At 41.5% G+C, this 64,591-nt stretch overlaps 1 protein-coding gene across 1 annotated transcript; it reads right to left on the reverse strand.

Annotated features, from left to right (window-relative positions):
* Nucleotides 1–1,421: 1,421 nt before the first annotated feature.
* DHTKD1 (dehydrogenase E1 and transketolase domain containing 1) lies at nucleotides 1,422–52,950 on the reverse strand. The gene is made up of 17 exons (XM_059912087.1): nucleotides 52,691–52,950; nucleotides 38,408–38,563; nucleotides 36,821–37,032; nucleotides 35,862–36,056; nucleotides 31,642–31,911; nucleotides 27,075–27,246; nucleotides 25,676–25,874; nucleotides 22,948–23,260; nucleotides 21,924–22,008; nucleotides 21,304–21,443; nucleotides 14,941–15,091; nucleotides 14,455–14,561; nucleotides 9,361–9,525; nucleotides 6,178–6,260; nucleotides 5,663–5,832; nucleotides 3,792–3,877; nucleotides 1,422–2,955 (listed from the first exon to the last, which is right to left on the reverse strand). The coding sequence occupies exons 1-17, from the start codon at nucleotides 52,845–52,847 to the stop codon at nucleotides 2,851–2,853; spliced, it is 2,766 nt and encodes a 921-aa protein (XP_059768070.1). The 5' UTR covers nucleotides 52,848–52,950; the 3' UTR covers nucleotides 1,422–2,850.
* Nucleotides 52,951–64,591: the final 11,641 nt, after the last annotated feature.

The following is a 64,591-nucleotide window of genomic DNA, read 5'->3' on the forward strand; positions in this document are numbered from 1 at the left end:
TAGCTGGTTCTTCATGAGTCAGAGAAGACACAGGGAAACAAGACTAAAGTAGTATACCTTTATTAAAAGTTTGCTAAAATTAACTGATTTTGCAACTGGCCGTGTGGAACTAACAGTCTGCTTTAGATTGTGCTTTATCAGATTTAAATACAAACATGGCAGTGAATTACTACTTCCATAGAATAATTTAGGAATTGTCTACTTGTGTAATAGTGTGTTACAAATATTGAGGATTTAAACATTTTGTCCAAATTTCCCAAAAATTTAATAGTTTTAGCCTGAATCCTCTGAGAAGCTGAAATATGTAAACCAAATATCCAAGTACATCTAAGAGAAATTAGGTAAAGCTTTTGGAACCTCAAGACCCAAGTCTTGATTCTTTCTTTCTTTCCTTCTTTCTTTAAATCTAAGTATAGTTGATTTACAATGTTTCAGGTGTACAGCAAAGTGATTCAATATCATATATACATACATATATATATTCTTTTTCAGATTTGTTTCCATTATGGTTTATTATAGGATATTGAATACAGTTCCCTGTGCTATAGAGCAGGACCTTGTTGTTTATCTATTTTATATACAGTAGTGTATATCCATTAATCCCAAGCTCCTAATTTATCTCTCCCCCACACCCTTTCCCCTTTGGTAACCATAAATTTGTTTTCCAGGTCTGTGAGTCTGTTTCTGTTTTGTAAATAAGTTCATTTGTATCATATTTTAACTCCACATATAAGTGATATCGTATGGTATTTGTCTTTCTCTGACCAAAAGTCTTGATTCTTAATCTATGACTTCCTTCCTTTGTAACCCTTAATTGCTAAAACCATATTTCTTCAATTTTGCAAAAGTGATACTGTTTCTATTGCCAGCCGAGGAATTTTTTTAAATAATAAAACTTCAAAGGTAATACAGTCAGCCCGTAAATGGCTATACCTTAGAATATTTTTGCTTACAGTATGTGTATGGAAAATATAGGAAAACTGAGCAAAATTGCTCTTATAAAAAAGAAAACTTGGGGGACTTCCCTGGCGGTCCAGTGGTTCAGACTCTGTGCTTCTAGCATAGATTTATATTAATGGGATATTAATACCACATTATCAATTTTTAAAATATTTTACTTTATTACTGATATAATATATTTATCCCATTCTTTATTATGTGAGTATTTGATTTGTTATTCTTCAAATGGCCTCTTCCTGCAAGGTAATTCAAAATGCTGATCCACGTTGCAGTGGTGATTGAGAGTAAGGTTAAGATACAGAAGACATTTCAGGGCTCAAGTTGGAGATGTAACAGGAAACAGACTCGTGAGGTGTAAAGTTAGAAATCTGGAGAGATCTCAACTAAAAAAAAAATCTGGTTTTCCATCTCATTTTGTGCTCAGACTTTTGAAATGTTTTAACTCAAGAAACAGAGAGATCTGAAAAACAAATGACACTGTGCTTTTATTTTCTTTCTAGTTCAATATACAACACTGATAACCGATCTCATTAAACAGACCTTTGTAATTTTACTGGTTGACATGCGTGGCACTAAGTTACATGATTTATAAGGCTTGCACTAAGTTACATGATTTATAAGGCTTGGCGAAGGAAGAAAGCATTCACTTGTATAGGAATAAAAGGGATGTGAATATTACAGAAACGGTAAATCAGTACACTAATGTACACGTTTAAGATGTGAATCACGAATCTACTGCTGTGGCCAGAACAACCTATACATTGATTCTGAAAGACATTAAAAGTTGCCAGTAAAAGTGGAGAGGGTGTTACAGGGCCCCAGTACTTCCCCCATTTCTGAGAAAAACAGTGTCCCAGCATGAGAATGGTACATGGTAGTGCTCTGCAGCACCAAGCCATGTAAATGTACACAGTTTGCTGATATTTAGTTATACTTCCAGTTATAAGCTTAATTTCAGAATAAGGGAGTGGGTTGGTGACCTCTAGAAATCCAGAAAGTGCCTGATGTTGGGAAGTTCCCGCTATCAAAGTTAAAGTGATCCTTAAGTATCACAAATTAACATCATATGACAGCAGGGATTTTTAGAGGCAAGGCTGATGATCAACCAGGGGCTGAAATCCCCATATCAGACACCCAGAGTTAATTAAAAATATTAAGGTATCGCGGCAAGAACAATTTAAGGGAAAAAAAAAAGATACTATGGCAAAGTAGACCACAAATCAATTTCATCGTAACTATAACTCAGCTTAATAATACTGTGCTAAAGGATCATACACCCGGAGGTTTATATTTAATAAGACCTATATTTAAGGATAATGGGTAAAATAGTGATCTTGAAGAACACAAATCAGGAATAATACAGTTTTGCTATAGTGTTTGGTGAAACACTTTTCACAGTGGCTGGAAAGCAGTACCAGAGATGACATAAATTGAAAATATAGGTAGTCAAGGACTTTGAATAAAAAAGGGAAAATTCATGAAAGTCACATGCGTCAAGAAAATAGGGAGGTAATGTTGAGGTAATCCCTATGCAGCTATAAGTTCAGACTCAAGAACTTTTCCTGGGTATATCCAGTTAACTAGAAAGAGTCGAGTCTGGAAACATCCGGATAAGGACCTAGCTCTACAACCCACACAGGTCTGACAAAATATAACACTATGGTACTTCTAAGGACGAAAGTGACTTGTGGGATTCACGTCTTGATGAACAATTCCTTTGGCTGTTCCATGTATTCTAGATTAACCTCTCCTCTGTCCTCATCAATCCCAACATCTTCGAGGAATACATTCTTTTTGTGGCACCTAATGGAAGGAGGAGAGAGTGGAGGAGGCGAGCCTTTCTTTTTATGGCAGTTTTCTTACAAGGAGGTAGTGTTTCTTCGAAGGGCATCATTGGGTGAAGGTCTTGGCGAGGACTTCTTCATGCTGCTGTAGATGAACGCTGCTGATTCCTACAGCAGGTACCGGCAACGCGGGTCGGCTCACCAGACGGAGCTAGCGTTGGAGCAGAAAAGAAATACAATGACATTTGGACTAGATCAGAGCTCTGCTTAGCTCGCCCAGGGACGTGCATGTATTTCTCTGTTAAAGTTGTTTAACTAGAAATCACCTTTTTGGAAAATAATGTGTTACATAAAATAGATTGCAGGGAGATCTATGTCACAACTGAAAACTAAATTCCAGGCATGATAAGGTGAGACATATTCTGGAATCTGTCCTATTCTTAGGACAGATTGGTTGGTTTTAGCTGTAGAGTTGGTTTTAGCTGTAGAGTTTCCTAAATTAGAACTATTTACAGGTGAAAATGATTTGAGTGCTGTAAACTGGTATTAAGTGACCTGAGTTTTAATCAAAGCAGAATAGAAAGATAAACAGAAGCACAACTGTTCTTCTCCTTGTTTTCCTCTTCCTAAAACATAACAAAGAATTTGGCCTCCGACATCTACCAGCTTTGCAGGTGGGCCTGGAATAAGTGTTATTATAAAACCAGCCGGCTCATCGCTCTCCTCCCCCGGGGCGTGGATACCGGCCTTTGGGACAAGAATGCTGAGTAGGCTAATGGGAAAGGTAGACGACAGGTAGGTCTTCTACCTTTTCGAGTATAATCATTGTTTTTGTTTTTTTTTTTAACATGATACTAGTAGGTACACATATACAGCTTGCTAAACACTCAGCAGTTTAGTCTGAAACAGGAGCCTAAAACTAGGTTTTATACTTTAGTTTATCTTTAGAAGCTTTGGACTGATAATAGGGGATAAACCTATTTGTTGGCACTCCAATAGGAGAAAAGGGACACACAAAAAACACTGCAAAAGAGAAAGAGCTGTCACCTTGCAGGCCAGTTGCTTTTCAAACCTTGGAGAAACAAAAAACCAAGGACCCATGTTCTGAGGCTCCTCCTGACTCCAAATAAAATCTATGAAAGAAGAAAGTTCATCTCAGTACCTCAAGTAAATATATACAGCATACTACACACACAGACACACTATATATGTATGTGTGTGCACATACATACACATACGTATACTATACATGTTACATATGTATATATACACATATACATACATAGTTACATATATATACATATACATATATATACATACACACACACACACACACACACATATATCCTCAAGTAAATATATTATTACCTTTCCAGTGTAAAGGAAAGGTACATAGTTACATATATCCATATACATATATATACATACACACACACACACACACACACACATATATCCTCAAGTAAATATATTATTACCTTTCCAATATGGCACAGTGTTGTCTTTTTTTTTTTTGAGAAATGCATAGTCATGTGTCCATCACCACAATCATGATACAGAACAATTCTCTAAACCCCAAATAGTCCCTCATCCTGCCCCTTTGTACTCAGCTCTTCCTCCCACCCCCAACCTCTGGCAACCACTGATCTTTTCTCTATCCCCGAAGTTTTGCCTTTTCCAGAGCATCAGGTAAGTGGAATCACACAGTACACAGCCTTTTGGTTTTGGCTTCTGTGAATTAGCAAAATCCATCAGTGATTCTGCCGATAGCAATAGTTCACTCTCTTTTATTGTTAAGGAGCATGATATTGTAGGGATGCACAATGAGATTGTTTCTTCATTCACCAGTTGAAGGATGTTTTGGTTGCTTCCAGCTTGGGGCAATTATGAATAAAGCCACTATAAATATTCTCATATGGATTTTTCCTCTCTTGAGTAAATACCTAGGAGTGGGACTGCTGGGTGGTAAGGAAACTGTGTGTAACTGCAAGAGAAACTGACAAAACTGTTTTCCAGAGTGGCTGTACGAGTTTGCATTCCCACCAGCAGTGAATGAGGGTCCCGGTTGCTCTGCATCCTGATCAGTCCTTGATATTGTTTTGTTTTCATTTTAGCCCTTCTAACAGGTATGTGGCCATATCTCATTTTGGCTTAATTTGCATTTCCCTATCACTAATCATGTTGATGATCCTCTCATATGGGTATTTGCCATCTGGTTCTTCGGTAAAATGACTGTTCAATTCTTTTGCACCTTTTGAAAAACTGGATTATACGTTTTCTCACTGTTGAGTTTTCAGAGCTCTTTAAACATTCTGGAGAGTCCTTTGTCAGATATGCTTTTACAGATATTTTCTCCCAGTTTGTGGCTTCTCTTTTTTATATTCTTTGCAGTGCCTTTCGCAGTGCAAAAGTTTTTCATTTTGGTAAAATCTACTTTTTCTTTTCTGGAACGTGCTTTTGGTGTTATGTCTAAGAACTTCTTGCCTAACCCAAGGTCAGGAAGATTTTCATCCACTTCCTTCTAGAAGTTTTATAGTTTTACATTGAGGTCTATGATCAACTTTGAGTTAATTTCTGTATAAGGTGCACATAGATATCTAATCATGCCAGCTCCATCTGTTGAAAAGGCTCATCTTTTACAATTATACCAGATGTATCATAAACGACTGTATAGCACTGATTCCCTCCAAACTCAAGAAATTCGCTGTCTTATACGAAAGCGGGGGCGAGTGAAACGGACACCCAAAGGGACACCAAAAAAGACATGGAGACATTGGCTTCAGTTGTATTACTTTCATATCTCCAGATTCCATGAGATTCAACTTTCTAATAACTCTCACTGCTCCCATACCATCTTTTTATTTGAGATAGTTCAAATAGGTTTCAGGTAACTTCAGGTAATAAGAAGGACCCTTTACCTCTAACATGTTTGTATTTGCTCATCTCTTCCTGCAATGAATCCAGTGGGAAAGGGCAGAGTTCTTCCATTCGGATGATAGCAAAGTCATGCTTCCTGGCCTCCAAAGATTCTCTTTGCTTCAGCAGGGCATAGAAATGTTTGCCGCAGCAGAACACTAAACTCTTAACCCTGTTGGGTAGAAAAGGGACAGTGAGGCGGGGGAGGAATATCTTCAAGTAAGAACTGTGGCAGAAGAAAGCAGGAGACCACAGAGATTTAAATGCTACACCACTGAAGCAGCGGGGGCGTTGTAGTGGGGTTCAGTCATGCTATGCCCTGGCCAACCTTCTTGAGCAACATATGCCCCCAAAATTCACTCTTCTGTGCATATTCTAACTCCTACCCCATGAACTTAAAGGACTTATATAAGGATAGAGAAGATTTGGGTCGCTTGGTTCGCTCAACATGAACTAGTTTTCCCACTCACTACAAATCTACTGCAGAGTATGAAAACAGAGCTCCACATCAGATTACTTTTTTGGATCCACAGATGAATCACCAATGACTGGTTTGAATGCTGTTCCTGGAGCCATTTCTTGAAGAGTTGACACAGCTGCCTAAGGAGGGGGAGGGGGAGAAAAAAGCCACAAATCTATCAACCAAGGGAATGGACCTGAAGATGCTTTTACTTATCAGGGATCTTTCCCAAGAACTAGTATCAAAATTCTCTCCTGGGACTATAAGTAAACATATGTACTAATAAACAAAATATCTTTCCCAAAAGTATCTGTTCTGTATACTTCAGAATAAAATTATTTTTCTGAGGTTACATAAGATTGCCTTTTGTCTGGTGCCACAATAAATTTTAACAGTCAAAATTCCAGTGTGTGGGACTTCCCTGGTGGCACAGTGGTTGAGAATATGCCTGCCAGTGCAAGGGACACAGGTTCGAGCCCTGGTCCAGGAAGATCCCACATGCTGCAGAACAACTAAGCCCGTGAACCACAACTACTGAGCCTGTGCTCTAGAGCCCAAGAGCCACAACTACTGAGCCCATGCGCCTAGAGCCCGTGCTCCACAACAAGAGAAGCCACCGCAATTAGAAGCCCGTGCACCGCAACGAAGACCCAACGCAGCCAAAAAAAAAAAAAATTGCAGTGTGATGACTCAACTGTATCATCAATAAAAACTACACCTTAACTTTTTGGAATCAGAAACAACATTTTATAGAATTTATATTGTGAACTGGAATAGCTGAGTTAGGGCAATTATTTCTGTCTTTAGGATTTTGACTATAATTTATAAACGAAACAGAACAAGTAGGAACAACATATGAATATTTCCACGATGAAAAGAAATTTTATTACTGAGCCCAATTTAAAAAAATACTTGGGAATTCCCTGGCAGTCCAGTGGTGAGGACTCAGTGCTTTCACTGCTGAGGGCCCAGGTTCAATCCCTGGTCGGGGAACAAAGATCCTACAAGCTGCGTGGTGCGGCAAATAAATACTTGTTGCAAAGAACTTAAAGTAGAAAACTGATGAAGCCAAGGTGAGGGATTTGATCCATTTTGCTATCACCTAGTTAGTTTCCCTATAGTCTAGTCCCAAATGGGTATATGACATTTAGACTAGGCCATTGAGGGCAGCCATACTGATGCTGGAATACTGTATATAACCTAAAAAATTAATATTAGCTATTCAGCTATGCTTATTAGTAAATAATGTGTGATAGAGGCAATCTTTCTCCCTTCTGAACCAGAGCCTTTTGTCAGTCCCCACTTCCTACAGCAGGAATCAAAAGGTTCAGAGTTCAGAGTTCAGAGTTAGGTGGGAAACTGGGGTGGGATTTTGGTACCACTTGACAGACAAACTCCCTGTACCCCTGAGTCATGTTTGCTACATGGCAAGTCATCTCTGAGTGGGCCATGGATAGAGAAGGCTGGCTATTTATATTCTGCTAGATCACTTGTACCAATAATCCAATTTTCAGGAAGAAATCAGAATTCAATACTGGTTGTACTGACTTTCCATTAACAAAAGGACTTACATGTTTAATGAAAATATTTGACTACTTAATAAGAGTAGTTTTTCACTTGAAAGTCTATAAGATAGCTGTTGATATTTTTTAAGCTCCCCAAGGAAGGCTTCACTTATTTAATAAGTTGTATATTAGACTTGGGGAGAGGGGTGGAGCATTAGGGCCAGAAAATGAACTCATTTTCAGTTACAAACAGCAAAAGAAATTCTCAACAAAACTTCTAATAGTTCACTCAATACCTAATAATATACATGCATTATATTTAATATCATTGTACTCCTTTTAGTTATGATTAAGAGAGCAGGTGACAACGTTAGGGATACAATGAAAGTTGGGTTCAAGAATCCCAGATCAGGAATTCCCTGGTGTTCCAGTGGTTAAGACTCTGCCTTCCAATGCAGGGGGCGCGGGTTCGATCCCTGGTCAGGGAACTAGATCCCACATGCCGCAGCTAAGACCCAGAGCAAAATTACAGTAACTTTACATTTTGACTTGGCTCCTTTCACATCGCTCTTTCAAAATATCGGTGTCAAGACAGCCCCATCAGAAAGATGGTGTAAAGGGACTGAATTTGTTTGTCTTGAATGTCCCATGATGCCCATGAAACCATCTCAAAATTCACAAGGTTGTTCACAGAGAGAATAAGCAGACCAAACAAATGAACTTTCAGTCATTGGTGAAAGAGCTTGAAGTGCATTTCCTCATTATTGACCCCTGAGGCTGGGGTGAGACAGGTGAGGGGCCTGGAGAGCAAAATTTAAGGGGGCGCTCACTCTGGGATCACTCAAGTACCCTTGACCGACTGTGAGAACAAGGGTCACCTTACTCCCCTCCAAATGCTAGAAACTCCAAAAGAGGCAACCGGTGAAGGCAAATCACTGGCAGCTTCCCTCAACACCCCTCACTTCCAAATACACGTTCTCTAACCTTTGTGAGAAGCACAAGATCATCTCAAACAGCCAAGTCCTAAACGACTTAGTTCACCTCAGCAGTGGCATCCAAATAAATGCAAAGGTTTTTCGAATGTTAATCCTAATTCAGACTCTCATACAAAACTGAAAAAAATTATAGCAGGTGGGATAAATATATGCTTAGCAGTGTTTCTTATCTTGAACTCTGCCACTTGAAAACTAGCATATTTGTGTGATTTAAAACAACATGTGCGCTTAACACTTAGTTCCGGTAAACCAAGAGAAAATATACTCTTGTAAAGCCAGGTAGTGATAAGCTATATTGTTACAATGTTTGAAATGGAGTCTACCGGTGATAAATCATTTAACAGAAAAAGTCTAAATAAAAGTCAATGAATAAAACCACTCATTTTCATCAAAGTAATTTCAACTCCCAACTTGCAACTATCAACACAGCAGTGCTGAGACCATTTGGACATTGAAACTTTTCCTAAAAGATTATTTCTGCTCAGACTGGGATGCCAGGGTTATAATATTTGCTATGCCTGTCCTTCATGACAATGAAACTGAGAGCGACTTAGATTTCTAATTATTCTTGAAAGGTTAAAAAAAAGAGAGAAAGAGAGAGACAAAGCAGCATGGCCAACTAAAACCAAAGAGATGCTTCTGTCATTTGCATCTACAATCAGATACAGAAAAGAGATGAAAATGCAGGGGAAAAAAAATGACAGGAGGAAAAAGACTAATAACCAGCTTTTTCTACTTACAGGGAGTCTGAGCAACATCTTCGGAGAAGCAAGGATGAGGGGCTTCCTGAAGTTCCGGACCATCTGTCTCCGTAGCAGATGAAAGTACTGGGCGGGCGTGGAGGGGTGAGCCATGCACATGTTCACGGTATCTCCGTCCACGCCCTCCTCCACGCTGTCACACATCTGGGAGGGAAGTGAGAGGAAGGAGCAGACAGTCGGGTCATCTCACTCCATCCTAAGGGCACAGGCTATCCTATGGGGGACACGGGGCTCTCGATGAACAGGAGAAGAGATGTGGCTCTTCATTATAGAAAAAGCCCAGAAGGTAAATTTATGACCTGTGAAGAATTCACCAGAGGAGAAGTCTGATGGCTCCCCATCGGCCAAGTCTGTGTGTTTTAATGTGGTTCTTTCCAAACACAGCTGACTGCAGAAAGCATGTGGAGGTGGGGACTTCCCTGGTGGTCCAGTGGTTGGGACTTGGAGCTTTCACTGCCAAGGGCCCGAGTTCTATCCCTGGTCAGGGAACTAAGATCGCACAAGCTGTGTGGCATGACCAAAAAAAATTAAAATTTAAAATTTAAAAAAAAGAAGCATCTGGAGGAGACTTTTTGAAAAATACAGATGCTGATGACCGTGGAGTGAAGATGTTGGAAGGATGCACAATCCGAATCTCACTCTCCTGATGGGATAAATGTAAGTATAGTTTGTTTTAGAGACAAGAACAAGAACAGCTAACGAGGTTGAAAAACTGAGGGCAAGGAATGAAATCTCAGAAGATCCTGCTGGGACAGAAACTTGAGGCATGGCTCCTAACCTGATCAAGAAGCAGTACAGAGGAAAGTAAGTGAGTTGACAAAATCCTCAGATTTTTACTGGGCTCCTCCAATTTGGTGACAGGGTGTGAGTGGCACTGTGGGGAAATAAAGGCAAAATCTAGGGCTGAAGCCCCTGCAGAATTCAGTGGAGGCAGATGGGGCTGCCAGGCTTGCCACTTCCAGGGCCAGGACATGCCAAGGAAAGAGAGGCCCATGGAAGGGATACACAGCCCTGACCAGGGAGTGGACCCTTGTATGGGCTTAGCTATTGAATCTCAGAAGGGACACCGGAATTTAGCAAGAAAAACCTTCTGTCGAGCAGAGCTATGTCCTCCCGCGCCATGTCCTCAGGCTTCATGTACTGGAGACTATTCTCAACTGTTGTTCTAAGAAGGTAAATTGGTACCAAATGGGAAGGAAAATTAAGGGGAATTCACCCACACCCCCTCAGGGAAACTATAAGGGTTTTGAAGGATTGCCCTAAATAATCAAAGACAAGATGAAATAAAATGATATAGCAACAATGTAAATATTCTACAGCCCCTTATAACTTTTTATAAGGGGTGGGGGGCACAAAAAGAAAGGAACATAGCAGGCAAAAGGCAGCCAATTTTAACAAAAGACATAAGTATTGGCAAGGATGTGGAGAAAAGGGAGCCCTTGTACACTGTTGGTAGGAAAGTAAATTGGTATAGTCACTACGGAAAACAGCATGGAGGCTCCTTAAAAAATCAATAATGGAATTACTGTATGAGCCAGAAATCCCACTTCTGAGTATTTAACCAAAATAACTTAAATCAGGATCTCAAAGAGGTATTAGCACTCCCATGTTCATTGCAACACTACTCATGATAGCCAAGATGTGGAAACAACCTAAATGTTCATCTACGGATGAATGGATAAAGGAAATGTGGTATGTGGTATATAGGTATATTTATCTATATATGTAATATTACTCAGCCTATTCAAGGAAGGAAATCCTGCAATTTGCAGTTACACAGATGAGCTTTGAGGACATTATGCTAAGTGAAATACAGATACTGCACAATTCCAGTTATATGAACCATCTAAAATAGTCAAACTCATAGAAGCAGAAAGCAGAGCAGTGGCTGCCAGGGGCGGGGAAGGGGAAATGGAGAGTTGCTAGTCAAGGGGTATAAGGTTTCAGTTATGTAAGATGAATAAGTTCTAGAGATCTGCTGTACAACATAGTAGCTACAGTCAACAGTATTGCAATGCACACTTAAAAATCTGTTAAGAGGGTAGGCCTCATGTTAAGTGTTCTTACCACAATTTTAAAAAACAACAATGTTTTAAAGGGCAGATAGTCTTAAAGATAACACAATAGAATTAGATAAGAAAGGTGAGTGCAATGCCAAGAAAACCAAGTGAGAACCAAACTCTACCATTACAAATCTAATAAATAAATAAGAAACATCAAGAAGCAGAACAGACAGGACAAAAAAGAAATGGCATGAACAAAGAGCTTGAGATAATCACAATGAAAGAAGATGAAGTAAGCAAGTGCTTATATAAACAGCAAACACTCTTCACTTTACCTATCGATATTAATTCTTTTGCAGGGCTAAAGATAAAATTAGTAGTGTAAACAAAGAGCTTGAGGTAATCCCAGTGCAAGCACACGAAACGATAATAATAAAAATAATAAACAGCAAACATATAAATGTCGATTACTGTTCTAAGCATTTACATATATTGACTCTTTACGCCTCACAGTAATCCTATGAAGTAGGTCTGAGAAAATTATTAACATGGACTTGGTAATTTTAATGCATATGTAGATGATCCTTTCAAAACCCTGGCAACTTGGTTCCTTGAACTCCTGTCCTCCAATCACTCTGTCCTCCATCCTACCTCAACAACCCATTTCCATGGCTACATCCTGGTTTCAATGACAGGGATCTCTCCATAAGCTCTACTTTATCCATTCCACTCTGACCACCACTTCCTACCTTTTTAGCTCAATTCCCTTTAACACTTTGACTCCATCAATCCTTCAGCCTCATCAATACCACCAACATACTGATCCTATCACCTTTTCACTGGCCTTCACCCTTCACATCTCCTCCCTCCTCCTTACTTAAGCTAAATTCCATAGTCAATCATTACAATCATTCTTTGGCATACACCCTTAACTCCCTTGACATTTTTTCACTCCAAACCACAAGCCGAGTTAATCTCAACTTTCCATCTGTCCCATTTCTGCACCTATGCAGGGAATGAAGCTGGAGAAAACACACAATCACACTGATGGATCTCACTTTAAAATCTTGACCAAGAATCTTAAGTCGGCCCTCAATGCTCTTAGACTATTATCTTCTATTTCCCTAATTCACTCATTCTCCTCCTCTTCCAGATGACTATTTCACAGCTTTAACCCAGGATCTCCTCCTCCATCATCATTCTCAGCTAATGACCCAAGAGTATCTCCTCAGACCTTCACCACAACATCTACCATGTTCTATCATCTGCACCATATTCTCTGCCTCTGGTTATTACCATAGATGAACCTGCCATGCTGCTGTCTAGAGCTGATCCAATCCCTTGTGCAGTGGACACCAGCCCATCCTGGTCTCTCAAGGCAATCACTCCAGTCATTCTACTCTCTCTCCTACGTCAATATTTTCTTCTCTACTGGATCATTCCTATCAGCATACAAACATGCTGTTATTTCTCCTATCTTTAAAACAAAAGCAAAAAGAACGTCTCTTGGTGCAAATTTCCCACTTCCCTGTTCTATTTGCAGCAAAACTTTTCAAAAGAGTTAAACTTTCCTCCTTCCATATATTCCTAATACCACTCCACCTAAACAAACCGCAGTTACCAACCACCAAATGAACCCTTTATTGCTAAATCCAACGGCTAATTCTCAGTCCTATCCTGATTGGCCTTGATACGTCCTCCTTCTTAACATGTGTCCTTCACTTGCTTTCTAGGACCTTCCTCCAGCCTCACTGGTTGCTCCTTCTCAGCCTCCTATGTTCTCCTTCCCTGCAGCCTCTAACTGTTGGTCTATCCCAGGGCTCAGTTTGGGGGCAACTTCTTTCTCTAACTGTACTCATTCTTTTGATAATTTCATCCAGTCTCATGACTTTAAATATCATCTAGAAACTGATGACTCCCAAACTATATCTCTTGCATGCTCATTTCCTACATTTCTTTGAAAAACTGTAGTTTTGTATTTCACAGCTAGTTCTTTAATTTACCTCCAATTTATTTCTGTAATCTAATTTTTATGAAATGATTTCTCTGTCATTATCTACCAACCAACCAGTTATATCCATTTATCTAGCTACTGTTCTATCTACCTATCCAGTAATCTATCACCTTTCTATATATTTTATCTGCCTGTATGCTAAGATAATTAATGATATTTATGTACTTAGGGTGATGTGTACTGATGTCTCCATTTACTTTCAAATGCATCCAAAAATTATATGGATTTATGGATAGACAGAGGGATGGCAGATGAATAGAAACATGATAAAACAAATATAATAAAATATTAATGGTAGAATGTAGCAAGTGGGCATATGAATATTCTCTGTAAAGTTTTTTCAACTTTTTTGTATGTTTGAAATTTTTCATAATAAGATATTAGAAATATGCATAAAGAGGCATTGGTAATGATTCTTACCAAAAGATAACAATGGTAATTTCTGAGTTGTTGTTTAACATTTTTTAATGGTCACGAATCATTTTATAAAAATACTATCACTATTTAGATCTGGGGTTGGTCCCTGTATCTCTGCTTATAAAAAGCCCCTAGATGACTCCGATGATCAGCTTGACTCAGAAACTACTGATATTTGCTGCATAAGAAGCACTTTCAGGGACTTCCCTGAGTGGTCCAGTGGGTAAGACTCCACACTCCCAGTTCAGGGGGCACAGGTTCCACCCCTGGTCGGGGAACTAGATCCCGCACGCATGCCGCAACTGAGCCCGCATGCTGCAACTAAAGATCCTGCATGCTGCAACTAAAAACCCCACATGCTGCAACTAACTCCCGGCACAGCCTAAATAAATAAATATTAAAAAAAAAAAAAAAAAAAAAAGAAGCACTTTCATTGCCGTAAAACCGTGACACTAACATGCTTGAGGCATCACATTTCCAAGGAATATTGATTGACATTGCATTAAATCTGTTTCATTCAAATACTACAATGTCTTATAGTCCAAGGTTCACATTAGGTATTTGCAGGAGGCAGTTCTATTTCAAAGCACCTAGAAAGCAGGGAAACATTTCGTGGAATCCAGAAGGCAGTGGACATACCTGCAAGAAACGCTCTATTCGACAAGATGAGTGCTCTGGTCCAGCCCCGTCGTACCCGTGAGGAAGGAGGACCACGATGCCGCTTTGGAGGAGCCACTTGGCCTCACCTGCAAAGCAGCAGTGGGAGTAAGAACGCTACAACGCAGGTGCAGGACAGCCCGGGGCGACTGGGCAGTGAGACACGTGTTAGTTTGTTGCTGGACCCCCCAAACCATTTTCATTGCACCATTCACTACAGCTAAGCACATTCCCCAGGAGACACAGCCCTCCTGCTGACAGAGGACTTACATGCTCTTCCTAGCAGCTTATTTAACTGCCTGATAGCTGCCATGCCCCAGTGGATGACAGAACAGGCTCCCAACTCTCGGAGTGGGGGGATGCCGTGGTACACAGGGGTCTCATAAGCAGTTATGTCCCCTTTTCCGTCATTTGTCCCCGTGAGGCTGATGCCACACGTCCACTACACACCCATAGGCCAACACCAACCTCCAGAGATGAACGTGTCAAAGATGATCTGAGCACCGTTGAAGAAATCGCCAAACTGAGCCTCCCAGAGGGGCAGTAGGTTAGGGCTTTCGATGCTCATCCCATACTCAAATCCCAAGACGGCCTCTTCCGACAGTGGGCTGTTGCTTACCTAGGGCAAAGGAGGAGAACAGAACCGTCATGCAGGGAAGATGGGATGTGAATCTGTAAAGGTAAAGCATCATATTGGTACCAACTGCTCAAAAGGGAGGAGGGCCGTGAGGGCAGCTGTGCTTTCATTCATCCCCGCATCCCTTTGGGAGAGGACATCTCCTGCTCTCCATGAGTGATGTGTGTGGGAAAAGTTGGGGCAAACAGAGGAAGACATACAAAAGGTTGGAATATGGGCATTAAAGATTTTCTTGAAGGAGAAGCAAAATTAACTTCTCAGATGCCCCACCTTTGAAGCTGAGAGTAAAACGGTGTCATAAGAGCTTTTTAAAAAACGTCACAAAACAAAGTGGGGGGGAGGGACTTCCCTGGTGGTTAAAAATCTGCCATCCAATGCAGGGGACGTGGGTTCGATCCCTAGTCGGAGAACTAAGATCCCACACGCCATGGGGCAACTAAGCCCTCGTGCCGCAACTACTGAGCCTGCGCTCTAGAGTCCACGCTCCACAACTAGAGAGAAGCCCGTGCGCTGTAACGAAGAGCCCATGTGCTGCAACTAAGACCTGATGCAGTCAAAAATAAATAAATAAATATTTTTTAAAATCTAGAAAAATGGTATAGATGATCTTATTTGCAAAGCAGAAATAGAGACATAGACGTAGAGAACAAATGTATGGATACCACGGGGGAAAGAGGTGGAGAGGGAGGAATTGGGAGACTGGGATTGACACATATACATTATTGGTACTATGTATAAAATAGACAACTAATGAGAACATACTGCATAGCACAGGGAACTCTACCTAATGCACTGTGGTAACCTAAATGGGAGGGAAGTCCAAAAGGGAGGGGATATCTGTATGTGTATGGCTGATTCATCTTCTTGTGCAGTGGAGGCTAACACAACATTGTAAAGCAACCATACTCCAATAAAAATTAATTAAAAACAAACAAACAAACAAAAAAAGGGGGGGAAAGTTACTTGAAAAAGGCCTACCTTTCGGAATCCATTTTTCTAATATCCTGTTTGCATGATAAAGCAAAAGAATCATCACCATATGTTAAGATTAAAAAAGCAGAACATAAAATTACATCTCTGAAGAGGCTAAAGAGATGTGACAGTTCAAGGCAGCACAACTCTGAACTGGGTTTGTGGACCAGATGTCTTCATGTCTCAGTGTTAACTTCCTGACTTGGATGGTTGCATTGGGGTAATGTAGGAGAACGACCTAGTTTGTAGGAAATACACACGTAGGGCATCAGGCTGGCAACCTGATGTTTCCATCTGGATGGCTCGAATGTCTCAGAATGAGAAAAAGTTCCTTTTGCGTTATACATCTAACTTTTTTGTAATTTTGTGTTTGTTTCAACATTTTTCTAAAAAAAATTTTAAGTTACTTTTTTATAATTTTTTGGCCATGCTGCGAGGCATATGGGATCTTCCCCAACCAGGGATCAAACCCACGTCCCCTGCAGTGGCAGCATGGAGTCCTAACCACTGAACCACCAGGGAAGTCCTTAAGTTACATATTTATAGAATAGTACTTGGCAACAAAAAGGGATAAAATACTGACACATGCTACAACATGGATGGACCTTGAAAACACAATGCTAAGTGAAAGAAGCCACATATTTATGAGTCTGTTTATATAAAAAGGCCAAAATAGATAAATCAATATAAACAGAAAGTAGATTAGTGGGTTTCAGGGGCTGAGGGAAGGAAGGAATGGGGTGTGACTGCTAATAAGTATGGTTTTCTTTTAGGGTGATGAAAATGTTCTAAAATTAGATAATGGTGACGGTTGCACCACTGCATACACTGAAAACCACTTAATTGTACACATTGAAACGTTGAATTCTATGAGTTTTATCTCAATAAAGCTTTTAATAAAAAAAAACTCTGGAAAAAAATTTCATCTCTACTATGATTACAACCATAAAAATGCATGATTCATACGGATAAGCACTCAATGACAACAACAAAAAATGAAAACAGATAATGTATTAGTATGGCGGGATTATGCATAGTTTACCTTTCCTGATTTCTATTTGATTTCAATTATGATCTTTACAAGACATTAACTTGAAAAGAGACACTATATTTCTCAGATCCATGAGTCTGTTGTCAACGGGATTTGAACTGAGTGCTTTTCTTGCACCTCTGCGTCTTCACCTCATTCCCTATCTCTCTTCTTACCCAAGGCTGACACACCCACTCATATTCTAATCCAAACCTTTTCTCTGCTTCTTCACTCGGCTCATCACCAAACTCCTTTTTTCTGAACCTCTCCTCACTGGCTTTCTCCTCTCGGCAAATGAACAATCAAAAGCTTAAAAATAAAACAGGAAAGGACCTCCCTGGGGGTCCAGTGGTTAAGACTCTGTGCTCCCAATGCAGGGGGCACGGGTTCGATCCCTGGTCGGGGAACTAAGATACCGCATGCCACACGGTGCGGCCAAAAAAATAAATTAAAAAAAAAAAAAAAAAAAAAAAAACAAGGAATATTCCCCTGGCCAGTGCTCTCTGGCTCCTGCTTCCTTTAAGAGTCAGGCTTCTAGAAAGAATTATCTAATCTAGTTGTCTCTACCTCCTAAACCCCTGTCTACCCTTCAACTAGTACAATCTAGCTTCTGCTCTCCTCACTCCACAGAAATAGCTCTAGAGGAGGTCAACCTTGACCTTCCAGTTGCTAAATCCAATGGCCATGTTAATCTTCCTCTTTTCAGATTCCTCCCTCCTTAAGTTCGATGACACAGGGACTCTAAGTTCTCCTCCTGCCTTTCTGGATGCTCTTTTGGGAAAATGCTTCCTCTGCCAGCCCTTTAAAAGTTGTTTTTCCGGGCTTCCCTGGTGGTGCAGCGGTTGAGAATCTGCCTGCCAATGCAGGGGACACGGGTTCGAGCCCTGGTCTGGGAAGATCCCACATGCCACAGAGCAACTGGGCCCGTGAGCCACAACTACTGAGCCTGCGCGTCTGGAGCCTGTGCTCCGCAACAAGAGAGGCCGCGACAGTGAGAGACCCGCGCACCGCGATGAAGAGTGGCCTCCACTTGCCACTACTAGAGAAAGCCCTTGCACAGAAACGAAGACCCAACACAGCCAAAAAAAATAATAAAATAAAAAAATAAAAAAATAGTCACTCACCAATTTAAAAATAATAATAAAAAATAAATAAATAAAATAAAAATTAAAAAAAATTTTTTTTTAAATTTAAAAAAATAAAAAAAAAGTTGTTTTTCCCAGAACCCTATCTGTTATTCTGCTCTCTCTCAGAGAGATTCTCCCACCCCTGTGGTTTCAAACACTCCTGCACCCTGATGACTTCCAAATAGACATCCAAGACCAGATTCCTTCATTAACTCCAGACATACATATCTAATTACCTGAAATATCTATGTCAAAGTTTAATGTCCAAAACTTAGTCCATCATCTTTCCTTACCACACCTGTTCCTCTCTCTTACTCTTTTTTTTTTTTTTTTTAAATTTTTATTTATTTATTTATTTTGGGCTGTGTTGGGTCTTCGTTTCTGTGCGAGGGCTTTCTCTAGTTGTGGCGAGCGGGGGCCACTCTTCATCGCGGTGCGCGGGCCTCTCACTATCGCGGCCTCTCTTGTTGCAGAGCACAGGCTCCAGACGCGCAGGCTCAGTAGTTGTGGCTCACGGGTCTAGTCGCTCCGCGGCATGTGGGATCTTCCCAGACCAGGGCTCGAACCCGTGTCCCCTGCATTGGCAGGCAGATTCTCAACCACTGCGCCACCAGGGAAGCCCTCTCTTACTCTTTATTTGGGTAAATGCCATCATCATATGCCAGCTGCCCTAGTCAGGGAGCTAGGAGATAACCAGGACTGGTCTTCTTCACTCCCTACACCTACCACCGAGTCCGATAGCTGTTGTTTTCTGACTAGTTCTCAAATCTTGGTCCCATCTCCCCTCTGCACTGCTATTGCCCTAATTCACAGCTCCAGGATTTCCTGCCTAGATGACTGAGAAGCCTCCTTAGAAATTGTCCTAAGTCTCACCCTTCTTCAGCTCAGGCTTCCAAAGTATCATCAGGAGTGCTCTTTCTAACATGGAAAACTGATCACCTGTTCAAAATTCCTCCATGGTTTCTCTTTACATAACACTCAAAGTCTTTCACAACGTGGGTAGTCCTGACTGGCCCGTCTCTTCTTTTACTTCTGTATCCACTTTGCAGCTTAAACTCCAGTCACATGAAGCTATATGTAGTTCCCTGAGCATGAGGTCAGGGCCTCTTACTTCACAGCTTATGTATGCACTACTGTGTCCACCTACATTTACTAGATTAGGCAATTCCAAATGTCCCTCAAGTCCCAGCTCAAATCTGGCCTCCTCTCTAAAGCTCTTCCTTTTAATCCCCAAGTAACCTAGCTGCCCCTTCTCCTATTGTACTTCATATACTTGTATACCCTTATCGACATTAATTTGTTGAATCTATTAATGCTTTCATTTATTCCAAAAATTATTTAAGATGGCCTGTAAATATAGATAATACACAAAATTATAGTTTAAATGTAAGTGGACAGGGAAGTCCCTGGTGGTCCTGTGGTTAGGACATCATGCTTCTTTTGCAGGGGGCATGGGTTCAATCCCTGGTCGGGGAACTAAGATCCCACATGCCGCGCTGTGCAGCCAAAAAAAAAAAGTAGGTGGACAGAAAGAAAATAAATAGATTGACACACCCAACAGGGTTGGGGAAAACATACAACCTGGTAACCTGCTTTCTTGAGGCTGCCATGGCCTCTACCCCTTCCCAGAAGCCATTATTGATAAGGGAAGGTTGATCGGTTGCAGAATTTTCGACGTACACACAATAAAGACGAGCCACTGCTCAGGGAACTACGACTACTCTCAATACCAAGATCAAGCAGGAGTCCCCCCCAGGGTCTTCATATAAAGGACAAGGTGTTAGATAATAAATGAAATCTTTGACAGCATCCCCATAACAGATGTGAGACGTTTACTTGGGGCTTTCTAAATAGCAATATTCAAAATTAATTGATACTATATATCAAATCACAAATCAATAAAAGACATTGGGTGGGGAAAATATGAAATGTTTCAGTATCTAGGTCACCAGTCTAGATACTGATCAAGGAGGGGATTTTAGACTACCTTAAAGAAAAGATGAGCTGCATGTCCTTTAAGTAATTATCCTGGAAGCTTGCTTTCGACAAAGTGAATTTTTAAAAAAAATATTGAGTATTGGGCTTCCCTGGTGGCACAGCAGTTAAGAATCCGCCTGTCAATGCAGGGGACATGGGTTCGAGCCCTGGTCCGGGAAGGTCCCACATGCAGCAGAGCAACTAAGCCTGTGGGCCACAACTACTGAGACTGCGCTCTAGAGCCCGTGAGCCACAACTACTGAGCCCACATGCCACAACTACTGAAGCCTGCACGCCTAGAGCCCATGCTCCGCAACAAGAGAAGCCACCACAATGAGAAGCCCACGTACCACAACAAAGAGTAGCCCCTGCTCGCCACAACTAGAGAAAGCCCGCACGCAGCAACAAAGACCCAACACAGCCAAAAATAAATAAATAAAATAAATACATTTATTGAAAAAAAAAAAGAGTATCAGTGAACCCAATACTCTCAAACAAATGGCTAGAGTAGGAAAAAAGATGACACACCACTAATTGTACCTTAAAGGATAATTTCATAAACTCCATGTGCCAGGCACTATGCTAGTTGTTGGAGAAACAAAAATGAAAAGACCCAGGCCCTGCTCTTGACTCTGATGAATCTAACTCAGCAACTGGCACAGAGAAATACATGGCAATGGATACATTCATCAAGCCCGCTAAACCCTAGGGAATAAAGTAACCTTAAGTCAGTGGGTTTTTTTTTTTTAAGTTGGCAAGAAATGGCTTATTATCCACATCTTCGACTCACTTTAATGAATTCAGCAACGAGCAGGTTATATAATCAATTTTGGATTGACAAAATGAACACCCATTTGACATTTACATGATTACAGATAAGTAGCCAGAGTAAAACAGCTCTAGTCTACTCGTTAGTCTGTTACTTCCACTCCAAGTGCATAGACTGGCATTGTCTACCCAGTCGGCATACCTTTATTTCAAAACGGACTGAACCCAAAGTTTCCGACATCTGTTTCTAGTTGGTCTAAGAAGACTGTAGCTATAATCACCAGCACCTGAGGTTTATACTAGATAATAAAACAGCCTACCTCTAGAAACCCCTTTTGATTAGGGTCCATATGGTTCAGGGGGATATAGGTGTCATCGGTCTTCTGGCAAACAACCATTGCGTGCCTCTGGCTAAAAGTTCCACGGCCAACATCTTGGCCACTCAGACGGACATTAAAACCTTAAAGCAAGCAAGAAGGAAAAGAAAAAAACCAGATTCCCATGAATAACCTAAGTAATAATAAGGCCTGTAAGGCCTGGTGACCCTGAATTCTTATACATCGGCTCATCCTGAGAACTGTCCTTAGGACAATAGATTATCCTTCTTAAAATATACCTGTCCTATATTCAAAACTCCGTAGTCTAATTAAGAGTGAAGAGTCATCATTTGTCCTACAATTTTTAAAGGAAAGTATCTTTCCAATACATCCAGCACTGAGTCCTTTGTTTCCATAGTCTGTTCGCTGATGAAGATTGTCAACATGACTTATACCAAGATTAAATAATGTTTTCAGGTAAGAAAAGCTAACACGTTTGAGAACCTCTCTAGTCAATAAAAACAATACAAGGTAGTTGTAACTCAAAACTGCAGGCGTCACATATAAGAAATGTCATATAAAGCACCCCCTACCCGTTGTGCAGCTACACAGAAATGTCTTACCTTCAGCAAGTAATGAGCCTAGGGCAAGAGCTTCTGCCGTGGCCCAGTCTAACTTTGTTCCATCCATCACTTTCTCCACTCTGGACTGTAAAATTGAACGGGAGGGGAAAAGAAACTTTTAAGAGTTCCCATCCTTTTTCACACTGAGTTCAAAAAATGTAAGGCAACAATGGTTAAGAATCAAAAACATAACATTAAGTACAACAGATACTGCAGAAGGAAACATCAGAGTATGACAGCAAGTACATGACATTTGAAAGCAGGCAAAACAAACAGGCACTCTGGCGAGTAGTTAACGCGGCAGATGGATGGGAGGAGGAGACATCAGGGAGGGGGAGAGAGGAACGGCATTGGTAATATTCTATGTCTTCCGCCTGATGGTGAGTACACAGATTGTTTTAATACTCTCTACACCCATAACAGAAACTTACAAACGAAGTTAGTGTTTTAAAAATAATCCAGAGTTCATCGTGTCTTCATCCAAGTTCAAGAAAGATGAAGACCTATATCTCCTTGCTCTCCTCCTGCTTTTAGCGCCGAAAGTCCCACGTTCCAGGAAACCACAGGCAAACCATGACAGTTTGTCAATCCATCCTTAACATGAGACAACATGTAAAACCTCAACATGCTTAAGGGTGTAAATGGTTGCCTTTCGGGAGTACGTGTGCTGATTTTTATTTATTTTATTTAAGCCAAACCCCGACCACCTTCCTCAAAATGAAAGTGTCTTCTGCTCACTGCTCAGAAAAACCAAAAAGGGCATTCCTGTATGGCTGTGTTATTAATAATGTGCATGCAGTACCTGTATATATAATGTATTAATGAATGACTGAAAGAATAAGTGGAGGAAAAATAGAAGTAGACAAAATTTGAGTTAATTGACGATCAGTACCAAAACACTGCTAGGATTGGTTCACAATAAATATTTGCCAGGTGCATTAGCCAACCAACAAGACCAGACCAACACCAATTCCTTGCTGTGAGAGATGGACAAACAATACCCAGAGATTCCCGGGCTCCCTACCTGCACGTGCATCTTCAGAAGGTGACTGTGCATTTGGAGCTCCTCCGGCACCTCCACAGACTTCCTGCCAATAAACCGCAGGAGGTCAAGGGGCACACCTGTGTTCCAGGTGGTGATGCAAGCTTCTGGCTGAACCAGGCCCTGCCAGTGGGCCTGCAGGTTCGTGGCAGGGGGGCTGTAGTGCGCCGTGTTAGTTAAATGGCCATTTAACTTCGCGTAGTAGGAGGCTTTGATCTCCGATACCTCCTCCTGGGTCATGAGTCCATTGGCCATAAGGTACTCTGCATACGTGTCGGGGATGCTCTTCCGGGCTCTATCCAAGGAAAAGGGAAACAAAAATCAATATGATTTGTAAAAATCAAAGAGACAGATACAGGAATTCCCTGGCGGTCCAGTGGTTAAGACTCGGGCTTTCACTGCCGTGGACCCGGATTCGATCCCTGGTCGGGGAACTAAGATCCCACAAGCCATGCAATGCGGCCAAAAAAAAAAAAGGAGAGACAGAAACAGTTATTGTCAAAGGTATTCTGGAGTGTCATCGCTATAAAAATGCACACGGGAAATGTTTTGGGACTAGATAGAGGGGGTGCTTGTACAACATTGGGAATGCACTAATTCACACTGAATCGTTCACTTTAAAATGGTCCATTTTAGGGAATTCCCTGGCGGTCCAGTGGTTAAGACTCCACACTTCCACTGCAGGGGGCACGGGTTCGATCCCTGGTCGGGGAGCTAAGATCTCACGCGCCCCGTGGTGTAGCCAAAAAATAAAAGGTCCATTTTATGTCATGTGACTTTCACTCCAATAAATTTGTTTTTTAAAGGCAGTGGTGAGTAACCACCTCTTCCAGGCAAGCAAGTGAAAACAAGCAAGTGAAATTTATCTTTTTTTTTTCTTTTTTAAAATTTATTTATTTATTTGTTTTTGGCTGCGTTGAGTTGCGTTGCTGTGTGCGGGCCTTCTCTAGTTGCAGTGAGCGGGGGCTACTCTTTGTTGCGGTGCACGGGCTTCTCATCCCAGTGGCTTCTCTTGTTGCGGAGCACGAACTCTAGGAGCATGGGCTTGAGTAGTTGTGGCACACGGGCTTCAGTAGTTGTGGCTCTAGAGCACAGGCTCAGTAGTTGTGGTGCATGGGCTTAGTTGCTCCACTGCATGTGGGATCTTCCTGGACCAGGGCTCAAACCCGTGTCCCCTGCATTGGCAGGTGGATTCTTAACCACTGCGCCACCAGGGAAGCCCACAAATTTATCTTTATAAGCTTTTGTCTACAGTCAGGCAGAAGTAATGAGTAGTAGAGTTTTCTTACAAACTGTTAATTCTGGACAAGGCTGACTTATATTGTCTACCTATTCTGCATCCCTTTACTTCAAAAAGGATTGAACGTAAAGTTGCCGACATCTGTTTCAGGTTGCTTGAAGAAGCCTGTAACTATTCAGCATCTGGGTTTTACAACAATAGAAATAACGATGATGCTACTCTGCATTCGCTTAATACTTTAAACTTCCAAGTCTGGTCACATTGATCATCATATTTAATCCTGAAAAAAGTGAGAGGTAGACAGGATATATTTTTAAAAGCAGGGTCCTGAGTCACATCAAGTCATTCAGGTGCTAAGTTCAAGGCTAAATGGAGAAACCAGATTTGTTCTTCCAAGGGCAGTCTGCTACCTACGACCAGAAAGGCCCATAAAATGTCACCAAGTTTATCCCTCTGTTTTAATTTATGTCTATGAGGAAATAAAGCAGGAAAGAGGGATCTACTTTACTTTCTAGCATCTGAAAAGGAAATCCTGGGACTTCCCTGGTGGTCCAGTGGCTAAGACTCTGTCTTCCCAATGCAGGGGGCCCGGGTTCGATCCCTGGTCCGGGAACTAGATCCTGCGTGCCACAACCAAGACCCGGTGCAGCCAAATAAATAAATACATAAATAAATAGGAAATCCCAAAGTAACACACTTCTCTCCATCACGTGAACCTTCTGACTTGGCACTGTCCCACGGAAATATAACGCAAGCCAATGTGTAATTTCAAATTTCCCTGTGGTCACATTAGAAAAGGTGCAAGAGGTGGAATTAATTTTAATCATATATTGATTTAACTCAATATACCCAAAATATTGTCCCTTCAATACCTAATCAATATAAAAATTATTATCGAGATCATTTACACTCTTTTTTTCACACTAAGTCTTTGAAATCTGGTGTATATGTTACACTCCCAGCACATCTCCTTCAGGAGTTGGCACATTTCAAGTGCCCAACAGCCATTTATGGCTCGAGGCTTCCACACTGGACAGTGCAGTTCTGAACTTCGTTAAAATCCATCATGTAACCTCTTGCCAAGGCACAAAGTAGGTCCACGTCTATAGTTTGCAGAAGTGAATCATGGAGGTTCTGTTTCTGCTCCTGTCAATGTCGCACTGAGCAGCTTCGGGCAAGGCTCTGCCTACGTCTTCTGTTCAGTCCTCCCTCTGCTAGGTGAGGGGGTGAAGTCGCCCTTTGTCTATTCATTGAGGAAATATGTAGAGTTGGAAGAACATGGGGCGCTTTCCTGAGACGCAAAGGATGACCATCCCAGTGTGCCCAGGTCTGTCCCAGTTTGAGCATTGAAAGTTTCATGTCCCAGGCACACTGGGAAAGCTGGTTGCCCTACCGGAGAGTGTCTAACACAAATAATAATGTGAGCACTGTGGGGAAAGGGGCACATCGCATGACGGTTCATCCTTGTACCTGATGATCTGGTACATGACCGGGTTGGTGAAGAAGGGCTCATCCAGCTCGTTGTGGCCCCACTGCCTGTAGCACAACAAGTCAACAATCACATCCTTCCGGAATTGGCGCTGGTATTCAAATGCCAGTCGTGTGGCCTGGACCACTTCCTCTGGGCTGTCTCCATTGACGTGGATGATGGCGCAGCCCACAAGCTTCCCTGAGGCAGAGAAGCTGGAGATGAGGCCGGCTAGTCAACCCATGAACCTACCCCCAAGTCCTGTTGCCCGCATGGGGAGACAGCCCTTGTCCTTAGGGGTAGTTTGGCTTGGGTGTTAAGAACCTGCACTTTGGGAGTTCCCTGGTGGCCTAGTGGTTAGGACTCTGGGCTTTCACTTCCATGACCTGGGTTCAATCCCAGGCCGGGGAACTGAGTTCCTGTAAGCCACATGGTGCGGCAAAAAAAAAAAAAACCCGCACTTTATGAAAAAAAAAAAAAGAACCTGCACTTTAGAGGCGAGGTGACAAGCATGAGTTCAAGTCCCAGCTCTTTGTGATCCTGGTAAAGTTATGAATCTCAGTCTCCTTGTCTGTAACATTGGGATAATAGCTCTTACCTCTTAGTGATGTCCTAAAGAGGCAATGAGTTAATGCATATAAAGTGCTTAACAGAGCCTGGTACATCATAACTGATGCTTATTTGTTATTATCATCATGACTATTATCTTTCTTCCTGAGATAAAAGGGTCATTAAAGGATGTATCCGAGAAAAAAATGGATTTTCTCCAAAGAGAAGATTGAGAATGAATTTTCAAATCTCTACCTAACTAATTACAAAAAATTCATATAGGTAGCCCCAAAAGGCATCCAGGCCAGGCTCTGGATGTAAAAACAGAGCAGTTCTTACCATCTAACAATTCTGGAAATTCTGTGAAATAGGGAATGAATAATAAAAAGCCCTGTGTTTCTTTTAATACTACTAGTTTCCACAGGTTAAAACAAGCTGACTTTGCTTCTTCACATCTGATTTCCAACCAGACCACTTGGCCAAGTTTACTGGTTGAACATACCCTTTTTGACTGTGATCTTGGGTACTCCAAATCTGAATATCCTAAAGACAATTGCCCTAGCTGTACTAATTGTGTTATCTCTGGATTCCAGCAGATCATTAAACTAGATACTTAAGCATTTTGAGATTGCACCCTCTAAATTCTACTCTTGTTTTATTTCCTTGGATTTTAAGATCACACTCAGACCCTTAAAGGAATATTAACAACAACTGCTGGTGACCACTGACCGTATCTGATCCAAAATTTAAAATGGGACCAGCAGTGAGGCTCACTGTTCTGAGTGAACTAGAAGTTTCTCCAGGAATTCCTTGTCTGACTCCACAGCGTCAACTCCTCCCTGTGTTACATACCGATGTCACTACAGTATAAGGAAGACCTTCCTCTTTCTGCAGGAGTGGTGTAACCCAGCTGGTTATTGACAATCAAATGGACACTCCCACCAATTCTGAAATGCGGGATATTAGAGAGCGTAAATGTTTCAGGAACAATCCCTTGACCACAGAAAGAAGCATCACCGTGAACCTAGATCACGGGGGAGAAAAAAAGAAAATGAACGTAAGCGATGGGGAAATTTAGGTTTCCAAATAGTAACAGGAATAAAAACAACCATGCTCTCACTGCTCCCCTGCCCTCCTAAAAATCTGCCGGCTATAGGATTTCCTAGAATGGTTAGGCTGATCTCAAGCAGCTTTCAAAGATGCTAAATCAGCCCTTTTCCTCCTGCAGCCACCACCAGTTGACCTATTCCTTCCGCCCCACATCATCACCTATACCCATCACTTCTCACATCCCCATCAACACGCTAGTGTTCACAGCAGCATCACAGAAGGAAGGGCGATTGGAGGGGTAGAAGGAATATCAACTCTAGTAAAGCAATCATGAAAACAGCCTGCAAGACACTAAGACCAATGCACAGCTTCGAACCCTCACTCTTCCCCAATCATTTTCCCCCAAAAACGAGACCGCGTGTAGCTCACGTCACCTCCTTCCCACTGGGTGCATTAGCCACCACTGCGGCTAACATAAAAGAGAATGATGTGACAGCAAAGACAGGAGCATGGGGCGGGGGGCGGGGAAGTATATCATACACAAGTGAAAGGAGGCTTTGGGGAAAGAGCAAAATACTATTATAAGAGAATCTCTGAAATGTGCTATTCTTCCAGAACTTGTGAAGTCTGCTAGATCATAATAGCACAAAACCTGAAAACAAGGTCCTACCATAAAGCACAGGGAACTATATTCAATATCCTGTGATAAACCATAATGGAAAAGAATTTTAAAAAGAATGTATACATCTGTGTATAAGTGAATCACTTTGCTTATAGCAGAAATTAACACAACACTGTAAATCAACTATACTTCAATAAAAAAATAAATTAATTTTAAAAAAACTGGTAAATGGAAGGTGGTAGAAAAGGGGGTGAATTTTTTTTAGAAAAGTTGAAAGCAAATAATGAGGGAATTGCAGACCTTAGGAGAAAGTATGAGCTCCACTGACTTCATGCTGTATAAAAGGCTGTTATATCGATAAGGTATATGTTGTACACCTTAAATTTACATGATGTTATATGACAAATGTATTTTAATTAAAAAGTTATTAAATAAAAGGCTACTATCATAAACAGCCAAAATGCTCAGCCAAAGAATAGAATTATCTGATATGGGGAATTCCCTGGTGGTCCAGTGGTTAGGACTCGGCGCTTTCACTGTTACGGCCCGGGGTTCAATCCCTGATGGGGGAACTAAGATCCTGAAAGCTGCACAGCATGGCCAAATAAATAAATAAATTAATTAATTAAATTAAATGACCTGATATGGTAACCATTGTGGCTCCAATAATAGCAGAAATAAAAGACCTAAATACTAATGAAGAAAGACTCCTCGGGCTTCCATGGTGGCACAGTGGTTAAGAATCCGCCTGCCAATGCAGGGGGGGGACACAGGTTCGAGCCCTGGTCCGGGAAGATCCCACATGCTGCGGAGCAGCTAAGCCCGTGCGCCACAGCTACTGAGCCTGTGCTCTAGAGCCCTCGAGCCACAACTACTGAAGCCCATGCGCCTAGAGCCCGTGTTCTGCAACAAGAGAAGCCACCGCAATGAGAAGCCTGCGCACCGCAAAGAAGAGTAGCCCCCGCTCACCGCAACTAGAGAAAGCCCGCACGCAGCTACAAAGATGCAACACAGCCAAAAATAAATAAATAAAATAAATAAATAAAAAGAAAGAATCCTTGGAAGCAGATTTTTTTAATAACAGCGAAGATGTCCTAAAAGAGTAATTTGTATATAGGTAGAACATTTTGGCTAAGAAAGGAAGCACTGCTTTGCTTAGCAAAATCTCCAGCCCACACCTTCCCATTGCTAGGGCCTACAGGGATGACTGACGTTTTGGAGTAACCAGACGTAGTGATAACATACCCTTACATCACCTCCACAACGCTATGTCCATTATCTCCATTGATCCATTCAACAATCAGGTGTAGGGGCCAGGTAAGGGAATCGCCACTGTTCTCTTCATGGATGAGAAAACCAAGGTTCAGAAAGAGTACGTATTTCACGTGCCTAGGACTAGACCTTCTGTGATGCCTGCATTTTTTTTGGCCACACTGCATGGCACATGGGATCTTACTTCCCAAACCAGGGATGGAACCCGTGCCCCCTGCATTGGAAGCACAGAGTCTTAACCACTGGACTGCCAGGAAAGTCCTGATGCCTCCATTTTTTGACTTATTTCCCCACCCCTCCAAGCCCTTCGCCTGGGCTAAGGAACTTACTATGTTCTCATTTCATCCTCAGAACACTATAAGGAATGTAACATACTCCCATTGACCTCTGAGATTCAGAGAACCTGAGGAACAGAACCAAGCATGCCAAGCTAGAAGGCAGCAAAGCCAGGATCTGAACTCAGTGCTTCTTGGTTCCAGAATCCTTGTCTTTTCTACACCAGGCTACACTGGCAAGTCAAACCCTCAGCCGCACGGTGGTCCACACAGGGTCAAGGGGTTCCTAGCATCTGAACACTCCACACCCTTTGGCCTCCTTGCTGATGGGACTTCTTGTGGGGTAATGATGTAAAAGGAGACCAGTAAAGCAAGGAAGAGAGCTGGGTGTCTCTTCCACTCCTTTACAAAAGCGTTTACAGGAGAGGCATTGCTGAGAACACAACATCTGTTCATAACTTGCGTCGTTTTATCATAGTCTTAGGGTTCTTGGCACTAAAGCCATGTGTCATCTGCTAATTTTATTTCCTGTCTTAAAAGAGAAAACACTCCATGATGCCCATAAAGCTTTGCAGGAGTCGGGTCCATAAGCCCCAAGGAATGCTGGGGGCAGTGGAAACTGCTCAGCCAAACACAGCAGGGGGCTTGGACACACACAGAGGATCACATATGACAATCCACTTCCACCACATTCAGGACCAAGATGAACAGAGGACAGACAGCAGAAGTAGTATCCAGAATCTCACCACCATGATTTTATAGACTCCAAATTTCAAGTTCCCACAATAAATTAGAATTTTGAACTTGAGTGAGGCAAGACCCAGGCAGACACAGCAGGGCAAAATGTTTTGGGAACACAAAGTAGAGAAAAGAGGGCAGTTTCTTATCACTTTAAAGAAAATGCCACTTTCACCTCTTACTTCAGAAATCAGTCTTAAGATCAGCTTAATGTACTGGGAAAATGTGAATGACTGAAATATTTTAGAGTCTCATGAATTCAAGTGAAAGGTGAAGAGAATGTCTGGCTAATGATTTGAAGATTTCTATTTAGAAATACTATAACATAATCAAATCCAATTCTGCTTACTCCCAATTTATTTACTACAAGTTTCTGGCCCATGGAAAATTAACAATAAGATAATGTGGTTATTTGTATATGTAGCCAAATATTCTACTGCCTTGTAGATTTACTTATTTCCGTTGGGTTTGAAGACTCAGTTACTGATATCCAGGATTAATTAGTAGTTATCCAGTAGTTAAAGGTTCATATTTATTTTTTTACTTTTTTGGCGTGGTATGTGGGATCTTAGTGCCCCGACCAGGGACCGAACCCTCGCGGCCTGCAGTGGAAGCGCAGAGTCTTAACCACTGGACCACCAGGGAAGTCCCTAAACGTTCATATTTAAATGAATACTTGCAGAAGAAAAATGTGACCCACAATCTAAACCTCTAAAATATACCTGTAGAGCTACCAAAAAGTGGGGGGCAGAGGAAGCAATACATTATATAATTTGTATTGTTTGCCTTAATGCCAAAGACCTTCATTGGAAAACAAACAAGCAAGCAAATAAAATAAATCCAGACTCTTGCAGCCTCGTTAGACAGACGGATACCACGTCGTTTCCAAGAGGGTTATAATTTCAGAGAAGTAATGACATCTGTCCTCTTAACAGTAGCAGGTATGCCGGTCTATATCCCCTTAATTAATTCATAACTCAAGAAAGGAAAAACACAGTGACGACCTCCATCAGTTGCCTTGAGGGGGAAGGGATAAATTGGGAGATTGGGATTGACATATACACACTACTATACATAAAATAGTTAACTAATAAGAACCTACTGTATTGTAATGACCTATATGGGAATAGAATCTAAAAAGAGTGAATATATGTATATGTATAACTGACTCACTTTGCTGTACACCTGAAACTAACACAACACTGTAAATCAACTATACTCCAATAAAAAAATTAATTAAAAAAATTTTTAAAAATCAGTCAAAACTAAAAGTCAGTTGCCTTGAGACTACACCTCACATCTGCTATTAATTTTTTAAAGAACCCCCAAAATCTTCTTTTCCCAAAAGTTCACCTCAGTTTCATCGGGAACATCTGCCATCTCCTGTCATAACTACCAACCTGGACATTCTTACTTCCTGGTCGTTCCAACCTCAGGCCTCACTTCCTGAGGCTACCAGTACCTGTAAGCAAATGACCTTGTCCCCAGGCTGAGCCGACCCGTCTGGAGAGTAGTCCCCATCCCGCCTGGACTGCTGTCTCCCGCGAGTCTTCCCAACAGCCACGGGGTTAACGGCTTCCAGGTGTGAGGGGTTGGGCAGCATCGTCACGTGGAGGGGATGGTGCGCGCCGAAGTCCAGGTCAACCGAGGACGTCAGGTGAGACAGGACATCGCCAGCGGCTGAGACATTTTCCGGAAATTCACTTAAGCCTCGCATTTTACGGAACATCAGCTATGCCGAATAAACGTACAAGAAAAAATGGGAAGAGGTGGTTCGTTTAAAATCACACAATAGGGACTTCCCTGGTGGCACAGTGGTTAAGAATCCTCCTGCCAATGCAGGGGACACGGGTTCGAGCCCTGGTCCGGGAAGATCCCACATGCCGCGGAGCAACTAAGCCCGTGCACCACAACTACTGAGCCTGTGCTCTAGAGCCCGTGAGCTACAATTACTGAGCCCGTGTGCCACAACTACTGAAGCCCATGCACCTAAAGCCCATGCTCCGCAACAAGAGAAGCCACTGCAATGAGAAGCCCACGCACCGCAATGAAGAGTAGCCCCCCATCGCAGCAACTAGAGAAAGCCCACAGGCAGCAACGAAGACCCAACGCAGCCAAAAATTAAATAAATAAATAAATAAATAAATAAAGACAAGCACACACTTGTAACTGCTCGAATGCACAGAACTATCTGGAGATGTTCAGTCATATGAAGTTCCAACACTTTCAGAAGAGTCTAGCCTGATGCAGATGGTAAGATACCTCTGCCTTGCAATAAGCAAAATATTTTTTCTTAAATACACCTGTTAGTATGTATTTTCCAAAAGAATTTGTATTATTCTTGTTAAAGATAGAGAGAAAATAAGAATTTAATCCCATTTAGTCAGGGGATGACATACACTGCTTAGCGCAAGTGGCATCTTAAAAACTATATTGTCCAATTCTCAAAGGACTTCTCTGCATACATTCTGTCACCTCATCTTCACAGTCTTCTATGACATAGATGTTACTATCCATTTTAAAAACGAACAAGCTAAAAAACTAAAAACAGAGTTGCTAGAGTTGCCATATGATCCATATATCCAGAGAAAACTCTAATTCGAAAAGGTACACGCACCCCAACGTTCATTGCAGCCCTATTTACAATAGCTAATATACAGAAGCAACCTAAGTGTCCATTGACAGATGAATGGATAAAGAACATATGGTGTGTGTGCACACACACACACTGGAATATTACTCAGCCATAAAAAAGAACAAAATAATGCCATTTGCAGCAACATGGATGGACCTAGAGATTATCATACTAAGTGAAATAAGTCAGACAGAAAAAGACAAATATCATATGATATCACTTATGTGTGGAATCTAAAAAAATGATACAGGAATTCCCTGGCAGTCCAGTCATTAGGACTCTGCTCTTTCACTGCCAAGGGCCCAGGTTCAGTCCCTGTGAACTAAGATCCTGCAAGCCACGCAGCGCAGCCAAAAAAAAAAAAAGAAAAGGAAAAAAAAATGATACAAATGAACTTATTTACAAAACAGAAACAGACTCACAGACATAGAAAACAATCTTATGGTTACCAAAGGGGAAGGGGAGGGATAAATTAGGAGTTTGAGATTTAAAAAAAAAAAAAAATGAATGAGCAAGAGAAATTAACTAGATGGTTTAAAGGTCCTCGGCTACAAATCTGGGTCTCAAACCAAAGTATTTACCAAAAACAGCATGTTATTCTCTACTGGCCAAATGGTTTGAATGACCCCAAAGCTTCTCCAGTTCACAAAAGCTTCTTATTGCCCTATCTGCAAATAGGAGCATACAAACTCACACAGTATAGGGATGGATGTGTTTCTCACAAATATGATCATTGATAATCATTTCTGTGTCTTTCAGTAATTGTTTTGTCTGGGTTATTTTAGGAATGCAATTTTTTGGTTTAAGAACTTCTGCAGGGGAATTCCCTGGCGGTCCAGTGGTTAGGACTCTGCGCTTTCACTGCCGAGGGCGCAGATTCCATCCCTGGTCAGGGAACTAAGATCCTGCAAGCTGCATGGAGCGGGCCAAAAAAAAAAAGAGAGAGAATTTCTGCAGGTATCTAAGCACATGTCTCCATCTGTCCATTACTTTATTCTGTCGTATTCTACCTTTTCTAAGGTGTCTTTTCAAAGCTGGTTATCAGTCTCTTAGCATCAGAAACACTGAGGTATGAATAATAAAGGTAAAGATTGGCCCCTAGACATGACATCACATATATTTTTTTCATTAAAAAATTTTTTTTAGAATTCAGGTATAGTTGATTTACAATATTATATAAATTTCAGGTGTACAACATAGTGATTCAAAATTTTTAGAGATTATACTGTTTATAGTTATTATAAAATATTGGCTATATTCTCTGTGTTGTACAATATATCCATGTAGCTTATTTATTTTTTACAAAGTAGTTTGTATCTCTCAATCCCCTACCCCTATACTGCCCTTCCCCCCTTCCCTCTCCCCACGGTAACCACTAGTTTGTTCTCTTAGTGAGTCTGTTTCTTTTTTGTTATAGTCATTAGTTTGTTTTATTTTTTAGATTCCACATATAAGTGACAACATACAGTATTTATCTTTGTGTGGCTTATTTCACTAAGCACAATACCCTGCAAGTCCATCCATGTTGTTTCAAATGGCAAATTTTCATTCTTTTTTATGGCTGAGTAGTATTCCATTGTGTGTGTGTGTGTGTGTGTGTGTGTGTGTGTGTGTTTGTGTACCACATCTTCTTTATCCATTCATCTGCTGATGGACACTTAGGCTGCTTCTGTATCTTGGCTATTGTAAATAATACTGCTATGAACATTGGGGTGCATATATCTTTTCAAATTAGTGTTTTCATTTTCTTCAGATATATACCCAGGAATGGAATTTCTGGGTTATATGGTGGTTCTAGTTCTAGTTTTTTGAGGAACCTCCATACTGTTTTCCACAGTGGCTGCACCAATTTACATTCCCACCAACAGCGTACTAGGGTCCCCATGTGTTTTTTCTAATATTCTCAAGGATAACACATCCTCCCATAGGCTCCGTTAACTCCACCTAACTTTGAAAGGTCCTTTAACGTTTATAATTATTTTTAATCTCCTGGCTAAGAATAGTAATGAGGTTTATCCACGCGTAATGGCTACAACCTTATCAGACATGAGTCTCTCTGATGCTCCCTGACATCGAATCTTCCGTCCTGACCCTCAAGTCTTTCGAGACTTACAGAGCAGCTGAGTTGGACAGAACAGGAACACCAAGATCCAATAACCTATAAAACCACTCACTTAGAGGGGTCTCTTGAGATAACAATGTGTTATTAGTTTCATACAATCTATTAACTATAAACTGCAAATATGTGGAAGGTAAAAATAACTTTTTGTAAGGTAAAATTGTATCAAATTGCACAGATCTTTGTGTTTGTTTGAATGATTTTTATGAAATAGGGAAAGCATATTTCGAAAAACAGAATTTATCTGTTTGCATCATCCATAGGAAACTAACTTTTAACTTCCCTGAGTGAAGAACCTCTGTAAGTTGATACAGAAAATCAACCTAAATGCCAGGTCCAGGGACTTCACTGGTGGTCCAGTGGTTGAGACTCCGTGCTTCCACAGCAGGGGGCTTGGGTTTGATCCCCGGTTAGGGAACTAAGATCCCACATTCCACGTGGCACAGCCAAAAGAATAAACAAACAAAAGGAAAAAGAACAGGGCCATCCAACAGCAACAGGTTTCATCAATTAACTAAGCTGAAGTAAGTCAGAAAGAGATAAACAAATATAGTATATTAACACATATATGTGGAATCTAGAGAAACAGTACAGATGAACCAGTTTGCAAGGCAGAAATAGAGACACATATGTAGAGAACAAACGTATGGACACCAAGGGGGGAAAGTGGCAGGGGGCGGGGGGGAATGAACTGAGAGACTGGGACTGACATATATACACTAATATGTATAAAATAGATAACTGATAAGAACCTGCTGTGTAAAAATAAACAAATAAAATAAAATTCAAATCAAAAAAAAAATTAAGCTGTCTCCTGGACAAATGGCTCATATGCTTAGTCGGTTTTCTAAAAGCAGTTATAACCATTGGTTTTATTCTTTTACAGTCAATTGTACATGAATAGTGGAAAACATAGAAAGTCTTTTACCTCTGGAGGGAACTGCAGAAGGCCTGTCAGTAAGTTCAGCCTCCCTCTATGTGGCATCCCAATAATGACATCCGTTACCCCGCTGTAGGCCGCCATTTTCAGCAGCTCGTAGAAAAAGCCCATCATGCTTTCAGCTCCTTCGCCTCCGTATCGCTTCACCGTGGCAAACTTGGTGGCCAAAAAGTGGTCAAGCTCCTATGGAACACCACGTCAGACGCATTAGTTACAGGACAGCCAACTACCTGGGTCAAAGTCAAACACGTTTAAGAAGACCCCACACTACTTCAAGCAGCCGCAACAGGGTTCCTTCACTACAGACCGCAGAGATGCACAGAAGTCACCCAGAGCCAGGCAGGAAAGCCCTGCCGAGGACACCAGACAGCAGTAGGGACGCAGAGAAAACAACCTGAGTGGTAGAAGAACTCACCCCAACGGGAATCCCCTCAGAATGCCGGGCCTTTCCCATGACGTGAGTTTTAGTACAGGGCTCTACAATAGCATTTCATCTGGGCTGCAAACTAGCCAACCACCCACATTATTGGGAACAGGTTTCTTGTCATCTTGATATGCCCGAGTCCTGATCACAACCCTGACAGACAGTCAATCCCGTTCATCTGTACTGAGAGCCTCTTCCACATACAGTTCCTTTTTTTCTATCACTTCAGGTAATAAAAAGAGAAATAAGATCTTAAGGGTTTTGCAGGCTTCTATAGAGGGAATAGATAAATACATAAAACATATTGACTCTGAGAAGAACCAATAGTTCTGTTGTTTGGCGATCTACTTTTTTCTACGTAGAATAAAGTGGTATGTGTTACACTGCCCCTTGTGTTGAGGCCATGGGGTAAATGGGGCTACATTCAGAGAGTTCATGTCTTAACTCCCTCTCTTCAATATTTATATGTCTTTGTAGAAAATGAGTCAACCTATTTCTTTGATATTAGCTGCTACTTTTATACCTGAGATTCTAGCATTAGTTTTGACAGATGTTTTCGCTCTTCTGTGGTAAATGCCTCCTTTTTCAGTTCCTCAAACCGCTTGGCAAACCATTCTTTCTCCTCCTGGCTCTGAAGTTGGGAGGTTTCAATAGAAATCTGCCCACAGTAGATCTGGTTGAGATAGGCTACGACTTCCTCGAGAGAGGCCTCCTCCTTCCCCATGTTCAGTAATCCTATGAAATGGAATCAAAGGGATCGTTTTAAAGAATAATCAACCATGTAACTAATTATAGAACATACCAAGATCCTTATTTGAATTCAGAGCATTTCATTCCAAGTAACTTGGGTTATCTAGATTTTTCTAAAGGCAAAACTAAAAATATGATCAATGGCCATAAGGTACTAAAAGGAGAGGGAATAAAAATCTTTCTTCTCTCGAACAGAACCATGATGCATTATGCCAAATTTTGATTCTATAGTCATTTCGAACTAAATTGTGAACCTACCTTTCATCTGCTTTATAGCTACAAATCACATGTACTACCTTTATCTGAAATATCTACCAAAACGTTCAAGTCTTATTAATATCTATAAAGCAATGCCTATTATTGAACAGTTGGTCTTAATGTGAATTAATATTGATAGCAATGCAACATTCTGAGGTAAAAGGAAATCTCCCTGAATCTTAGCCAGAGAAAAGAAAGGTTTGTAGTATGTGATTGGCCCAGCACCAAATCAATTATCAGTCATTTGCCTAAGCCTACAATATAAATTTAACAAACCAACATTTTCTTTATATCGTGTATGGTTTCTTACAATAAACGTTAGATCTTTGACATTGATTGAGCAAAGCTGTGATGAACATGGGAGTGCAGATATCTCTTTAAGATAATGATTTCAATTCCTTTAGATTTATACCCAGACATGGAATTGCTGGATCATATGGTAGTTCTATTTTTAATTTTTTGAGGATCCTCCATACTATTTTCCATAGTGGCTGCACCAACTTGCATTCCTACCAACAGTGCACAAGAGTTCCCTTTTCTCTACATCCTCACCGACACTTGTATCTTTGGGTTTTTTTTTTTTAGTTGAAGTATAGTTGATTTACAATGTTGTGTTAATTTCTGCTGTACAGCAAAGTGATTCAGTTATACATATATATATACATTCTTTTTCATTTTCTTTTCCATTATGGTTTATCACAGGATACTGAATATAGTTCCCTGTGCTTGACAGTAGGACCGTGTTGTTTATCCATCTTTGGGGTTTTTTTTGACAATAGCCATTGTAACAGGTGTGAGGTGATAGCTCATTGTGGTTTTGATTTGCATTTCCCTGATACTTAGTGATGCGGAGCACCTTTTCCTGTACCCTTTGGCCGTTGTATATATGATTTGAATACAGAGGAAACGGGCCCTATCAGAAGACCATTCTAGAACCCCAACACTGCTCCTCCCAGTGTTCGAATGTGCCCCTCACTGTCTCCTCACACCTGTGGACGCCTCAGCTCCAGCGGGCATGTGGGTCCTTCAGGAACAGAGAAAGGAGCCCCACCTCACTGGCAGTTAACTGTCACGTGGATAGTCCATTGTTGATGGGCTTTACCTGCGGTGTTAAAGGGTCCCTGCAGGGTCTGCACGAGGGCTTGGATTTCAGGCACGTTCTCCTGCAGGGCTTGGCCAGTGAAGAGGGGGTTGATTTTGGCAGCTTTATGGCCATGCTCACAATACACCGTCACCAACCTGGCAAGGCCATGGTCCACTAATTCAGGGGGAAAAAACAATAGAACAACATAGTTTAGGAAATGCCCACAGGCTGCAAAATCAGTTTTTCAAAGAAGCCTCTGTGGCCTTGGACAGTTTTCAACACATGGCTCCTACCCACCACAGCTGCCAGTGGTTTTCAGGATTAAAGACTAACAGACTCCAGGAAAACACACTTATTTCCTTAAATTTATCTCCTGAGAGCGAAAGTCACTGAAAAATACAGAAAGGAAACAGAACTATAAGTGCACATTTGTGAAACTAATTATGCATGAGGATAGATATTAAAAGGAAACACCCCAAATTGAAAATAACTGTTAAAATGCTGAGATCATGGATAATTATAGTCCTCTTAATTATTATTTGAGATTTTTTATATCGTACATTAGAAATACAATTTGAACTACAAAATCAATGTTACATTTCCTTCCTTATTTTATTTCTTTTTTTAATAAATTTATTTATTTTATTTTTGGCTGTGTTGGGTCTTTGTTGTTGCACACGGGCTTTCTCTAGCTGCGGTGCGCGGGCTTCTCATTGCGGTGGCTTCTCTTGTTGCGGAGCACGGGCTCTAGGCGTGTGGGCTTCAGTAGTTGTGTTAGGCGGGCTCAGTAGTTGTGGCTCGCGGGTTCTAAAGCACAGGCCCAGTAGTTGTGGCGCACGGGCTTAGTTGCTCTGCGGCATGTGGGAACTTCCCGGAACAGGGATGGAACCCGTGTCCCCTACATTGGCAGGCGGATTCTTAACCACTGCACCACCAGGGAAGTCCCATCCTTCCTTATTTCTTAAAGACCCCAGGTACATACACTCATGAAATTGTACGCTAGGAAAAGACCTTAGAAATTATCTTGTTACTCACATAATGAAAAAATTTTTTAAATCCCATTTGTACAGCCTTAAATGAGTAATTCCCCAGTCTCTACTCAAGGGGGAATCATTATCTTTCAATGAATCCAATTCTATCTTAATGATTTTATATTGAGCCAGAAGCTGCTTTTCTTCCCTTTCCCACATGAAAGCCCTTCTAAAATTTGGAAGAAAATCCTTCAAGCCCACAATCGATTAACATTCAGTTCATCAAGGTGGTCTTATACAAATCAAGCACAAATCTCTGAAGATGAGCAAATCCACTATGAAGGGCACACATTTTCTGAACATTACAGAAATTTGCATTTTTATTTTCAGAACCCAAAGAAAATTGTTAGCATATTTTGAAATACTTAATGACCATTTTATGAACATGTGTTGCCATACAATGATTTCAGAGCTACATGTTTATGTGCTGGGGTTTGTATTCAGGGTACTGCACAGTGTACCTCTTGTCACAGGCTTAGAGGAAAGAACTGAGGTGTGTTGAACATGCATTCAGTATTCACACGAATATGTAGGATGTGTTGGCACAAATCCAACAGTTAAGAGGATCCACACTATGTCTAATAAACTCATCAAACAGTCCCAGTAAATGAACTGATTTCAAGCTGGAGGAGTCATATATAATTTTGCTATAGTCTCTATTCTGGTTATGAAGTAGGACACCTTCATATTTCTGGCTAAAATACAGACAGATACATCTGTCTAAAGCATTGTCCCTGTTGGCCACTTCTCTTTAAAAACAGTTGCTTCCCTGGGCTCTCTGGCATTGCAAGATCCTGGGTTTCCTCCTAACTCACTGGCTACTCAACCTCCACCACTTTTCCTGGGCGAGAAGGGGGTTTAGGGGATCCTCCTCTTTGTCCACCTCTAAACTATTGGTTCTCCCCAGGTCTGCACAGGGTCTTCTTCTCAATCTACTTTCTCTCTAGGTGATCTCATCCACGACTCCCAATATCATCTGCAAAACTACATCCTTAGTGGGGTAAGTCCAATGGTAAATACATAGGGTTATCATCACCATTCTCACCACAATCTACTAGCCCTCTTTTTTTTAATGCTTTATCTTTATTTTTTTAAAGTTTTGGCCATGCCACGCAGCACGTGGGATCTTAGTTCCCTGACCGGGGATTGAACCTACGCCCCCTGCATTAGAAGCACAGAGTCTTAACCACTGGACCACCAGGGAAGTCCTCTACTAGCCCTCTTTTGAAAACATTCTCTTTAGTGAACCACATCAGCTCAGGGATCACTGCTTCAACTTCTAACTGAAATTTCTAACTGAAAAGCCAAGTTTTTAATAATACTCTAGAACACTGACGGGGGAGTTGGCACAAAAGGATGCTGCTCACCCCATAGAACATGTGGCACCTACTATTCTGGAAGAGCCAGAGCGAGAGGACTATTCCCCTCCCACCTTGGGGCACATCCTCCATCCATCCTGACCATCTGTTTTCTCCCAGACCCTCATTTCACTGCTCTGGTTTCTTCTACCAGACCCAGTCCCATATCTCTTCCCTCTCTGTCTCCCAGATCCTTCCATTATGACCTCTGGAATTCTGTTCCATGCTTAACAGATCTCCCTACCTTCTTCACCTCTTCCCTAAACATTGCTTATACTCCTGTCGGCACGGGAATCTGCTTTCCCCTGAGGACACCAGTGGAAGGTGAAGTTACTCATCACCCACACACACATCCCTCCGGTACTGAAGGTGGAGTCAATGCCTCCTCATTCCTCACTGACGTTTCCCTGTAGCTAGTCCTCTAACTCTCTACAAACCCCCAGTCCTCTGAGGGACATGCCACGGTGTTGATAACTAATCCCCACTGGCCAGAAGTCATCACAAGATAATGCTGTAGGAGAATGCTTACTGGAAAAGCGTCAGTTTGTTTAGATGAAAAAAGACTAAAAGACACTGTATATAGCATAAGCCTGATTTTTGTTAAAATGTGTGTATAATATATATTTCATTATATAGTATATCTAGCATATTAGTATCTATATACTTCATATATGTCTCTGCATTTGCATGTATATATTCCACATATATAAAGGAAATAGACCAAAAACTTAGTGATGATCCTATGTCAAAATTCCTAATTTGGGGACTTCCCTGGTGGCACAGTAAAGAATCCGCCTGCCAATGCAGGGGACACGGGTTCGAGCCCTGGTCCGGGAAGATCCCACATGCTGCAGAGCAACTAAGCCCGTGTGCCACAACTACTGAGCCTGTGCTCTAGAGCCCTCAAGCCACAACTACTGAAGCCCTTGAGCCTAGAGCCCATACTCTAGGGTTTCTCATACTCCGCAATGAGAAGCCTGTGCCCCACAACAAAGAGTAGCCCCGGCTCGCCGCAGCTAGAGAGAAAGCCCACGCACAGCAATGCAGACCCAATGCAGACAAAAAAAAAAAAAAAAAAAAAATTCCCAATTTTTTTCTTGCTTACCATAGTTTCTAAGTTTTCTGTAATGAACATGTCCAGTAGAGCTCTTTATTTATTTATTTATTTTGGCCACGCCATGAGGCTTACGGGATCTTAGTTCCCCGACCAGGAATCAAACCCAGGCCCAAGGCAGTGAAAGCACCAAGTCCTAATCTCTGGACCTCCAGGAAATTCCCAGAGCTCTTTAAATTGTATCCATTTAACTGACTTAAATACACCCTGAAAGCTTCTGATGATCAGATTCTCTCCACTGCCCTCACCAGTTGACTATATGCTTGTAAGAGTCAATTATATTTGTTCCTAAGGCTGTTGCTATGGGGAAAAGTAAACATTAGGGGAGACATTATAAAAATCTAGGAGATTCTGCATTCAGATTGCTTTCATAAGTGCTCTTCACTTTAAAGATTTGCATATACAAAACCAAAAATAAACATACTTGAGTTAAAATACGTAAAGCATCTCTCATTTCGTTATGATAATCCTTGATTTAATGACTTTTTGTTAAATTAACTGACCAAGTTTCAGTGTCAAATGCATTGAATAAAATTGCTTCAGCTGGATTACTTTGGTAGCAAATAATGAAATTAAAAGATTTAAATGGATGCGATCACAGCAATAGAATACATATCTTCTTCACAAAAAACTCCCTGTTATTGTATAAATCAAAGGATTACTGTAAGAGAAAAATGAATCCCTTCACCTGAGGCATAATACTGACCAAATGACTCAGTGCTCACGATATCTGTGAAAGTTCAGAGGAATTTAATTGGATGTTTAAATTCCTAAGAAGCCAGAGAGAATAGGGCAAACGACAGTAGCAGATATATACGCTCTTCTTCCAAATAAAATGGAAAATACTGGAGGCGTGCTTCTGGCTCAGGAGAATGGCACATAGTAGATGCTCAAGAGATATTTGTTATTACTTGAATGAATGAAGTCCTGATATTCACTGTATTGTAATGGCATCACAGAACCCTCCCGATCAAAGGTTTCCAGAGCCCTCAAACATGCCGTACGAGGGCTGCAGTGGATCCCTCCTGATCACTTTGGGTCCTTCTCTTCTGAGAACTGCACCCTTCCATCCCAGAGGGTGGGTTCCAGGGCCATGTCTCTATTGCTCTACTTTGCCTGCCAAAGAGTCAATGGATTCCAAAGACACCTGAGTCAAGGTGGGTCAGATTCAATCTTCCCAGAATTTGAGGCTTGAAATTAAGAGATATGAGAAGAGTGAGCGTGAGACTGCTATCCTTAGAAAAGCCTGCTTGCAAGGTTTATGATCTTGGTTGCTGCCTGGGAACTTGAATTTCAGGAATGGCCTCAACCTGTCCCTAACTGATAAGGGTGATCCACTGTGCCTCGACTGTTTGGGAGAACAAGGTAGTTTAGGCTGAACACCTGTTTCCCTTCTGGGAGTCTGGGATTTTGGCACATGCAGAGGGTGCTTACATGAACCTCTCCCAATAAAAACCCTGGGTGCCGAGTCTCTAATAGGATTCCCTGCGCAGGAACATTGCACATATGTTACTGTGTTTCTTGAAGAGGAGTGCATTCCGTGTGACCCCTCATGGGAGAAAGCAGAAGGAAGCCTGCACAAAGGGCCCTCCAGACTCTTCCTGTGCCTTTTCCATTATGGTCCAGCTGTGCGTCCTTACCACATCACTGCAATAAACCTTAGCCATGAGTACAACTATAGACTGAGTGCCATGAGTCCCTTCTGGAGAATCTCTAAATGTGGGGTGGTCTTGAGAACCCCCAACGCACATTATGTGTGACACAGGAGCTAAGTACCTTAACAGCTGTTCCTTATGGGGCCTCACACAGCCTCTGCCAATATTCCCAGAGTTAGCTTTGGTTCACTCCCTTCTTGATTACTTGAAACATTTTTCAGCTCTAGAAGATACCCCTGTACCCTTCAAATAAAGTCCCCTCTTTGCTTAAGATAGCCAGAGTTGGTTTCTGCTGCTTGTGACCAAAAGAACCTTAGCTAAAACAAGAGTAAAAAAACATTATGAGGGACTTCCCTGGCGGTCCAGTGGTTAAGACTCTGTGCTTACAATGCAGGGGGTGCGGGTTCAATCCCTGGTCAGGGAACTAAGATCCCACGTGCCGTGCAGCCAAAACAAACAAATAAAAAACATTTTGATAGGGATATCTACATCACTTTATTCTCTGCTGTAAGCAAACACGGTGGGGGCACTGGATAGTGTTGAATAGTATTTTATTTTCAGAAAGAAATGTGTTCATATTAACCAGCATAAAGTACACTGACAGATAACCTAAACTAAACTTAGTACTTCAACTGGAAGTCAATACAGTTCTCTTTCATCATCTGGTCATAAACAGCCTCCCCCGAAAATATCTAGATCCAATCCACAGTCTCTTTGCATTCAAGTCAGCATATGCTTAGAGCAAGTGGGAACATTGGCTATCTATAAAAACACTGAAGACTCCAAGAAAGAGAACTCCATAATTGGAGTCCCATAAGCCCTATTTTTTTTTTTTTTTTGGCCGCGCCGTGCGGCATGTGGGATCTTAGTTCCCTGACCAGGGATCGAAACCATGTCCCTTGCAATGGAAGCGTGGAGTCTTAACCACTGGACCGCCAGGGAAGTCCCCTCTTAAGCCCTATTAAAATGAGACGGGGACTTCCCTGGTGGCACAGTGGTTAAGAATCCAACTGCCAATGCAGGGGACACAGGTTCGATCCATGGTCCTGGAAGATCCCACATGCCGAGGAACAACTAAGCCCGTGCTCCCCAATTACTGAGCCTGCGCTCTAGAGCCCGTGAGCCACAACTACTGAGCCTGCACACCACAGCTACTGAAGCCCGCGCGCCCTAGAGCTCGTGCTCTGCAACAAGAGAAACCACTGCAATGAGAAGCCCGCACACTGCAACTAGAGAAAGCCCGCGCACAGCAACGAAGACCCAACGCAGCCAAATACATAAATAAATAAATAAACAACAGAAATTTATAGAAAAAAAAAATGAGACAGCTGCCACCGGCTTCAACTTAGGAACTTCATAGATAACCATATCAAAAGGCAAGACTTGGTACCAGAATACTATTATTATGAATTCTGTACAACAAACTCATACCTAGGCCATGCAGCTGAGTTCATTTTACATCCTATCTTCTCTTCCCATCTCAAACATGATATCTTTATAAGCTAAATTTATTTTGCCAGATAGTTCTTTCTTGCAAAAAACCAAACTTTAAATAGAAACCTTATTCTGGTCCTTTCCTTTTTTTCTGAGATTCCTTTCTTAAATCATTGCCGAGATAGGTAAGCAACGGTCACAGTTTGATAATAAATGATAGTGACCATTTATTGAGTACTAACTTGTGCTACACATTGTGTTGGATTTTTCACATACGTCATCTTATCTAATCCTTGTAACAGCTCTGAAATAGGTGCCCTTATCTGCAGAAGAGTTAACTGAGGCCCAAACACGTTAAGTGACTTGCAGAAGGTGACACTGGTAATGAAGAAGCTGGAATTGGAACTATTTGTACTCAAGTGTGCTTGATTTTAATCCAGTGTTTTACCCACTATACCATAACAAAAATTGAAAAGGAAAGTCCAGGGCCTACAGCAAACAGGATGAGATAACTAGAAGCCATTGAAACATTTAAAAACTCATCTAAATTTTTTTGAAAATCTCTAATGCAATAAGATTTTCCCCAACTGTTTTTCCTATACCTCCAGTAAAGGCTCCTATTATTTCTTGTCTCTTCTTTTTTTTTTTGGCCGCGCCACGCTGCTTGTGAGATCTTAGTTCCCGGACCCGGGACCGAACCCAGGCCCCAGCAGTGAAAGTGCCGAGTCCTAACAACTGGACTGCCAGGGAATTCCCAAGGCTCCTATTATTTCTAATATGCAACATACCTGCAACCTCACTTCAACTACTAAAGCTGATCGCCAAGATCAGTAACCACTAAACACTGTTTGGAATCTTACAGCTCCCATCTCCTAATGGTCTCTAAATTCTGCCATTTTTTAATAACCCAAATCCTTCATAATGAAATTTATGCCTATGGATCACTGGTCCTAAGCTGTTGCATTTCTATATAATAACAACGAACTATCAGAAAGAGCAATTAAGGAAACAACCCCATTTAGTGTCATACCAAAAAGAATAAAATACCTAGGAATAAATCTACCTAAGGAGGTAAAAAACATATACTCGGAAAAGTATAAGACACTGATGAGAGAAATGGAAGATGACACAAACAGATGGAAAGATATACCATGGCCTTGGACTGGAAGAATTAATATTGTTAAAATGACCATACTTCCCAAGACAATCTACAGATTCAGTGCAATTCCTACCAAAATACCAATGGCTTTTTTCACAGAACTAGAACAAATAATTCTAAAATGTATATGGAAACCCACCTCCATTTTAAATTAGGATTGTTGATAAATAAATTCAAGTTTACTTGGAAGTTGAGGTATACAGAGGTTAAAGTACAAGCTGTTTTACTAATAGCCAGCTACAAAGGACACTCATCACAGGTCAAATTTTAACTAGTGAAACCGCTGCCATCCAAAAAGGTTGCTACAAGCAAATCCAATATCTCTTCAAAGCCTTACTACAGTGAAAATCTTAGTAAATGAAGTAGTCATCCTATGCAGGCATTGATATTTGGCCAAGATAAACACATTAAGAAAGAAGGCTGATGAAGGTCAAAGAGGAGGAGGGAGGCACCATAACTTTGACCATACCTCCTCCCATTTCTCTATGTCACCTTGGATGTGGGAGGATGCTTTGTGTCCATTTTCAGTAGGGTTTGTCCTTTGATTCATTTTGCCAGTACCAAAAGTTAATGTGCATGATCCATCCCACTAACTCAGTCATTCCTCTCAACAAAGATGGCACCTTTTAGGACAACTGGTAGGCATTATGAAAAAGACTAAAGCCAGGACTTAGTTGGCAGTCCAGTGCTTCAGACTCTGTGCTCCCAATGCAGTGGGCACCTCCCAATGCAGGGGGCATGGGTTTGATCCTTGGTCGGGGAACTAAGATCCTGCATGCTGCACAGCGAGGCCAAAAAAAAAAAGACTAAAGCCAATTAAACTGTGTCCTTGGCCTCATCAGCCTCCTATAATTAATAGAACAGACCATAAGCACACAGTTAAACAGAATTTAAGGAAAAACCCAATGAATCTTAATTGTCTTCATCAGCAAAAAAAAAGTTATTCCTTCTTCTAGAACATGGTAATACAGTATATTACCCTATATATAAAATGCTTCTTAGTTCTTGGTGTTACGGTTGTACGTGCAAAATTCAAATGTACTAAATGTCACAAAGAAATTGCATATACAGAACCCTATTTCTACTTCTTAGTAGGAATCAATCATTTAATAAGTATTTAGTTAATTGTAGAGCTGAAAGGAATATAAGACAAGGTCTTTACTAGGCAGGATCTTACAATGTAAATGAGAAGATGATCCCCGCACAAAACTGCACACAATTAGAAAAAGTTTAATACAGTCCAAGGGGTGGGCCCCATACTGAGAGTTAAGGGAATTCAGATTAGGATAGCCTGGAGTTGTCTGGAAAGATGTCACAGAGGACTTGGGAATGGAGCTGGACTGTGGAGAATGAGTAAGAAGTGGAAAGGCACAGAGTGAAGAAGAGATTTGGAAAGTGGGGGAATTTATGTTGGAAAGATGTAAGAAAGAAGGCAGAACAGGTCAAGAAACATGAAGGGCATTGAGTAGCAACCTAAAGAACCTGGATTTTATTTTGAGAGGCAAAGTAGAGCCTTTGGAGACCTGAGTAAGAAAGTGACTCAGTTAAACCAATGTTTTAGAAAGACTGGACTAAGCTGGAAGGGAACTAGGCTATAAGTTATAATACCAGCTAGGCTAGCAGTTTTACCTCTTTGAAGTCATGGATCTCTTTGAGAATGTGACGAAAGCTATGGGCCCTCGGCCTAGAAACATACACAGACACAGAGTTGTGCAAAGTACACAGACGCCCTGAAACCTTCTCATAGGGATCCATGGACCCAGGTTAAGAACCCTTGAATTCAACATTTTTTTTTTTTGGTAGCAGGCCAGAATTAAACACCTAGACTAGGATCCTAGTTAGTGAAAATATGAAGAAAGCAAGGCTTTGAGAAATAGAGTGCTCAAAATGTGACAGAAAGTACAAGGTGAAAAAGTTGCTTGCCCCAGATTTTTAAAGTACATCTGCAGCAGAGACTATTATAACCCCCAACATCCATTTTCCCTTCTCTTTTATGGTAACAGATAGTCGAGTATACGACCACCCAGAATAAGGATACCCTTTCCAGCCTTCCCTGCAGCCAGGGTGGCCATATGACTATGTTCTGGCCAATGAGAGGACAGTAGAAGTGATGTTGCAACTTCTGGGTCTTACCCTTAAAGGGATGGTGTTCTCTTCCCCTCCCCCTTTTCCTCCCTCTTGCTGGCCAGTATGTGGTTATAGTGGTGAGCTATCCTGGACCAGAGTTGAAAGCAACACCCGCAGGGTGGCGAGGAAACAACGTAGAAGAAACTTGAACCCCTACAGCTTTGCAGAGCAGAGCTGTCATACCAGCTCAGACTTCTACTTACTTTATTCAACCCACTGTTATTCCAGGTCTCTGGCACAGCCCCTGAACACATCCTATCCAATACTGAATTTGCTACCGGAGGTGGGTTGCTGCCATAACAGAACCTAAAATGTATACGACACTGGCTTAGCAGTCAGGTGGTGGGTACCAAGGACCCAGGTATTTCAGACTAGAAAGCTGAAACAGTGTTATGTTATCTGACAAAACATTTGCTAAAACTGTCACTTGCGATATCTTGAAAGGTAGGCTGCATGCCCATGGAGCCTGTAGCTCAGTAGTCTGTGTTCATTGTTTCTTGTCACTTTCAGGAAAGCCCCAGAAGAAAGGTGAGGTCAAGGAGCTAGTTCATCAGCAAGAAGAGATGGAGGGAAATTCACTCCACTACTGGGAGGTTTTCTCCATCTGTGGCCTCAGTACCTAGAGGGCAGACCCAGCCAAGGTTTGAAAGGTAGAAGCAATTAGTAAAGGTAGTTCTGAAGAGGCTGTCTTAGCCGGAGATAGGAGAAAAGATGAAACCCCTTTTTAAGTACCTTCTAGTAAGCATTATCTGTTAGATGATGAAAGCCAGCTGAGCCTTTAATATCACACAAAGGGTTTTGCCTTCCCACTACAGCATATTAGTTGAGATGGTCTCAAAATAAACACCATTAAATTTAGGGAGTCGAATGGGTAGAAGCAGTAAATAAAAGACCAGGGTTTTCAGGCTTAAAAACTAGGCCCGGATGAGCTCTTTGACTGTGGGCAACTTCCTCATGGAATGACTAGAAGCAAAAAGCCAAAAAGCAAAAAGCCAAAAGACTGCAGTCCTAGGAATTTTATTTAAGAAACTGAACTGCTGGGCTTCCCTGGTGGCGCAGTGGTTAAGAATCCGCCTGCCAATGCAGAGGACACGGGTTCGAGCCCTGGTCCGGGAAGATCCCACGTGCCGTGGAGCAACTCAGCCCGTGTGCCACAACTACTGAGCCTGTGCTCTAGAGCCCGTGAGCCACAACTACCGAAGCCCGTGCGCCTAGAGCCCGTGCTCCGCAACAAGAGAAGGCACCGCAATGAGAAGACCACGTACCACAACGAAGAGCAGCTCCCGCTCACCGGAACTAGAGAAAGTCCACGCGCAGCAATGAAGACCCAATGCAGCCAAAAATAAATAAATAGAATAAATAAATTTAAAAAAACCTGAACTGCCAAAGAAATCCCAACTCCAAATCTTAAAAAATGGTACAACTGAACTTATTTACAAAACAGAGATAGAGTCACAGATGTAGAAAACAAACCTAGGATTACAAAGGGGGAAATGGGGGGGGGAGAGGATAAATTGGGAGATTGGGACTGACATCTATAGACTACTATATATAAAATAGATAAGTAATAAGAACCCGCTGTACAGCACAGGGAACTCTACTCAATACTCTGTAGTGACCTATACGGGAAAAGAATCTAAAAAAGAGTGGATATATGTATATATATAACTGGTTCACTTTGCTGTACAGCAGAAAGTAACACAACATTGTAAATCAACTATACTCCACTAAAAATTAATTTAAAAAATAAAAAATAAAAACAAATAAAATAAAAAACTGAACTGCCAAAGAAATCCCAACTCTGGCCAGAAAAAAAAAAAAATCTGTAATTGATGACTACCTAAAGTAACTATCAGGTTCCTAACCTTAGCAAAATAAAGTGGACCATGAAAGGTGTGCAGCCCCCAAGGAGGGCACACTCCCCAATGCCCTCAGAAGATACAGGTTAAAGAAGAATCCATAAGGCAAGACCAGGGGAAGGGATGGGGGCAGAGTTGAGGGGCCAGATAATCTAGTGAACTTACCACTCAGCCACATCAAGGGGCTTTATCATTCCTACCCAATAGGACTTGATAACTGGTCTGAACCAGTGGCTGCTATAGATTCCTCATTCTTTCCTTTTGTGGATGGGAGTTTCCTTTGTACATCAAATGTGTATATATTCAGGATGGATGGCAGTTCATAAAATTCCAGACTCCGAGGAGCCACAGCCAGACCTGCTGGAGAGGACTGCACATTCTCCAGAGATAATGGACTTTGAGCTGGATTCAGGAATTGAATGGAGGAGGGAGGAAGTGAGTACATTCTATGTGTGGGAAGAAAAGCTTAGGATATTTGAATGGCCAAAGGGGCCGAGTGTGGTGATTACTAATTATTTTCCAACATCTATTTTCCTCTTCTCTCTCAAAATAATTTTTAGCTGGAAGGTAGCCATCCTGAATAAAGACTATGCTTTCCAGTCTCCCTTGCAGGTATGTATAGACGTGTGACCAAGCTCTTTGGACGTGAGCTATATGCAATCTCCTTCCCCATTCTCCCACACAGCCTAGTAGGAGTAGTATCTATAAAAAGAGTTTTTACAAAATGATGTGATAAATTCTGAAACAGGAAACAGAAAGAACTGTCACAGATCTACATGGAATGATAATTTTGAAGAAAGTTACAAAACGGCCCACTTGCCTTTAAGTTTTATTCGGAGTATTAAAAAAAGATATAAGGAAAAAATTCCTTAAGTCAGATCCCACAACTGCAACAAACAACTATTTCTCAGTATTGATTTTACTCTATCCTCTCAGTACAACACAATATTGTACCCTTAGCCTGCAGTTCTAACTCAATACTGAACTTTCAAAGTTCACCAAGGATCCCACAATACAGCAAGTTCATTGCTAGGAGGGGTGGGGAGGCACAAGTTGGTGATGAGGGAAGAGAGAAGATTATATACAGATAAAATCAACCCCAGAGATATTTTTTCAAACCACACCAGCCCAAAGCTCCCTGGATGATTTGGATACAGTCTTGCCATTGAGAACCACCAGCCCAGACTTTTCCCAGGCAAAGATTAATTCTCCACTGCCAGGCTGTTAATAGGAATCAAACAGAGACCCAACAGTGAGGGAAAACCTCAAATATGATCACAATAATTGCACACTGAGCACACACTAGTAAGTTCTTAATTGAAGAAGAGATTGTCAAATACATCTTACACATACATCCCTTATGACTATAACAACAGTGTTTGGCCACGGTGGCCACGGACGTCCTGCTAGAGAATCACCTAGAGTGACATAAAAATACAAATTCCTGAACCTCATTGCAGGCCACTGAATGAGAACTAGGGTGGGGTTTAGGGGAGGGGAGAAGGAGGCTGGCCTGGGAGCTAGCATTTTAACATCACGCAGAGTGATCTGAATGCACGCTTCAGTTTGAGGACAATTGGCATGTAAAATGCTGGGCACTCAATTTGCCAAGTGAAATAAGATACCTATAGTCTTACTCTCAAGGGATTAGCAACCTAGCTGGCCAAAATCCTGTCCCTAAAGAAACCCGCTGGACTCAAGAAGGAGAATCAGTTTTATTCTAAATGTCCCCTGAGATCAAAAGCAAAATATTGAGGTTCCAATGTGTAATGTACTGCTCAGAGGTCAGGTGCTTAGATGATGAAGGGGCTCCTAATTGTTAATCCAATAACTGGATCAAAGATGCCAAATGACCTTCCTCTAATAATCGATCTGTGTTCATCTTCTATTCTGTGAGGATGAATAAAGATACAATAACTTAAAAAAAAAAAAGATACAATAACTTTGGAGCATAAACCAAATACTCAAAATTCATCTCTTGCACATGAGGATGCAACAGAGCTTCCAAAAACTGATATTCATGTCTCCTAATACATTAAAACCCGAGTAACACGTTTCTAAATTCAGCAAAGAGTTCTAAACTCTGAAATTAAAGAGGCTACACAGAGGAGACAAATGGATAATAAATACCATGCTGTGGTCCAAGACCATCTGCTAACTGCCCTCTTCACCCTAGTCACAGTCGCGATCCCCACACATCCCGGCTCACACCAGCTTCGGAGACGGCCCTGGAAATGTATCCTTGGGTGAACTCCAGGAGCTGAGATATCTTAGAACTTTTCTTTTCCTGCAGCCCCGACTCTGCAAAGAGCTAAGTTCTCACACGTTTTACGACCAAGGAATGGAAAAGACAAGAGCTCACAAAACCATTCTGTGACCCCGACCCTGACAATATGCACGCCTGTCCGCCTCTGCTCCCTCGCCTCACCTTCCTCCCCACCCTCCTACTCGCACACTGAGGCCCCTAGAAGCCCCAACTATCAAAAGCACCCTATCCCAGGCCAGGCAGGAAGGCCCCCTGCCTCCCCAGGCCCCACGCCCACCGCCCGGGCCCAATCCCTGACCTGGGGGGCGCGCCAGGCCGCCCTGGGGCTCCCGGCTCTCGGGCTTCCTCGGCGGGTAGCCGTAGACACCCCTCTCTGTCTGGTAGCCGCGCCGGAGGAGGAGCGGAGGGGCCCGACCGAGGCCCAGTCTTGCTGCTGCCACAGTGGCCAAGGCCATGTCCCGCCAGGCCCCCCGGGCCCAGAGACTTCTGCGGGAGATCTAGGGGTCGCGTCCACTGGGAGGTAGCTCCTGAAACCCCCCGCGTGGGAGGCGAGAGGAGGGAGTGGGTAGGCGAGGGGAAGCCCCGCCTTCGAGACAACGCCCCCAGTCCTGATTGGCCAGGGCCGGCCCTCGGAGCCAATCTAGATCAGCGGCCTTCAAAGTGAAGCCACGCCCCGGGATCCGCTGGGACTCGCGCGGTCCTAGAGGCTGAGGGTAGCCCTGGATTTGGGAAAACGGCGAGTGTTGAGCACAGCGTTACCGGCTTTCTGGTATAAACCTTGATATACCTGTATATGCTGCGGTCTCCCACCAGGAGTGATCACCCACCAGCCCTCTCCTGGAAGCCCCAGAGCACAACCTCACACACACGATGCAGTCTCCTACAGAAAGGAAGAATTAGCGACAGGGTGCATGAAAAGTGGCTGGGACTCAAACCAAGGGACTTGGTTTGAAGGAAAGGTCATAGGAAGTAACCAGAAAATCAACATCCCCCCTCCATTTGCATTTTTGTAAGAAACATTGAGGGAGAAAGAATAAAATAGGGGAGAAGGAGCCTGTACGAAAGCGATAGAATAGGAGTGAAGAGAAAGTGGACGTGGAAGATTTCATGTGGAGTGAGGTAAATGTGCAAGGTGAGGGGCACGCCAAGGAGAGGGGCAAGCATGAGCACAGAAGCCTGGGAGAGGCTGCAAGGCATTGCAAGTGATTCCAAGAGGCCGGCGAATTGGGTGTGTATTGAGAGATGGGAGTGGAAAGGTAGATACAGGATAACTGGGTGATTAAAAGAGCTTTCAGTAAAAAAGAAGGAAGTAATTACGAGATCAATGTCCCTTTATATCCCAGAGAAGGGGATCTCCAATCTCCCACAGTGACAAGGTTAGCCTTGGACTGGAGCAAGGGCGCTTCATAGAATATAAAAGTAGGAAAGGCAGAGCATAAGCGTATCTATTTCGGTAGGCTGATAGATTTGATCATGGAACGACGATGAAGTTTTTTTCTGCTTCTATTTTTTTTTTTGGTGAAATATTAAGCAAGATGAACAGCAGAAAGTGGGAGTAAAAAGACATGGGAGGACGTCTGAAAGGGATAAAAAGGTATGAAGCAGTGGGATGGGAAAGTGAACAGACCCAGAAATGTCATGATTTGGGGGATGCCAAGAGCCCACTGAGGCTTGTGGTTATGGACCTGACTCAGAAAAGACAGAGTGAGTGTGAGTTTTTCTCCGGATATGTTCAGCTCCTTTTGCAGGTGCAGGGTAGGCAGGAGTTGTATTTAACTAAGGATGGATTTTTGCCTGGCAGGGATGATGGAGTGATGGGGCAAGGGAGAATTCATAGCACTTGCAATACATAGCAATTGAAATGTTGATTGGATCAGGGGACTGAATGTACCAGGGGTAAAAGTGCATAGTTGGAGTGGGGATTCTCATGTAGGTGAACTGGTGGTCTCACTGAATGACATTTGAAGTTGGGACTTTGGGTGGAAGGCAAAAATTGGAATCAATTTCTTTTTTGGCCGCGTGGCATGCAGGATCTTAGTTCCCCTACCAGGGATCCAACCCGTGCCCCCTGCAGTGGAAACACAGAGTCCTAATCACTGGACTGCCAGGGAAGTCCCTGGAATAAATTTCTTGAGGCCTGTGGACCTTGGATAAGAATTCTTGATGTGAATTGGCAAAGTTCATAATGTTTCAAAAAGTTTGCTGGCCCACTGTTTTGGTAAATATATGAGAAATAGGCACTCTTATACATTGCTAGTGGATATGTAAAATGATACAAACTCTATAGAGGGAAAACTGTCAATATCTTATAAAATTAGAAATGCATGTTTCATTTAACCCAGTGATTCCGCTTCTAGGAATTTGAAAGTCTAGGATAGACTTTCATACACACACTTGAACACAACTGAGTACAAGAATATTCACTATTGTATTGTCTATAACTTAAATTTTAAAAGATTGTGAGTATCCTAAATATCAAAAAATAAGAGATTAAATAAGTTATACTACTTCCTTACAACAGACTACTATAGAGTCATAAAAAAGAATGAAGCAGCTCATTATGCCTTGAATTGGAACAATTCCTAAGATATATTTTTAAGTGAAAAAAGCAAGAGCAGAGAGCAGTATGCATAGAATGCTTACATTAGAGCATTAAAATATATAAACTTTAAAAATTTGTGGGACTTCCCTGGTGGTGCAGTGGTTAAGAATCCGCCTGCCAGTGCAGGGGACACGGGTTCGGGCCCTGGTCCAGGAAGATCCCACATGCCATGGAGCAACTAAGCCCGTGTGCCACAACTAGTGAGCCTGCACTCTAGAGCCCGTGAGCCACAACTACTGACCCCGCCCGCCACAACTACTGAAGCCCACATGCCGAGAGCCCGTGCTCCGCAATAAGAGAAGCCACCACAATGAGAAGCCTGTGCACCGCAACGAAGAGTAGCCCCGCTCACCGCAACTAGAGAAAGCCCGTGTGCAGCAATGAAGACCCAGTGCAGCCAAAAATTAATTAATTAATTAATTTTAAAAAAAATTTGTAAAGGTAACTATACACACATATATGTGTGTGTATAAATATGTATTTCTTTATGCATAGAGCATCTCTTGAAGAAGATGCTGGAAATTATTGCCTCTGAGGAGGGGAATTGTTAGGCTGGGGACAGGGGAGGGAAGAAGTTTTACTTCTCACTTTTGTAATTTTTTTTTTTTTTTAAAGGACAAATCAGTTCACCTGAAGCTTGTTATTTTTTTTTTTTAATTTATTTATTTATTTATTTTTGGCTGCGTTGGGTCTTCGTTTCTGTGAGGGCTTTCTCTAGTTGCGGCAAGCGGGGGCCACTCTTCATCGCGGTGCGCGGGCCTCTCACTATCGTGGCCTCTCTTGCTACGGAGCACAGGCTCCAGATGCGCAGGCTCAGTAGTTGTGGCTCACAGGCCCAGTTGCTCCGCGGCATGTGGGATCTTCCCAGACCAGGACTCAAACTCGTGTCCCCTGCGTTAGCAGGCAGATTCTCAACCACTGCACCACCAGGGAAGCCCTCACTTTTGTAATTTTTGAACTTTGTGACATTTGTGTTTTTCAAAACATAAGTTAAAAATCACTATTTAATTTTTTTTCAAAACTTTGTATCTCCTACCCAGGATTTAATATTTTCAATACTTCCCTTTGGAAGGGAAGCTATTGCAATCTCTTTTTGAAGAGGTCTTGAGGTTTTGAGCTGCAGTACCCATGAGAAATGGGCATCAAAAGACATGCACAAGAATGTTCTTAACAACTTTATTATAAATAAATAAATATTTATTATATTGTTTATTTACAATATAATAAAAAAAATTTTAAGTGTCAACATTGAAATAGATAAATAAAATTGTGGATATCAACACTTTCAATGCAGTCCTTCCATCCAGAAGGCACTCAATAAATATTGCTGAAAGAAGGAAAAAAGAGGAAAGGAAGAAAAAAAAAATGAAAGAAAAAAATATTTTCTAGCTCTGCCCGCCTAAAGTCTACAAGCAGTGGCCATTCCAGTGGTAATAAGCTCTCCTAATAACCAGATTGTGGTTTCTAAATATCATTTTTTACACTAAAATTAGAAATGGCTGATACCATATCAAACCTGATCACAGGACAAGTGTGAGGAGGAATGAAAGTGCCCACTGAATTTTGCAATACGAGAGCATAAGTGACTTTACCAAAAGCAGTTTTCACTGTGTAGTAGGTGCAGAAACCAGACCAGAGTGAGAGGAGAAGGGAATAGAAGGTGAGGAAGTGGAGATGGTGTGGGCAGACAATTGTTTTGAGAAACTTCACTCTGAAAGGGAGTAGAGTGAATTATATAGCTGATGTGATGAGTGAGGTATTTTTGTTTCTTTACATTATTTATTTATTTATTTATTTAGCCGCACCATGTGGCTTGCTGGATCTTAGTTCCCCAACCAGGGAACCAGGGATTGAACCCAGGCCCCTGGCAGTGGAAGCACAGGGTCCTAACCACTGGACTGCCAGGTAATTCTCTCTTTACATTCTTAACAAGAGAGAGTCCAGAATATGTTTGAAAGATGTTACAAAATATTAAGTTGAAAATACAGGAGAGAGGGATAAGCCCACGGAGTGAAGTCCATGAGAGGGGGGGAGGGAACAGAATCCAGAGCGCAGGTGGTGCTAGAAAGGAGAAAAGTCATTCTCTATCAATTCAGATGGAAGGAAGAGAAGATGAGGCAAAAGTAGTCAGAGTTGTGGACCGGTGATGGAGTTTCTCCTATGTGAACTACGAGTCTGGATAATTTTCCCAAAAGAATTACCTGAGAAGGTGCTGGGCAGTGGGGAAGACGAGTCAGAGTTGAGAAAGGTGGAGACAGTATGAAATTGTTACCAAGGGAAGTAGCAGAAAATAGAAGATTGTCTTTAAAGTTTTGAAGTTCACCCGGTTGAGGTTGGTGGCCATGAATATATAGAGATACCAATTTCTGCTGTTTTGTGATTTTTCTCCTGCCTTGGTACTGAGAAATTCAGGATGATAACTGGATTCATTCAGGGCTGAAGTTTTTCCAGGCAGATGTGATAGAAAGGTCAAGAGGCAAAGACATTTAAGATATTGGTTAGTGGACGATTGAAATAATAAAACATGGGCTCCAGGCTACCATTTTTTAAATGCTATCAAATATAAGAATGGGCTGTTGACAAAAGAAAGGGGCCAGTGGGTTGGCAGTTCCAATGAGGTTGAAGACTAGGTAAACTGGGGGTGCTTGAGAATCACATCTGGAACAGAAGGTTGTAGACAGAAAACAGAATGTTTGAAGTGATCATTGTAGCAGTGATGCAAATTTTGATAATGACCAGCTCGTTGGCTAAAGTGGAGTGGGGAAGAGTGTCATCAGAGGTGAGAAGGTCAAGGAACTGAGACAACAGGTGTTTAGACGAGTTGCCATAAGGACATTAATATCTCCTTGGAAATGGCAGGACTCAGAGTAGAGGAAGACTCCTAGTCGTAGGTTAGAGTTTTCAGTGAATTAAAAGAAGTGACTAGGAAGTTGACAGATGATGCTGAGAAGGGGCAGAGGTGTGGCACATCCCTAATGCATGGATTCAAATCAGCAGGGAAATTTGCAAAAAAGGAGGAAGCAACTGGGAATAAAGATGATACAGATCCCATCTTTGGATCTTAAATACATCCAAAATCATTCTCAAATATGTTCACTCTCCATCTATTGCCTGTCTCGGCCATCAGCACCCCTCTCCAGGAGTTCCACAGTAGCTTCCTAAATTGTCTTCTTGTCTTGGGTCGTTCCTTGCTTTGCTGTGCTCCTCTCACACTGAGTCAGAGTTATTTTTATAAATTAATAACAGATTCACATCACTATTGCCTGAAACCTTTTCATGACTCTCTGTTCTTCTCTCTTTCTATTTTTTTTTTAAATAAATTTATTTATTTATTTTTGGCTGCATTGGGTCTTCGTTGCTGTGCGTGGGCTTTTCTCTAGTTGCCGTGAGCAGGGGCTACTCTTTGTTGTTGTGCGTGGGCTTCTCCTTGCAGTGGCTTCTCTTATTGTGGGGCACGGGCTCAGTAGTTGTGGCTCACAGTCTCTAGAGCACAGGCTCAGTAGTTGTGGCTCAGGGGCTTAGTTGCTCCACGGCATGTGGGATCTTCCCGGACCAGGGATTGAACCCTTGTTCCCTGCATTGGCAGGTGGGTTCTTAACCACTGTGCCAACCAGGGAAGTCCTCTGTTCTTCTTTGGATAAAGTCTGAATGTCTCATTACGGCTAAAAAGTTCTTTATAGATCACCAACCTTGACTCATTTTTTATTAATTTATTTATTTTAAAAATATTTATTTACGTATTTTGGCTACGCTGGGTCTTAGTTGTGGCCTGCAGGATCTTTTAGTTATAACGGCATGTGGGATCTAGTTCCCCAGACCAGGGATCAAACCTGGGCCCCCTGCATTGGGAGCACAGAGTCTTACCCACTGGACCACCAGAGAAGTCCCTAGACTCATTTTTTAAAACTCTCATCTTCCTATTTTCCAGCTAGAAACTTCAATGTGCCAGACTTTCACACACAAACCCTTTTTCCTTTGTAATCTCATTCACACTCAGGACTTTAATTAGCAATAAAAAAGGAATGACACCAAATACAAATCACCAGCATAATCTCTCTTCTGGACCCAGGATCCACATATGTGGAATACTGCTTACCCGACATTTTCACTCTTGTGTGTCATTATGAACTCATGATATACTAAACTCCATGATATATTAAAATATGATCATTTTGCAAACTGGTGACCCACAAGTCCCATCTAAACTGCTGATATGGGGAATTCCCTGTTGGTGCAGTGGTCAGGACTCGGTGCTTTCACTGCCGAGGGCGCGGGTTCAGTCCCTGGTTGGGGAAATAAGATCACACAAGGTGTGTGGCACTGCCAAAAATAAAAAAATAAACGGCCGATATATGCTTTGTTTGCCATCAGAGTGTCTTAATTTTTTTTTAATTGGATGCTTTTATTAAAAATGTGGAAGATTGCATATTCAAGTCCAGATTTGTGGTTTTTCTTAGAAAGCTGAAGGATCTGGCCACACTGGACCCACTGTCCTCCATGGCAGGAATCAGCATGAGCTGAGTGGTGGCTGGCCTCTCTAGATGGGGCGTATGGGTGCCAGTTTTCAGACACCATCACTCTTACCTTTATGTGGTCTGCTTGCCAGCACCTATAGCCACTTGTGTTTGCAACCCCTAGTCTGCTGTGGTTTGTCTGCCTGCCTCTTCTTCCACCCTTAATTAGAACCACACTTCCTGTGGTTCTTGATGTGCACCAGCGATACTATTTTCAGTTCCTCAAACATCCATACTTTTCCTACTTCAGGATTTTCCCACAAGCTATGCTCTCTTCCAGGAAGGCTCTTCTTCCTCCCCACCCACAACAACACATATACCTGGATGATTCCTACCCTCCTTCTCCACTGGACTTGGAATTACTTCCTGAAAAAAAAAAGAAAGTGTTCCTGGCCTCCTTGGCTAATTTAGTTCTACTCTATGCCCTCATAGTACTCCACAAATTTCCTTATTATATTAGTACAATTTTGTTAAGTGTTTCCTGAGTACCAGATATGTCATAATTATAGTTATCTAAATTTTTGCCCACTTAGAGGATTTCAGTGACTCTTTCTCTACCCTCCCAAGCATAACTAAATAATTGATTAAATTTGTGTAACTTAAATGTGAGTATGATATGACTCCTTTGTGGGTGGCTCTCCCACTAAATTGTAAACGCCAAGAGTGTGGGATTATGTCTGTCTACGGCATTGTTCTATCCCCAGCACCTAATTTACTGTTGAACACGTAACTTAACGGTAGGTACTGAGTAAAAAATGTTGAGTACGTGAATTAATGAAAGAAGAAGAATATAGGATAAAGGGGTTGGATATGAAAACTAAGGGGAGGTGGGGAGATGAAGACCTCCTGGCTTCTGAGTTGAGCCACTGTATGGTTGGTGGTGCCATTAACTGATGAAGGTGCACTGGACAAGCAGAAGGCTGTGAGGCAGGATTAATTCCATTTTGGACAAACCAATGTTGAATGTTTATGAGACTCCTGAGTACAGGTATCTGGCACATAATTAAACATATGTGTCTAGAACTCAGAAAACTCTTTAAAGTGGATAGTATCTTTATTTTGCAGAGTTGAGGTCAGACAGACCCCAGGCACACACAACTAATAAGCAGCAGAGATAGGACCTAAATCCTGTTTGTTAGGCCTGAGATTAATACTAACCAATTTTCCAGGCCTAAGGTTTAATACTATCCATTATCTTCCTTATTGCTATGACACTTTTTGTATTATAAAGAACACTATTCATTTTAGAGATCTGTCCTTCTAAAATATTCATTCTTAACAGAGCTTATAAAAAAATAGCGTATTTTAAATTAAAATCTTCAATTTCTACTCACCGGTTCTTAAATTGAGGAAAATAACTCACCCTTAGACTTGGGTGCCAGTATAAAATTGTATAATGCTTTTCTGCCAGAATGTGTTTTCAAAGGATAAAGAACAGTGTGGCCTAGCAGAAAAAAATACGAGCTCTGGGCCACAGAGATCTGGATTTGAATCCAGGCCCTGCCACTTACTACTGTAGGAGAGGAGAAAACTTATTCTCTATCTATTCATCATCTGCTTCTGGGGGACTGTGAATTAAACTGAGAAAAGATATAATAACATGAGAAAAGGCATATATTTCTTTATTGGTGTTAATACTTTTTGTACATGGGGGCTTCACAGAAAAGAATGAGAACCCAGAGGAGTGACTAGACTTGGGGCCTCATATACCGTTTTAACAAAGAGTGATATATTATGGAGAAGTGACTAGGCAAAGGAAAAGGGATCTGTGCTCCTAGGAATGGTACATTGTGAAAGGTGACTACGAAAAGTGTGGTAGATAAGGGTTATTTGGTATGGTTTGTTATGCAGATTCAATTCCTCTCTGGTAGTAAGAATCATTCTCCTCTTACTGGTGTGGCAGTCGGGAAGTTTATGTCATCTTTACAAAGGGAAATTTGTTTCTCAATTGCCTTCAGCTTAAAATAATTAATATGCCAAAGTGGCATATTTGGGGTGGCATGCCCTGATCCACTTTACTACATAAGCCTTAGGCAGATTCCTTTAACTCTTAATCCATATACTTACCTGTAAAGTATTTAAGTATTTGTGTAAAATACATAAAGTCCATGACTAGAACATAGTAGATGCTTAATAAGTGGTAGCTATCACTATTATTATTATTATTATTAGAGTAAGAAAGTGATTGAGAAGATAGAGTTATATATGATGCTGAAGTGAGGTGGAAGTTAAAATTGTCAGAGCTAAAGTTAAGGTCCAATGAGGTTAGGATACAGGATAGAGTCTTCTACATGGACAATGAAATGGCCTAGAATAATAGTGGGGCTTTCATGCAATTTTGCCATTATCAGTTTCTGCCTGTTTTTCTTGAGGCCAGAAATAGTGCTTTATTCATTTTTCTACTTTATTTCCAAAACAGTGATTGATACATAGTAACACTTTCAAAATTGGATGTATGACACTGTCCAGAGAATGAGAAGACAAGACACAGATGGAAGGAAATATTTGCAAAAGACATATCTGACCATAATGATGGATAAATGTCATTATACATCTGTTCAAACCCACAGAATGTACAGCACCACAGGTTAACTTTAATGTAAACTATGGACTTTGGGTGATTATGATGTGTCAGTGTAGGTTCATCAGCCACAGCAAATGTCTAACTCAGGTGAGGGATTTTGATAACGGGGGAGGCTGCTGTGCATGTGTCGGGCCATGGAGTACATTAGGAGATCCTGTACCTTCCCCTCAATTTTGCTGTGAACCTTAAACTGCTCTAAAAATATAAAGTCTTATAAAAGAGACATATCTTTTTTTTTTTTTAAACATCTTTATTGAAGTATAATTGCCTTACAATGGTGTGTTAGCTTCTGCTTTATAACAAAGTGAATCAGTTATACGTATACAATATGTTCCCATTTCTCTTCCCTCTTGCATCTCCCTCCCTCCCACCCTCCCAGACATATCTTTTTTAAAATTTATTTTATTGAAGTATAGTTGATTTACAACATTGTGCTAATTTCTACTGTACAGCAAAGTGATTCAGTTATACATATATATATATTCTTTTTCATATTCTTTTCCATTATAGTTTATCACAAGATATTGAATATAGTTCCCTGTGCTGGACAGTAGGACCTTGTTGTTTACCCATTCTATATATAATAGTTTGCATCTGCTAATCTCAAACTCCCAATCCATCCATCCCCCACCCCTCCCCCTTCGCAACCACAAGTCTGTTCTCTTTGTCTGCGAGTCTCTTTCTGTTTTGTAGATAAATTCATTTGTGTCATATTTTAGAGTCCACATATAAGTGATATCATATGGTATTTGTCTTTCAAAAAAAGAGACATATCTGATAAAGGATTGGTATCCAAAATATACAAAGAACTCTTAAACATAACAATAAGAAAACAAACAACCTGATTTGTAAAATGGGCCAAAGACCCTAACAGATACCTCACCAAAGAAGATATACAGATGGCAAATAAGCATATGAAAAAATACTCCATATCATATGTCATTTGGGAAATACAAATTAAAACAACAATGAGAGGTTGGTGACCATATGGAGATGTGGGGAGGATGGAGGTCACGGAAGCTCCTGGTCCTTTACCAGTACCCTGCCCTAGGCATCTCTTCCATCTAGCTGTTCCTGAGTTATATCCTTTTATAACAAACCAGTGATATAGTAAGAAAAAAAAAATGAGACACCACTACACACATAAAGAATGGCCAAAACATAAAATACTGACAATACCAAATGCTGGAAAGAATTTGGAGCAACAGGAACTCTCATACATTGTTGGTGGGGATGCAAGATGGTACAACCACTTTGAAAGTCAGTCTGACAGTTTCTTACAAAACTAAAGATACTCTTACATATGATCCAGAAATCACACACCTTGGTATTTTCCCAAATGAGTTGAAACTTTAGGCCTACTCAAACACCAGCACATGGATGTTTATAGCAGCTTTGTTCATAACTGCTAAACTTGTACACAATCCGGATGTCCTTCAGTAGATGAATGGATAAATAATCTGTGGTACATCCAGACAATGGAATATTATTCAGCACTAAAAAGAGTGAGTTATCAAGCCATGAAAAGCCATGGAGGAAACATAAATGCATATTACAAAGTGGAAGAAGCCAGTCTGAAAGGGTCACATAATGTATGATTCCAATTATATGGCATTCTGGAAAAGGCAAACTGGAGACAATAAAAAGATCAGTGGTTGCCAGGGGTTGAGGGGAGGGAGGGATGAATAGGCAGAGCACAGAGAAGTTTTAAGGCAGGGAAAGTACTCTGTATGATATACTACGAAGATGGTTACGTGTAAGAATACAGAAACAAGAGTGAACCCTAATGTAAACCATGGACTTTGGGTGATGATGGCGTATCAACATAGGTTCATCACCTATAACAAATGCTCCACCCTGGTGGGGATGTTGATAATGGGGGAGGTCGTGCATATGTGGGAAGAAGGCAGTATATGAGAAAAGTTTTTATCTTCTTCTCAGTTTGCTGTGAAGTTAAAACTGCTCTAAAAAAATAAAGTCTCAAAAAAATTAGATGTGGGACTTCCCTAGTGGTCCAGTGGTAAGCCTCCACGCTCCCAATGCAGGGGGCCCAGGTTCGATCCTTGGTCAGGGAACTAGATCCTACATGCCACAGCTAAAAGATCCTGCGTGCCACAACTAAGACCAGGTGCAGCCAAATAAATATATAAATATATAAATATTTTTTAAAAAATAGATGTATGCATGGATGAATGAATGAATGAATGAAAACAAACTGTGTGGTTAATTCAGGAATCTGTTGAAGTCAAGTGGGGTTAAAAAAAAAAGTGTTTATGAAGAAGAAGACTATAGGCCAGATTTAGAGTCTGAAATATGTCATACTTATAAAATATATTTGTTTAACTATATGTATAAAACATGTAATGTAGGGAATTCCCTGGCCGTGCAGTGTTTAGGACTCTGCGCTTCCGCTGCAGGGGGCATGGGTTTGGTCCCTGGTCAGGGAACAAAGATCCCGCATGCTGTGCAGCCAAAAACAAAAAACAAAAAAAACACGTA

The sequence above is a fragment of the Balaenoptera ricei genome, chromosome 2 (assembly GCF_028023285.1).
Source record: "Balaenoptera ricei isolate mBalRic1 chromosome 2, mBalRic1.hap2, whole genome shotgun sequence".
NCBI classification, from domain to species: Eukaryota; Metazoa; Chordata; class Mammalia; order Artiodactyla; family Balaenopteridae; genus Balaenoptera; species Balaenoptera ricei.

Coding starts and splice junctions, on each gene's coding strand:
- DHTKD1 (XM_059912087.1), bottom strand. CDS start 52,847: ATGGCCTTGGCCACTGTGGCAGCAGCAAGACTGGGCCTCGGTCGGGCC. Junction 36,057..36,820: donor AACTAATGCTAGAATCTCAG/GTATAAAAGTAG, acceptor GGTGTTCCATAG/GAGCTTGACCACTTTTTGGC. Junction 25,875..27,074: donor CTTATACTGTAGTGACATCG/GTATGTAACACA, acceptor TCTCTGCCTCAG/GGAAGCTTGTGGGCTGCGCC.